This window comes from Ruditapes philippinarum, unplaced genomic scaffold (genome assembly GCF_026571515.1).
Source record: "Ruditapes philippinarum isolate M1 unplaced genomic scaffold, ASM2657151v2 ctg6492_1_1_1_1, whole genome shotgun sequence".
Classification (NCBI taxonomy): domain Eukaryota; kingdom Metazoa; phylum Mollusca; class Bivalvia; order Venerida; family Veneridae; genus Ruditapes; species Ruditapes philippinarum.
In genome coordinates, this window is record NW_026856060.1 from 11,638 (window position 1) to 72,814 (window position 61,177).

Below are 61,177 nucleotides of genomic sequence, written 5' to 3' on the forward strand. Positions count from 1 at the left end.
TGATAAAATTTTGTTCATCAAAATTTTTAACATTTCTGTATCTTATCATATTATGTGTGGGTCCTGAGTCATTTTGTGATGACAGTTTTCGTGTGAAGCAGACTGGACATGTTCTCAGGAAACAACCAATATTCCTTGTAAAATTACATCTGCTCTTGATGTCAAACAAAAAATCTCCGAAATATCTACAGCTAATGGCTTAAGACTTGAAATCAAAGTAAAATGCATGTTAAAATTTGAAATTGAGCACATTGTTTTTTTTCATTTGAGTTTATAGTGGCTCAAATTGAGGAAACCATAGGTATTTTGGGCACTGATATTTTTAAGAATATAATGTAAGCTTAAAAATTCCCAAACGTATTTTCAAAATAAGTTTAGGGAAAGTTGTATAAACATCACTCAATTTTTTGTGCAAAGGATCTATGCATTACAGAATGTAACAATACCTGCCTGTTCAGAAATGTTCATTCCTGCCTATATAAAAGGAAATAGTTCCAATAGGTTTAACATGTTAGAGCCTACTTACAAATATGTAGATCAGGGATTATTCATTGCATGTTCTATAATTGATATGAACAAAAGTAAGGTTACTCTGTCTGTAATGAATGTGAACAATTGTTCAACTGTGTTAAAAATTGACTCAGTGTTAGGTTCACTCTCTCAAATATCTGAAATTTATTCAAATAAAAATTATTGTTCTGTGAATTGTTTTTACAAACTGAAAAAACTAAGGAATTTCCACAACATTTAAAAACTGTATTAGAATCTTGTTCTTCAAATTTGAATAAGGAAGAAAAACTCAAAGTTAAAAATTTACTGATGACATTTTCTGATGTATTTGTTGGTCCTGATGGAAAATTAGGTCAAACAAATATGGCTTAACATTTCAACAATACTGGCAATGCCGAAAATTCAGTGTAAAGCTCGTAGAGTGCTAATTCATTTACAGGATATAGTAAATAAGGAAATTGACAAAATGCTAGAAAGCAATGTTATTGAACCGTGTCATTCACCATGGGGTTCAGGTATTTGCCTGGTGAAAAAGAAAGATAATACAATAAGATTTTGAGTGAACCTTAGAAATCTAAATTCAGTGACATTTTTTATTCATATCCACTTCCTAGAATTGATGAAACTTTAGATCATCTGGCAAAAAGTCATTACTTTCACTTATTAGACCTAGCCAGTGGTTATTGGCAATTACGACTAAATGAGTTTGATGCACACAAAACAAGCTTTAGAATTCCTGGAAAAGGTCAATATTGTTTCCGTGTAATGCCGTTTGGTTTGAAAAATGTTGATGATGTCTGCATAATAGGGAAAAATTTCAATGAATCACTTGAGAATCTTAGTTTAGTTTTGTCAAGACTGAGTCAAGCCAATCTCAAATTAAAACCTTCAAAGTGCAAATTGTTTCAAACTCATGTAGTTAACTTGGGTCACCAAATTTCAAAAGAAGGAATCACATGCGACCCTTCCAAAATTGAGTCAATTAAATCATGGCAGCGCCAACTAATATCCATGAATTACTGTCATGGTTAGGAATTTGCGGATATTACCGTAAAATGATTAAGGATTTTGCAGAGATATCCTTTCCCCTGACAAGACTCACCAGGAAAAAAACAAAATTTAAATGGGGCGATGAAGAAAATGGGGCTTTTGAAAATTTTAAGCATTGCTTAATAAATACCCCTGTATTAGGATTTCCAGATGAAAATGCTGGTATTTTCATACTAGATACAGATACTAGTGCTGACTCAATTTCTGGAATCATTTCTCAGGAACAAAATGGGATAGAAAGGGTGTTAGCCTATGGTAGTAAAGTACTAAACCCTGCTCAGCAAAATAATTTTACCACTTAAAGAGAATTATTTGCAGTAGTGCATTTTGTTCAACATTATAAGCACTATTTACTGGGGAGAAAATTCATTATACGTTCTGACCACAAAAGTTTGACTTATTTACACAAATTGAAGGAACCAGAGGGAATATTGGCTCGCTGGATTAGCATTCTGGGTGCTTATGAGTATGAAATTATTTACCGAGATAATGGCATTTGCAGTTCCGAATCACACTGCTTATACAGTTGCTGATATATTGGTAACACAAGTGTTTTTACAATTTGGTTTTCCAAGTCAAAGTCATACCGATCAAGGGAGAGAATTTGAGTCACATCTTTTCTCTCATATTTGTAGTATTTTGGGTATTGATAAGACTCGAACTTGTCCGTACAATCCAAAATCGGATGGATTAGTAGAACGCCCTAATAAAAGTGTGATTCTAATGTTGAAATCTTTTGTTTCAAAGGAACAATCTGACTGTGATGACCATTTACCATATGTGATGGCAGCTTACAGATCAACATAACAAAGCAGTACTGGTTGTAGCCCAAATCTTTTGATGCTAGGTCGTGAAGTTGATAGCCCTATAGGTCTTATGGTGGGTCCTCCTCCAGGTCAATCTGAAACAGAATGCCCAATTGAATATGTAAAATAGGTCAAACATACTCTTAGACAATCATATTCGTTTGCATATAGTAACTTAGGAATTTCTGCAAGCCGACAGAAACGTTACTATGACCGTGGTTTAAAACCCAATCAATTTTCTGAAGGCAATTGGGTCTGGAGATGGTATCCTCCTACTGCAAACCAGAAATTAGGTCAAGGCTGGACAGGTCCATATTTAGTATTGGCTAAGATAACAAACTTGACAGTAGATCAATCATAGTGCATGTAGATCATTTAAAACACTTTGAAGGGAAAGAAACTCCTGTTGATTGGACAAAACAAATCAATTCTCATGAAGAACAAAACAAAATTGATCTTGAAGAAGCTCACAATGCCAGTTCAGACTCTGAACTTCAAACACAATTAAATTCTTGTATACCTAAAAATGTTCCTTTTGCTCCACGATCTAGGAGAGAAAGAAAAATCAAACCACGAGATATATAATTATTCACCTTAATTCCAAAAATAAATAATCATGAGTCATAGTATTTGTTTATTACATTAATAAACCTATATAATGTTAATCATATTCTGTTAACCATGTTTGTATAAACATTAATTTTATGTAACTTATTTCAAATTTAAATATTTTGCATATTATTAGATAAAGTTATAAAAATGTTTCAATAGGAGATAAAATTGTAAACATATTTTATTATAAGTTCAAAAGAGTTGTCTTTCTTTGATTATGTAGTTATAATACTATGTTTTTGAAAGTTATTGAAACTGACCTTTAAAATCAATATTGCAACAAATAGTTTATACTATTATTTGTTAAAGTTGATAATATACATGAATATGCATTAGTACAATGCATACAATTTATGAATATGTTTTCAATATAAATGTATATATATGAATAAAAGCTTAAAATACATAAATAAAAAAATTAGTAGGAATCTTTGAAATAAATGTTGTTTCTTGTAATTTAAAAGGGGAATTGCCCATATTGTATATAAATATATTATAATCATAATTATGTATAATGATAAAGGAAACAAATAATTGAAATGTGAATTTATTTTTTTATAATTCAAAAGAATTTCACGGTATGAATTATTTTTGGTTGTTGCAGCATTATGGCGCAAGCTCAGCTTCGTTTACCTGATGCAGAAAGGCCTATTTGGCATGACAAAGGAGACACCTGTCCTGTACCTAGATGTGTTGGCTTTTACTACACGTACTCCGAGTTTAACAAGCATTGGGTGTCAACCCATGAGCCGTACAGGAACTATTTTAAGTGTATCTACACTGGACACATCACAAAACGGAGATACGATGCTCGAAGGCATACATTTCAAGCCGGGTGTCTTCATCAGCCAGAAGAAGTAAAGGTGGTTAATTCTTACTACAAACCAACTCTGGGCAAAGGAAAGCCACGGAGAAGAAGCCATGAGGAACGACTCAGATAGCAGGAACGGGAAAGAACAGCAAAGGATGAAGAAAGAAAGGAAAGAATACGGTAAAACAGAGAAGAAAGGAGGAGGAGAGCGTACAACGAAGTTGTAGAATTATACTTTGATAGAGCGGTCGACTTGGACTGGAACTTGAGCTCAAGTGTCAATTTGTCATGCCTTTTGTTATTTTGTTGTTGATAAATAAATAACAATTATGTTTCTACTACGTTATTAATGCAGTAAGGTTTTTTATGCATATTTTGACCACTTTTTAATAATTTATTGTGGTACCGTTGATCATGTGTAAGTTGCTTCCTTTTTGGTTTTTTTGTCAACTTTCATGAAAATTAGAACGAATCTTGAGGCATAATATTTAGATATTGCAAATTAACTACTAAGCTTAAATTTTTCAAGACATTTGTTTAAATTAACAAAGCCTCTAAAAATATATATATCTAAAAAAACATTTGATTAACATTTTGTTTTGTTTACTTCAAATTTCTTATCTTTTTAGGAGGAAGGAATGTAAAAGAACGAGTTTTCATTAACTTGAAAAAATATAAATTGTTTACTTTCCACAACACTTTATTTCATGGAGGCATCCATTTTGATTGTCTTGCCAAGTACATTATATAAGAAGTGATGTGATTGGCTCTTATCAATTATAATAAACGAATCGATTTTTAGATTATCTTCATTATTATTCTATCAATTGTTAGTTTATTGTCTCGAAACAAATAAATAGCCGAAACTTGTCATTGTTAGTTAGTTCGGTGCTGTACCGTCTAGGTCAGTACAACAATGCTCAAGCCTTGACATTAAATAAAGACTTGTGTCTTAAAGTAAACACTTGTTAAACACAAGAGTTAATTTAAATCGACTGTTTCTATCAATTTATTTATAAGTTCATAAAACTGTACTAATCATAAATAGGAATCTTTACTTAAAAATTATTCAATAAACTTTTCATTCATAGGCATATTATATTCATAATTGGGACTTGATTAAAAGATTATTGTTTATTTTAATTTACTTAGTTTGTATCCCAACAACAAATCCACAAGAATAGATGTATGTTCCTTTTTACGGCCAAATTGTGATCGCTATATGTCCGAACGAATCTTATTTAAAACTGCCACTATTACACTAAAAATGTTTTATATTTATGCACTTTCAATTTGGTTTTATAAAGCCTGATATCCTTTTATGAAACAGATAAATATAAATATGGGAAAACGTCATTCTATGCACGTGCGTGTATACCAATACTTGTGAACATGTAAACATGTAAATCTGCTATTAGGGTCAGTGGCTAAATTTTTTAACTTAAAACTTATTTTTTTACTTTTGTAGTTTGCCACCCTTATAAAAATTAGTTTTTTATGGGGTTTTAAATACAAGGGCAAAATTAATTACAATTTCCCCTTGATTCTCGTTTTTTTTTTCTACCTTATTTTTGGGTTTTTAAGCAGTATGCAAAATTCCCCAACAAAAATTAAACTTTAAATTCCCCCAGATTCAAACGCACACATCCTATGTCTACAATTCACTACAGAAATGACTTGTCACATTCTCATATGTTATATTGTCTCTGCTATTAGCATCCAATGTTCACTCTTAGGATTTCTCATGTGTTTGATATGCCTCTCCGGTGATGTGCATCCTAATTCTGGACCAGAGATTTTCCTCTTATTTTTCTTTTATGCACTACAATGCTCAGAGCATTAAACATAAACTAGGCACGCTCTTTGCCGAGGTTAAGGGCTTTGATATCCTCTCTTTCTCTGAAACATGGCTAAATAGTTCAACACCAAACAGTGAATTAGTCTTTGATGGCTTTCATGATCCAGAAAGAAAGGATCGATCAAGGAGTAGTCACGGGGGAATGCTTTTGCATGTAAAAAGCCGCTATCGTTACTTGCGTCGTCATGACTTAGAAGTTCAAGGAATTGAGTGCATTTGGGTTGAAATTATTTGTAAGACAAAACGCTTTCTCTATGGATCTTACTACCACCACCTAACACTTCTACCGTACAACACTCCTTAATCGAAGATTCCATTAATCTTGTTGTTGATTCCGGTATACCAAACATCATAATCACGGGAGACTTCAACATTTACACACTTTATTCTACTGCCTCTAGAAAATTAATCTCATTTAGTCAGCAACTTTCACTTACTCAACTTATTTCAGAGCCAATCCACTTTACTGAAACCTCCTACTCACTAATCGATATTATTCTCACATCGAATCCTGTATTCATACACAATGTTGGTGTTGGTGAACCTTGCCTGGACCAACCTGTTCACTATCACTGTCCAATTTTTGGCCTGATAAATTTTTATAAAGCAAATACTCACACTTATACAAAAAACATATGGCTGTTTGAAAGAGGCAACTACCAACAACTTCGAGAACTTGCAGCTTCAACAAATTGGCACCAATTTAAAGATCAAAACATACATATATACGCACTCAAAATCACAGAAGCCATAATAGACATTTCTAAAATATGTATTCCTAACAGAAACGTAACCAATAGACCAAATGACCCACCCTGGTTTCCTCCTAATTTGAAAACACTTATATTATAAAAAAAATAAAGCCAAACGAACCAATACAGAACATGATTGGCTGCGACTTAGGACACTTCGCAACAATATTATTTAAAAAAAAACAGTTCTAAAGCAAAATATTTAAAAAAATCTTGCAAATAATCTTAAGACATCACAGCAAACTCAAAATCCTGGTGTTTCTGTTTGAAATCATTTATAAAACCCTGTTCCTCCTCCTCTATTCCTCCTTTGCAAAATAGTGATATTTTAGCTACAGACAGAAAGACAAAGCAGACATATTGAACAACTATTTTATAGATCAAACACTTTAAAATGAACCAGAGCAAACTTCGGCAATTTTCCAGCACAATGAACCTTGTACATCGAATATGGAATCCTTTTCGATACACATGACGAAATTTCCCTAGTTCTAAAACATTTACCTTTAGGTAAAGCAGCAGGTCCAGACGGTATAAGCAACAGAATTCTTGCAGAGTGTTGTAATGAGCTTTCTACTCCTTTAGCTGAATTGTTTAATGAATCTCTACGTTCTTCGGTATTTCCCATATGTTGGAAAGAAGCGTTTGTCTCGCCTATATTCAAATCTGATAACCGGTCTTTTCCTGGAAACTATCGCCCTAATATCTCTTCTTTCTACAATTGGTAAAGTCTTGCAAAGAATTGTTTTCAAACACACCTTCAACTACCTCCACTCCAACAATTGTTTAATCCTTTGCAGTCAGGCTTCATACCTGGTGACTCAACAACAAACCTGCTAACATATCTCACAATTATTTTACTGAAGCAATTGACGCCGGTAAGGAAGTTCGTGCCGTATTCTGTGATGTTAGTAACGCATTTGACAGGGTGTGGCATAAAAGCCTATTGTTCAAACTTAAATGTATGGGCATCAATGGAAACTTGCTTTCATGGTTCTCATCCTATCTCTATGGTCGCAGGCAATGTGTTGTTATACCTGGAGCACATTCTAAATGGAATACTGTTAAAGCAGGAGTACCTCAAGGATCTATTTTGGGACCTCTTTTGTTCTTAGCATATGTTAACGACATTGTTATCGACATACGTGTAAGCTAATATTCGAGTCAAGATAAGAGATTCTGTTTTTTTCGGGTCGAACTTTACCATTCAGGTTTTGGCCCAGTCGGAGATAGTAGAGAGATCAGAGTTAAGACTGGTAGCAGCAGAGGTAGGATCAGTTAGATATAGACTCGTGTCATCAGCAAATAGGCGAATATTAGCTTGTATATCGATATGATAGGATAGGAGACAATATGTTGCGAGTCCTTCCCATAGACCTTTTCTACGTTGGGTCCGTTGCTATGACCGGACACAAAATATACCCTAAAACAGACTATGTTAATCTTTGACCTCCAAGTGTGACCTTGACCTTGGAGGTAGGTGATCGATTGTTGCGCATGACACATCGTCTCATTGTTGTGAACAATGGTGGCAAGTATTTACAAAATCCCTTCAAAGATAAAAAAAAGTTATTGACCGAACACAACATATAACCTCAATTACACAATGTTGACATTGAATTAGCAAGTGCAACCTTGACCCTGGAGGTAGGGCTCTGGTTGTTGCGCAAGACACATCTTCTTATCATAACAAACATTTGTGCCAAGTTATTTAAAATTCCTTTGATAAATGACAAAGTTATGGACCGGACACGAAAGTGTGACGGACGGACGGACGTGCCAACAATTGGGGTTTATGTGCTTTTTCTTTGATCTTTATGTGGCATTTTTCCCCATAAACCAGTAAAAAACCAGTAAAATTACCATATAAACCAGTCGGTTTATGGAATTTTCTTCTTATGGATGTAATAAAGCTCATCGACCATTGGATGTTCGTTCGGACAGACGGACAGAGCCTATTTCTATATCCCCCTTTTTTCCTCGAAAATGCGGGGGACAAAAAAGGGTTTCTGACCAATAACTTGACAACCCATGTATCGTTGGCCCGGAAACTTCAAAGGTACTTTAGACCTGGTAAGTAGATGAACTTATAGATTTTTGGGTCGCAAGGTCAAAGTTCAAGGTCATATTGACAAGAACAGAACGTTTTCTGTCCGTAAACTGGCAACAGATGTGTCTTCCAGGCTTGGCACGGAAACTTCTTTGGTGCTGTGGTCTTGGGCAGTAGTTGACACCTTTTGATGTTAAGGTAAAAAGTTTGAAGGGCAAGGTCACATTCACCTTTAATGCAAAAATGGTCTCTGACCAATAATTCGGCAAACCATGGGCCCTTACTAGGAGCATTTGTCTTTGGGCATAGATGACCCTATTGATTTTGATGTCAATATTGACCTTTTATCCCATAACAGTTTCCAACCATTAACTCGGCCCATGTGCCTTCCAACTTCATCAGAGACATTGGTGTTTTGCAATATATGAACCCTTTTGATTTTTTGGTCGAAGACTCAAAGGTAAATGTCACGTTTTGCCTTGAATACCAAAATGATTTCCAAACAACACTGCATGCAACAACTTTTGACATGTTGACGAGGGGTGCATGCATGTTTTACAAACATGTCTTGTTATAATTAATGTTAGCATTTTATGTATAGTTTGAACTTCTCCAAACATTGGATATCTTATAGCAGTACATGTTTGTAATCATGTGCCCTTTGAACCATGCTGGTCATGCCATCATTTAAGCTTATTTTTTATAAGTACCTATATTGACAAGTCCAATGACTATCAACAAACTTTCTCTGGGATAAAGAATATTTGGGTTTTTTTCAGCTATTCCGTGGGTATTTTTCTGGTCCTTCGGGATCATTGATGCCAGCACTATTAAGTATTGAGAATTGAGTACGGCTCAAGCCGGTGCTAGGGGGCGTTAGGGATGTTGCACATATTCATTATCCCTCATGTACAGACTCAATCAAACCGAGTCTGCAATTCTCTTGTAATATTGTTGTGATTAATGCTTCCGAGGGATCACTTTGTTTCCAGATTTTTTTACAAACAAACTTTTACAGTTACAGCTTCGAAAATAATTGCAACTGGTTAACTAATGTGATGGGTAGTGCACCTTGAATATAGTATACCAGTAAAAGTTTTCTTGTAACGGAATAATCTTGCAAAAAAACCCAAATTTGCCAAATTCCGGATAACGTCTATAACCACCAATCACATGGGTGAACGTTGGAAATTGTAAAAATCCTGAAAATCCTGAATGTAGAAGTTTTTCTCTAGTTAAATAGAAAAGTAAAAGGTCTTTACGGAATAACTTGAAAAAACCCAATTCAGGAAATTCCTGAAAATCTTTCCCAGCCCAATCACGATATCTTTATTTAAAGAATAAAACTAAACATATTTCACTTTATCAACATATTTTAATGATAAAAGTCTATACAAATATAACTTAGGCATTTTAACATTATACAAAGAGAATAAAAATCCAAAAATGAGTATGCAGCACTTGACAAACGATAAAAAGCCAACATACATTATGACGTATAAACACCTTCCACCAACTACCCCTTATATAACACCATTGTCAACTTGTTCTAAAGTTTAATTCGTTAACAGTGTATTATTTAACTCTAGATAAAAAGGTCTACCCAAAATGACAGTTGTCCTTGGTTAATTAAAGTTCACAATTTTATGCTTTTATCATAATTTTTTTTTTAATTTCCTTTTCTCACTCCGTATTTATACTAGTAATCCGTAGGCAAATGCTTGCTTTTTGTTTTCTTTTTCTTTTTGATGTTGTTTTGTTATTTTTCAATAGTTACAATTTTGAAAATCGATGTGATTTTTTTCTTTCTACGCATTAATAGAAAAATTCAACAAAATAAGTAGATAGTGGTAGGTCATAACATACAATACATTCATCTTGTTTGTATGTTTAACTCCGAAATGGGTAACATATTTAATATACAACACATTCACCTTATTTGTATGTTTACTTCAATCTAAGGAAACATACTCAATGACATTTAAATATACAACACATTCAATTTTTTTCTTGTATGTTTACCTCGATTTAAAAAAAAGATACATGCACAATAACGCTTAATATACAACACATTCAATTATTCAACTTTTGTATGTTTACCTCAGGGGTAAAATAATATTATACAATACACTCAAACATTCAACTTGTTTTGTATGATTACCTCAAGAGTACAATACATTCAAATATTCAAATTGTTTTGTATGAATACCTCAGGGTAAAATACACTCAAATATTCAACTTGTTTTGTACGATTACCTAAGGGTATAATACACTCAAATATTCAACTTGTTTTGTATGATTACTTCAGGGTATTATATTCCCCATACTGCTCTAGTACCCACAAAAGTATGTAATATACTCTACAAAAAATTCTATTTTTTTATGTTAAGCCTGGTATGCCGTGCCTTCAGGTGTAGGTAACTCAAATAAACAGCCCAGTTAAATTGGTAGCGTGTTCAAAACTGTTCAACCAATCATGTTAATACTAGACTACAATATTATTTTATAACCTGCACTGGTTTAAATGTACCTAAAGTGGGCTTATAAATCCACATAAAATGGACTTATAAATCCACATAGAGTGGGCTTATAAATCTATTTAAGATGGAAATCTGCACTCATTCATCAGTAGAAATATTAACCAATCAAAATGGACAAAATTCTGTCATGAAATGTAAATACTAACCAGTCTGATTGAACTATTGTTCAGTCTAAATAGTTAGGCCTGTTTACATACAAAATAAATGCTTCACACATTACTAAAAATGCATCATTTAACATATAATTCCATATATTTGAACACACAAAAAAATGTACACACTTTATATGAAAGAGTTCTTGTTTGACAATGTTTTTAAAACATGAAGCAAAGAAAAAAAGGAGAGAAAAGAAAAATATGAACACAAAAGACTAGATCTTATCTAAAATACAGTACCAACAGAAATTATAAATTGATCCAAAACTTAACTGGCATGAACAAAGAGTCATTTGTTTGGGGTTTTTTTGTTGCTTTCTTTTTTCCCCTTTTCAGTGTAAGTTATATTGCTTTCTATGAAGTTAGAAAGAAAATCAAACTGTCAAGAAATGTAAGGAGTTCTGCCATTGGTCTCTTTTTTCACTTTATGATCCAATACAACTAAACAGTGGACCAATCAGCTATATACTAAAGAATGGACCAATCAGACACCTACTTAGAAAAGGACCAATCAAAAATGTATTAAGAATAGACCAATTGGATAAATGCTTAGAATGGATCAGATTGAATTAAATTGATTTCGAGTAAATTTATTATCATATAAAAGCTTATACATTAGTACTGTAATAAATGATAGTCACTATAAATGGTCTGATCATTGCACTTTCTTTAATGAAACTATTTAAATCACATTTCCCTACTAAAACTCAAAGAGTACATAAAAATATCAAGTACATGTAAAGGGCTGACAAAATTGAAGCAGTGACATGTCTGGGGTTTTCCCTTTCAGTTTTCTTTCGCTTGAGATTGGGATATGATGTGTATCTTATTATTACTAAAAAAATAATATTAAATATCAGTTATCATTCTTCTTGCTTCCTCTCAGAGATATATTTAAGACTAAATGTAACAATTATTGAGTTTTTTCCCCCACTTTTCCTTAATTAAATGCAAGTTAAATCAATTTTTCATCAGTTAAAATTCTTTTTTTTTTTTTTAAACTTTTATATTACCTTACTTCACTTTGTATTCTTTCTTGTTCACCAGAAACTGATGTCATAAAGTAATGTAACAATGGACCAAAGGGAAATAACTTTTTAATTTAACGTTTCCTTTATTCATGTGATTACTTGTAACCTTAAATTATTACAAAAAAAAAAAAAAATTGATTATTTTTTTTAATAAATAGATAAAAAATTTTGCTGTATGTTGAAGGGAACTTAAAATTGCAAAAATAAAATACCACAATATTTGTCAATCCCTTAATGTCTATACATGTAACTTAATGGCGAAGGTGTGCTTTCACGCTCACACTGCTGGAACCACAAGTGCTTCAGCCTTTGCCACCAGTATGGAACCAGGCCTGTCTTTACATTTCCTGCAGTCCCACCACGGTCTAAACTGTCTGCAGGCAAACTTAAATTTTTTGTCTCATTATCCCCCCCCCCTCCAACAGATTAGTAAAATAATGGTCAGGTTCTAAAAATAGAATGTGGACAAGTCCATTCTTGAAATTCAGCAGATTCAGGGGGGAGTATTGAAATTTATGGATACTGTACTGTCTGGGTTTTATCATTAACAAAAGCAAAATAAATATATATCAACATACTACAACATTTAAACCCTGAATCCGCTGAATATGTGTAATGGATTTGCCCAGCTTTTTAATTTGGAACGATCCATTGAAAGTTTAAAGGGGGTTTTGGTAATCAAAAGTACTCTCAATAATTGAGCTCCCAACAGTATATAAAGACCCACCTCAAATCAGACAGACAGTGCAGTAGTGGGCGAGACAGGCCCGGTTCTATACTTGGTGCAACAAAAGCGGGTCAATTTCGGTTTCCAGCAGGTTCACGGGTTAAGCTAACCAATCATGCCTCAACAATTCTACTACACCAAATAAAAAAAAGTGTACACAAGAAAAACAGTAATGTTTTTTAATGACAGTTTATGAGAAGTACATCTTATCAATGAATATAATAAACAACATGTGCTAAATAATTACTTTTATAAAAATCAATACCATACTATCTGGTCTAAATAAAAGCAACACCATACCTCTTTCTCCCTCCCCTTCTCATTCACCCCTTGTTTTTCGTTATTTTATTGTTGTTGTTGTTGTTGGAAAAGTACTAAGTAAGAAGAAAATTTCTCTACTCATTAGGTTATTTAATTCATTTTCATAAAAATCAATCAGTGGAGTAACTTGAATCATTTTTGTAACAAAACATGCATAACGTAGTACATTATTTGAGAAATAACCTTCAATGTTGCATTTATAGTTGAAGATTTCCTTTTATTATCTTTATTTCAAAAAATAATTCCATATATATAACCTCAATAAATTAATAAATCAATCAATCAATTCTTTCCAGAATGCTTTTTTTGCAGTTTTTTTTTTAGTATTCATAGTAAAATTAATTTAAACATGGAACCAAAATGTAATGTTAGTTTTGCTCTTAATCCATTGGAAACATTTCATGAGATATTTGTTTAAATCAATGGATACTCTGCAATGCTGGCTTTTAAATGTACTAAAAAAAACCATACCCATACTATTAGGAAAAGTTGGACGATCTATTTTTAGCCTCAACAAGGCTCCAACTTTTGAGTTAATCTACGGAAGGTAAATGACCATGGAGACCAAAGAATTTGAGGAATAAGTCAATAAACGTACTGTGAAAAAAAACGATAAGAAAATTTGATGAAATAAAGAAAATAAATCTGCAACTAAAAATGCTCCATCGTGAAGTATCTTTGTTTGGGAGGCGTGTTTTGTTTGGGGGAGGAGTTATAAAACAAACAGGACACACCCACTTACAAGGTGTTATGTATAATATACCAATCATTTACATGTACACACACATCTACATAATCATCCTAATATAATAGTGACATTGTATCAAAAGATGAAAAATGTTAAATATTTAACACACTGAAACCTTGACTACAGATCATTCAAGACAACCCATCTTTTCTTTTTTTTTAAATTTCAACAAAATTGTGTTATTGTTTTTTTCATAGTTTTTTTGTTTTTTTTGTTGTTGTTTCGTTCTTTTTTCCAATTTTTCCCTCTGTTTTCGTAAGGCTTAAAAAAATCTTTTTGTTTTGATTTATCTGTATCATTTGTTTCGGTTTGCAACCGGAACGCATTAAATGTACGTTTTTCTAAGCTAATCCCACTAGTATAAACTACTGTTGTTCCGTTATAGTTTTACAGTGCGTTACAGGTCACAGTAGATTAGTCAACCTTTTGAACTTATTTTCAAAAAGGTATTACTGCATAAAACATTGTTTGTACCCCTGAATTAACTAGTGAAAAAGCCTTAAATATTGTAAATTGTAAATTTTGCAACAAGTCTACACGTATATGTTCTGTCATTATCGGACAGAATTATAAAAATTTATCAATTTAATCCGACCATCAATTTTATTGTTTGTAGAATTTATATAGTACAAACTTATCAATTTCAAACTTTGGAATTAAAGATATACTATAAGATTAAAATATCTTCTATCTATGCAGGGAATAAAATATAGCACTTTTTAAAATTGTACCATTTGAAATAGATCACCATAACATATTCCTAAGAAAACAAAAAGTATGATGCAATTTTCATTAACAAAAAATAAATCATAAAATAATCCTAACGTTGTATTACTTACCACAGAATTTCAAGCAATGAAACAAAGTAAAGTTCTCTTAAATAATATGTTCCTAAGGATACAGCAAGTACAATGTAATTTTTCATTAAAAAAAATTTCCTAATATCCGTATTACCAAATATTTTTTTGAAAGCAGTGACTGTTAAAAGTTCTCTTAAATGAAATATTCAGAAGTCAGTTATATGAAATATTCGGAACTATACAGTAAAATGACGCAATTTTCATTAAAAAAAAAATCCTAGCCTTGTATTACTACACACCAAATTTTTCACGCAATCACTGTTAAAATTTAACTTAAATGAAACTTTCCTTATTTTACACAGAAAATTTTGACACAATGACAATAAAAGTTCTCTTAAATGAAATGTAGTTCTAGTCTCGTTTCTAAATGTCAATATCAATTCATTTTAATTCACAACAAACAAAACAAAACAAAGGCAATATAAACACAACGCAGTAGTTAACATTAAATCATCTCATAAAAAACTTGGTTTCCAAGGTAACTAACTTGGCTTCTTTTTTTTTATGTTGCCAATATATTTATAAAACACGTCAGTCAAGATTTTGATAATCTTAACATTTTTTAAAAGCAGAGATATGATCCAGTATTAGTTTCGTACAGTAAGAAAGAAAGAAAAAAAACAAGAGCGCCACACGCATGCGGTGTTACCACTTGTCTCTCAAGTTAAGTGTAACTGATTTTGACAAAAATTTTATGTTAAAAAGGGGCACAACTCCAAAAAAATGCTTTCAGAGTTATGCCCTTGCCTAACAACAGCATCTTGCCATGATAAGAAAGTATTTCAAGTTTCATATTGATAACTAAAAAAATTTGAACAATGGGCTACATTAAAATTGTTTGTACAACGTGATAGCTCTACTTTTTTTTTCAAAACAGACGAGTAAAAATATGATATCAAGTTGAAAATTTCGGGTAGTATAATAACAGATATATAGATGTAACTGTAGGTAAGAAAAGAAAAACCATCCAATGGGGTTTTTTTTATCAATGTGAAATTTCAGTAAAAAATGGGTAAATTATTTCAATTGTATCCTAAAACTTTCCTTAAAGGGAGTCCATCGATGTTTTATAACTCGAAAATACTGGAAATATTTTTTTTATGGTCTTGTAACTCGAAAATACTGGAAATATTTTTCACTTTAACTGAGATTAATTTCATTCGTTCTGTACCAATGACTTAATGCGCAAAAATTTCAGATCATTCATTTACTACTTCCAACCAGAACAATTATTTTCATAGTCCAAAAAATGAATAAAGTGTTTAAACACATTTTTTTCTGTCAAATACGATTTTTAATTTAGTTCTGGGTACATCACTTGCCAATATCTTTCAATTTAACTTGTTTCAGCAAATCTTTGAAAGAATAACATTTTTTTTTTATTATTTACGATTTTGACCTCAATGGAGTCCCTTTAAAGGGCAGTATAGTTTATGTTTGATTTTTTATTTTAAATTTATAAGTCATGGTTAAAGCAGGTGTGCGGGTCAATCAGATAATCAAAATGTGACTGGTCGATGTCTCTTACACAAAGACCACCAATTCTTGTCTTAAATTTGTATTTCCAAAAAAAAAAAATATATATATATATATATAATTATTATATATGTACAACAAAACTATTTGACTATTAGATAGTGTATCATGTATATAAACATGTATAATTTAAATTATGCAGATTTTAACAGCTGTGTGTTTCAAATTGAAATGTAAAAAGAGGGAGAAAACAAAAACAACATTAATTATACCATACATGATGTAAAAAAAAATAAACCCAACGAGAAAGTAAATGATTGAAAATAAATAAAACATTTTGTCATCATTAAATAAATATAGACATGGATTTTTAACATACAAGAAAACTTAGATTATTACAGGTTTATTTCTGAACATAACCAACGAGAAGCTTCAGTGAAACTGTAAATCGAACATGAAAATGTTTATCTTTGTTGACTATAACCAACGAGAAGCTTCAGTGAAACTGTAAATCGAACATGAAAATGTTTATCTTTGTTGACTATAACCAACGAGAAGCTTCAGTGAAACTGTAAATCGAACATGAAAATGTTTATCTTTGTTGACTATAACCAACGAGAAGCTTCAGTGAAACTGTAAATCGAACATGAAAATGTTTATCTTTGTTGACTATAACCAACGAGAAGCTTCAGTGAAACTGTAAATCGAACATGAAAATGTTTATCTTTGTTGACTATAACCAACGAGAAGCTTCAGTGAAACTGTAAATCGAACATGAAAATGTTTATCTTTGTTGACTATAACCAACGAGAAGCTTCAGTGAAACTGTAAATCGAACATGAAAATGTTTATCTTTGTTGACTATAACCAACGAGAAGCTTCTGTGAAACTGTAAATCGAACATGAAAATGTTTATCTTTGTTGACTATAACCAACGAGAAGCTTCAGTGAAACTGTAAATCGAACATGAAAATGTTTACCTTTGTTGACTATAACCAACGAGAAGCTTCAGTGAAACTGTAAATCGAACATGAAAATGTTTACCTTTGTTGACTATAACCAACGAGAAGCTTCAGTGAAACTGTAAATCGAACATGAAAATGTTTACCTTTGTTGACTATAACCAACGAGAAGCTTCAGTGAAACTGTAAATCGAACATGAAAATGTTTATCTTTGTTGACTATAACCAACGAGAAGCTTCAGTGAAACTGTAAATCGAACATGAAAATGTTTATTTTTGTTGACTATAACCAACAATAAGCTTCAGTGAAACTGTAAATCGAACATGAAAATGTTTATCTTTGTTGACTATAACCAACGATAAGCTTCAGTGAAACTGTAAATCGAACATGAAAATGTTTATCTTTGTTAACTATCAATGAAATTACAAATCAAACAACCAGTTTGTGTTTAAACTTCTTGACCTGTAGTGTAAATTCTTCCAAGATGGCTGCCACTTCTGGCAAGGGAGGTAAATATGGTGAAAAAAATCCGAAACTACTTATCTATACTGAATTAAATTATTGAAAACTTGTATGAAAAAAAAAAGATTAATCTTTGATTATAACTTTTACACAAGTGAAATGTTTGTGCATTTATATATTATACTATAATTCAAACTGATAAAAAAAAAAAGAATATATATTATATTCAAATATAATATGGGTGAGTTGTGTTGAAGATTTTTGTGAAGATTAACACAGCAGTATCAATAGATCATGAAACCTTAAAGTGTGAAAACTCTAGAAGAATTTTGTTGTTGTTTTGTTTTGATTTTTTTTTTTTGGCCTGGAAAACAGTTCTGACCAATTAAAACACAATTATTATATCCTATTACATAACCAAGAATTAATCAAACTGACTTTCTGACAACAAAATTTGCACCCTGATATCAAATTTTTTCTATGTATCAATTTTTTTTCTATGCATCATTTCTCTCCAACAATTTTTAAGAAAAGTTTTTTCGCTTGAACAGTGATTTTGGGGTTTCTTCCTTCTTTTTTTTATATTTAAATATTTCAATTTTTACTGAAATAAATTGTTAAACTTTTTGTTGTATTGCTATGCATTAATACAAAATATATCAGGGAGTAAAAAAGAACAGCCCTTTTACGCTTTTGTAGCACAACGTTAAACCCGAGGGAGTGAAATGTAAGCTCTTGTTAAAATATTGAAATATTGACTTGGTAGTGTATGGAATTCAATTCTAATTTTGATTTTAACTATAACAGCCCTTCTGAAGTTTAAAACAAACCCTCAGTATGACTAGAAAAATGCTCTGGCTTACTTGGTAATATATATAAAAATGTCATCTTGTAATTGTTTACAGTACAAACAGAACAATGTTTTATGACAGAAACATTCTATGAAAAAATTTAGATACACCAGCAAAGTCCCATATAAGTACATCCATATTTCTGATGATGAGAAATTTAATGTAGATTTAAAAAGTGATCAGAAAAAAAAAAAAAAAAATTTTTTGTCTGAGTCTCGGTAAGAGATTTAACACAATTTTACACCATATAAAACACAGAGTCTATAAATAGCCACAGAATCTATAAATAGCAACAGATTCTATAAATAGCCTATGAGGTCATAAGTAGACCTCAGATACATATATAAAAGTACGTTTTTTAATTTACAGCAAAGTTTTAATAGCAGAGTCTAGAACACAGATAACAGTGGTCGGAGAACACTTGCTGTAACCAGTCCTTGCTCAATCTTCATCCCATGACGTAAGGAAACAACACAAGTATACCAACTGTCGTGAAATAATAAAAAGCTTTGCAGGTTTCTTATCTCATTTCCTTTTCTAGAATTCAGGCAAGAAATGGATCAATGTCTTTCATCTATTTGAACTTCCTCTGAACACATTTTCCAGAATGAATTACAACTCCATCTTGTTCCAATATTACTTTTTTTTTTTTTTTAACTATTCGTGTTTCAAAGCATTAAAAAAAAAAAAAATTTAAAAAAAATAAAAAAAAATTCTTTTCTTTTTCTCTAAAAAAACTTTAAAATACCTTGTTCTGACCACTCCCAAAAACATGCATCTGTTCATATGAAAACGAAAAAAAACAGGAAAAAAAAAAACAAAAAAAAAAAACTTGGATATTTATATATTTATCACAAGATTAATACAACACAAATTCTTCACTGCAATGATTAGTGACTTACTCCCCCGAAAATGATGGTTTAAAGTATAGCCTCGAGATAATAAATGCCTGTCAGATTGCAAATATTTCATTGCGTATATAAATTTTCTAAGAAGCAATACATGTAGAGCACTAAAAAAAGGGGGGACAACTTGTCAATAAACTTGTCATCAAAGGTAAGAGTTCTCTTTCTCAACTTTTTAAGTTGATATGCACGAAACTTGTCATATATAGGAATTCACACAATATTTTATCCCTTTTTATTTTTGGTAAAAAGTTCAAAAATCCACGCCTGTCTTTGCACGCCGTCTTAACTTAAGCCAACATGAGTGGGAGTACCGAGGGCGGAGTCGAGATATAAAAAGGGAGCGCCCGATAAAGAGAGAACGGGCCGTTCATGAGGCAAGAAACACCCCAACTTGGCACGTCGGGCGTGACAACCCACAAATACCATCCAATGAATGTTAATGAATTTAAAGCAAGGTCACTTTTTGCACGAAGGATTGGACATGTCCAGCCTTCATTTTACTGATTCACACTAGGTTATACTCTTTAAGATTAAGTTGCAATATCGTGTCCTTCACTGCAGCAAATACAAAGCGAATATTCTCAGTATCTGAAATAGAGAAACAAGACTTTAGTGTCACATCAATTCATTTTCTCAGTATAAAAGTTGCCTTCAGCTCTCCTGAAGGTAAAATGAGCCGCGTCACGACAAAACCAACATAATGGGTTTGCGACCAGCATGGACGCAGACCAGCCTGCGCCTCCACGCAGTCTGATCAGGATCCATGCTGTTCGCTTACCATCTCTTTTACAAGTAGAGAAACGATAGCGAACAGCATGAATCCTGATCAGACTGCGCGGATGCGCAGGCTGGTCTGGAACCATGCTAGGCGCAAACGCTCTATGTTGGTTTTGTCGTGACGCGGCTAATTTATAGATTCCTGTAAAGAAATGTTGAAGGATAAACTGAGCTCTTGGCAGTGTAGTTTCACAAATGAAGTCTCAAATAGATTTTCTTATACAAGTCTGTATTATAAACTAAATGACCCAAAGGCTTTGCCATTTTTGACATTTTATGATTTATATAACATTTGTAGAGGACCACAAAGTGATATCTAAGCATTCAGCATTGTAGTTTTTGGGATGTAATTTTTTGATATATTCAATGTGATGCTACATGCCAAATATCAAAGCTCTAGGCATTGTACTGTCTAAGATATTTTTGTTATACAAGTCTATATTGTTTTTTATCAAGTGACCGCTGGGGACGACGAACACCAGACCACTTTGGGGTGCTCAAGTGAGCTAAAAAAAATAAAATAAAATAAAAAAAATTGTACAAACCTGTAATAAAAAAAAAAAAAAAAAAAAAGGAAAGAAATAAAATTGTACAAACCTGTGGCACAAGTAAAGTGAGAGTAAATTATTTTGTCAGGATCGGGATTTAGATCCACAAACATACGTAATATAAACTCTCTGGCTGCCTGCGCATCTTTTTTTGGACCTAAAATAAAAACACAAAACAATTAATCTTTACCACCCTCAATTCTTAAATGGACTTGTCCATCTTTCAATCTGGACAAAACCATTCATTATTTAGAGATAATTTTAAGACATTGTTGGTTTAAGTCTATAGGAATTTGGTTTGATTCCGTGTCTGAAACTTTATATGCTTATCTAAACACAAAGGCTTCAAGGTTATAAATTTTTTTTACCGAGTTCTGTCTCAAATCTCAGGATTTTAATTGGTCAGTGGAAATTCTGCGGCAATTTCTGACCAATCAAATACTGGAGATATGAGTTTGAGCCTAGAGTAGGTCTTTATTACCTACGATTCGCTAATATATCCTCACGCAAAATATCTGGAATTTTCAAATTTGCTAACTTTTCGACACATGGAAATAGCAACTTATACAGTAATACGACATCCACAGGCTATTGTTTCATCCAGCGTAAACTGTTCTAGACCTCAAGACTGCTCGTCACTCAGTACGATACATTTACATACCACAATTAACGGTTCACAAAAATACATGTATGATGTCATTTTGTCACAATGCAAGCTTTTAGAAGCACAGATTATAATTATGAACAATAGTTATTGCAAAACTTTTTGAGGACGAAAGTCTTTTCAGTACGATTTTATATGTTTTAAGGGGGAATTTTTACGTGTTAGGGGGTGGGCAAAAAAACATACTACAGGCTGTCCAGCACCTTCCGACATAAAATTAGGGCAAATTTTAGGGCAATATTTTAGAAATTTTAGGGCTAAAATTAGGAATTTTAGGGTACGTAACAGAAATTTTAGGGCTAAAATTTGGAATTTTATAACTAAACTATGGCCCAAAAAGACCACGATGTGGGCTAACCTTTGCATATTTGATACAAAAGTAACTCACAAATAATGCTCTAGTTTAGTAAGAGCAAAGGTGTCTACCAGTGTGGACTCACTGGTCAACTGCCTCCCCTGCGGAAATGGTCATAGTCAAACCATGTTCAAACCATATTTGAAATATGGTTTTTCAATGGTTGAACATGTCAAAAGAACATGTTCTACCTATGTTTTGGGAATGTTATAACCACAAGTGTCTAAAAGGAATTCTTATACAGTGAAATTCATGCACAATGCAGCTTTTGAATATGGACAAATGAAATGTTTGTACAAGTAGGAAGTAAAAAGGCATTAGCCTTAGTACAGTCATTTGAATAAATGGGAAGCATCTATAATCAACACACAGAATTGCACATCAAAAAAGTTCATCACACAGACCATTCAATTGCAGTTTATCTAGATCATATAATTGCAAAATGTGTGTACATGGTTAGAATTAATTTTGCAAAGTCTATGTTAACACATTTAGTACTTTACAATGTTGTTTTGAAATTATGCAAATTTAAATAAAAAGAGTTGTGAGTAAACAAATTGTACATTAATTTTTGATAACTATTTATACATGTTTTTAATTAAGATTGTGTTACAACAGCTTCATAATGATCATTTTCAAATATGATATGATATAAATGGACCACTTCAGCCATTTGGAAAAAAAGAACAAACATAAAATTCAAGATATCTGAAGTTGGCAAAACGGTATCAAAATATTCCAGAATAAGTCGACCTCTTATGGATATGATTTAAGTTTTAGGACCATGATATGGTAGTGTTTTTGCTGTTAACTGACAACATGATTATAAACAACTGCTTTGATTATGAAATAGTACTGTTACGGATATAGTCAAAGTAACTTTTAGTTGGGAACGAAACCATTTCAATGTCACCAATTTTGAGTTTGCAAATCATGGCAAAATCATTTTTGACCACGTTCAAAACATGGTCCACTTTATGTTCAAGATCATTTTTCGCAGTGTTACAAGTTATAAGTATGTTTATAACAAAAGATAATTTTTTTTAGGAATTTCAGTGAAAATATAGGGCATTTTTAGGAATTCCTTTTGAATTTTTCACTTTTTTAGGAATTTTAGCCAAAGTGAAAAAAATTAGGATTTTTTAGGAATTTTAGGGACGCTGGACAGCCTGATACTATACTAATTTTGGTGGAGGACTGCGGCCAATATTCGGCCGCAGATTTAGTAGATCGAGGGCCCTAAAAACAAAACTAGTGAAATATGTACACTTACCATCAAACTCGGGAAAATAGTCTACCAGATGTGAATGCATAATCTTCTCTTCCAATAGATCCTTCTTGTTAAGGAATAATATGACTGATGAATTCTGAAACCATGGATACGTGATAATCGTGCGAAACAACGCTTTCGATTCTTCCATACGGTTCTGAAAAATATAAAAAACAAACGCGTTTCAATCCTGTGCATCGGACAAATAACATTTACTACATAATTATGGCAAACAATGTTAAATGGTTTTGAAAAAATATCAAAAACAAACATGTTGCAGTGCCGTGCATCTGATTACTAAATATGGTAACCTTGTTAAAATGACTTCCGGTCCTTATTTGCTGTAAAACAAAAGCCAATCATATTCTTTTACTCCCACTTTTGACATATTATCAACAAGAAATTAAATAAAGAAAGAATGATAAATAGTTTGGTATCAATTCGATAATAAGGTCAGAAAGTTTTTTTTTTACTTTATCAACAGGGAATAGGCAAAGGTCAAAAGACGTTATCTCAAAAGCTGTTATTGGTTTTCATAGTCTATATAACATAGATAATGTTATTATATATCATAATGTGCATTCAATCATTCTTGATTCCGTGACATTGATTAAATGATCAAGTAGGTCTAGAAAATTATCACCCACATCTTTGTCCTTAGTGATATCCTGTCTCATTATTTTATTTGAGCCGCGTCACGACAAAACCAACATAGTGCGTTTGCGACCAGCATGGATCCAGACCATGTCTGATCAGGATCCATGCTATTCGCTTACAAACTCTATAACAAGTAGAGAAACTATCAGCGAACAGCATGGATCCTGATAAGACTGCGCGGATGAGCAGGCTGGTCTGGATCCATGCTGGTCGCAAACCCATTATGTTGGTTTTGTCATGACATGGCTCATTTATTCTTTAATTCACTCACGTCTGTTAGAAATGTATTTTCCTATACACAACACAACACAATGGAATAAAAGGCCTATAATTTTTTTGTCTGTTAGAAATATATTTCCTATACACAACACAAACAATGGAATAAAAGGCCTATAATTTTTGTGTCTGTTAGAAATGTATTTCCTCTACACAACACAATGGAATAAAAGGCCTATAATATTTTTGTCTGTTTTTTTTTTTTGTCTGTTAGAAATATATTTCCTATACACAACACAAACAATGGAATAAAAAGGTCTATAATTTTAAAGTATAAAAATTTCTGCCTTTACAGCTAGTTAATTTCTACTAATGAATAAAAAGCTAGGTTTGAGATATATACAAATAAACATTGACCATGTTAGAACTGTCCACGGTTTATTTATACTGACAAAAAGAAAACTGGCCAACTAGCACAACATTGTTGGCTTGTCAAGCCCTGCACGAGGTGAAAAAATTGTAATTGATCAATATCATTCTTAACCAATTAACAGTAAAACAAAAACTGAAAAATTAACAAATAATAGTGAATAAATTCTAACAGTATGAAACAGAAAAAATTACTATCAAAAATTTATGTGTTTTTTTTATTTAAACATAAAATTTTGCAAGTGCCTCCTATTGGAGAGAGGGGGAGGGGGGTGGGGACATTCTATTACATTGCACCAACAAAGTATAAGTCATATGGTCACTTTACAGCTTTAATGGTGGAGGAAGAAAACCTCTGGTACAAATCTGTGCATTATTCCCGGAACAAACGGGCACCCAAGTAGAACAACAGACGGTAAGCTAGCTGGATAGTTTCATAATATTAAAGAAGCCAAAGCCCCCCTGGGGATGCGAAACCTAAGCGGTAGGGGGGAAAATTGCTTTTATGTCATCAACCTTAACCTCTCGGCCATGGACACCCGTAAATAATCTATCCATCTTAATTGAATCTTTAAACTATTTAATTGGCTCTCTTCAGCAATGGACTTCAACTCAAACACATTAAAATGAAAAGAATCAACAACTTGTGAATTTTCTTTAAACTGTTTAAACAGTTCAGCCTACCTTTAGATACGTACCCGGTGACAAATTCTATTACAAAGTGAGGAACATTTTGATGTTTATAAATAGTTATCTTAATAGTTGTGTGGTAGAATGCTCGTCTAAATTTAATGTTCTTGTGACACATAATGATAGCAGATAGTTATTAAAAAAAAATATTTTTTTTAATTCTAAATATTTAATCTTTATATGTACATGAATTCATGAATTTAATCAAATTAATTAAAAAAAAATCATAAGAAATACTGCACATCAGTTACTAAGAGAAACCACAAAAAATTTGCTATTTTACTTTTAACCTTATTTTATGAGCATTCAAATTAAATTCTATTAATAATAAATAAATATTTCTTATTCACACAAAAAATCTATTTTATTCAGATACAGAGTCCATATTTTTTACAACCAAAACTTGGAACAATAATAAGTTCTATATTTCTTTAAAAACGAACACAGAAATTTATTTTCAAAAATAAATATTGTCACATACAAAAAATACATGAAATTTCTTAAAACTCAACAATCAACTCAACTTACCAGGAGATCTGGGTACAATCTTAAATCCTATGTATAATACAACAAAATCTTTTAAAAAATATCATCTAATTTTTCTGAAAACTGGCGTGTTTTTTTGGCGTTATCATGGCCGCCAAAATAAGAGCAATGATGATGTTAATACGTGTGATGGTAAACTCATTTCTAACATATTTATTCTTATTACATACCCATGCTGCTTTTGCGACCCCGTAAAAATGGTAAAGCACGACCATGCTTATATTTTGATGTGACATCATTAGCGTTATACAAACACAGTATTGAGATGCGCTGAATGTAAGATTTCCACTATAAGAGCACCAATTAAAAATGATACTTTTCACTTTAAACGATCTTTATTTTTGGTATGTGATAAATAGAATATTAAATTGGTGTAAGTTTATTACCAAATTTATTGAACTTGTTGAATAAAATAATATGCTCGCCAAAGGCTTGCATGATAATATTTTATACAACTCCTTCAATAAATTCAGTAGTTAACTTACAATCATTCAATTTCCCCTATTTATTTGCCTGAATATTTTTTCTGTAATACTGTGAGCTCCTTAATTTTTGTATTGTATTAAAATTGTAAATTATGTTTTGATCATCAATAGATCATCCCAAAATTAGAAGCAAGTAAAGTATAACACTTTACTAGTTTATCAATAGTCAGTATGTGAATTAGCCACAAAACAAGTAGAATTTAGGTCATTTAGTAACTTTTTTTTTTTTTTTTTCATTTATTTTATATTTCAAAAACATAATTTTATAAACACAATCATTCACATTTACATAGAAACATTTAGTAACTTAGGTGGGTACTGATTCTTAATTGTAAGGAGGGATCCGTTTCTTAACTGGCCCCATTTTGTCGGTGGTTTTTTGTTGTTGTTTTTTTTGTGGCATGCGTAGGTAATTGTGGCATGCATAGGAGCAAAAAAGATTTACTTAAAGACCATACTGTGAAACAGTTCCTTAACATTCCTCTAATTGATGTTATAAACCATTTGTTTGTTTGTTTGATTGGGTTTTACGTCACAACGACACAGTATAGGTCATTTAACACGTTCCAGTTTTACTGGTGGATGAAGACCTCAGGTGCCCTTCTGTGAATTATTTCAGGCACGAACGGATACCTGAGTAGAACCACAGACGTTCCGTAATATAAACCATTTAACTTGTTATCAAGAACAACTGAATGCACTGCTTGAATTATTAACAAAGATACAAATCAATCAATTTGTAACATTCTAAACACATGAAACAAACAAATACATTTACTAGGTAGGTACTCAAAAATGAAGTGCAAAATGCGATTGTAAGTGCCGATTGCAATATGCACATTACTTTATTTGTTTACCTCACAATATTTTACTTTTAAATACATTTCCAAAATATTCTATGAAAATTAACATGAATCTGGAGGTGGCTGCTTTAAACTCCTTGCAAATATATGAATCCAAAGTCCCCAAACAGAAACCCACAGTGGTAAGTATCAAAGTGGGCAACCTTTACCACTCAGCCTCAAAGTAGGGCATTTTCACCATATCAAAAGGGACCAATAAAAGAACCCTAACCAAAATTGAAATGTTATGACTTTTTTCTTAAAAGTGGTGACATTTTAAAATTTATATAATCATACAATTTAACAAATTACAAAAAAAGATTTCCTGGAAACTGTATTAGTTTGATTTTTATCTTAAATTTTCCAAAATGACATTTTTTCCCCCTTTGTAGAAATGCTGCATGCCTCCAGATGAGCCAAACTATTTCAAGAAAAATTAAACTTGGGAGGAAAACATACTATAATTGTAAGAAAAGTAAAACAATTCAGCATTCAAGTTACAATTTTATCTTATGTGCGATTATTGACTGATTTTGCAGCATTAATCACCATATTTCTACTGCGTTACTATGGCAATAAGGGCTATTTTCGCATATTTTTGTCTTTTTTTTTTTTTGCTTATTTTGTCCTCTTTTTCACTTTTTAATACATTTTCAAAATTTTCATGAAAATAAATGCATCAGGAGGCATGCTGCTTTACGCCAGTGGCTTCTCCCAACCCCCCCCCCCCAACTTGCCCCCACCATCCAAACAAGAGGGCCATGGATGGCCCTGAGGTCGCTCACCTGTATATAGCCCCCCGCCCCACCCCCCGGCCCAATTTTTACCCAAGGGCTTTTATTTGTTTATTTGAACAGACTTGGTAGACAACCATAAGAAGATGTTTCATGCAAAACATCTAAGTTCTAGCTCATTAGGTTTTTTAAAAGGAGATTTTTTTAAGTTTTTACTATACACATATAGTTAAAAACAATGACACCCCTCGGGCAGGGCCAGTTTTGACCCCTGGGCTTTTATTTGAACAAACTTTGTAGATATTTACTTAAAGATGTTTCATGCTTAATATCTAAACTCTAGCTATTTGGGTTTTTTCAAAGAAGATTTTTAAGTTTTTGCTATACACATATAAGGAAAATCAATGACCCCGGGGCGGGGCCAGTTTTGTCCCCAGGGCTTTTATTTGTACATACTTGGTAGACACCCATTAGAACATGTCTCATGCTAAATATCTTAGCTCTAGCTCTTTGGGTTCTTTAAAAGAAGATTTTTTAAGTTTTTACTATATGCATATAGGGAAAATCAATGACCCCCTGGGGCGGGGCCAATTTTGACCCCAGGGCTTTTATTTGAACAAACTTGGTAGACATTCGCTAGAAGATTTTTCATGCCAAATATCTAAGCTCTAGCTCTTACGGTTCTTTAAAAGAAGATTTTTTAAGTTTTTACTATATGCATATAGGGCAAATCAATGACCCCCCGGGGCCGGGCCAATTTAGACCCCAGGGCTTTTATTTGAACAAACTTGGTAGACATTCACTAGAAGATGTTTCATGCCAAATATCTTAGCTCTAGCGCTTTTGGTTCTTTAAAAGAGGATTTTTTAAGTTTTTACTATATGCATATAGGGCAAATCAATGACCCCCCGGGGCCGGGCCAATTTAGACCCCAGGGCTTTTATTTGAACAAACTTGGTAGACATTCACTAGAAGATGTTTCATGCCAAATATCTTAGCTCTAGCGCTTTTGGTTCTTTAAAAGAGGATTTTTTAAGTTTTTACTATATGCATATAGGGAAAATAAATGACCCCCTGGGGCGGGGCCAATTTTGACCCCAGGGCTTTTATTTGAACAAACTTGGTAGACATTCACTAGAAGATGTTTTATGCCAAATATCTTAGCTGTAGCTCTTTGGGTTCTTTAAAAGAAGATTTTTTAAGTTTTTACTATATGCATATAGGGAAAATCAATGACCCCCTAGGGCGGGGCCAATTTTGACCCCTGGGCTTTTATTTGAACAAACTTGGTAGACATTCACTAGAAGATGTTTCATGCCAAATATCTAAGCTCTAGCTCTTACAGTTCATTAAAAGAAGATTTTTTAAGTTTTTACTATATGCATATAGGGCAAATCAATGACCCCCCGGGGCCGGGCCAATTTAGACCCCAGGGCTTTTATTTGAACAAACTTGGTAGACATTCACTAGAAGATGTTTCATGCCAAATATCTTAGCTCTAGCGCTTTTGGTTCTTTAAAAGAGGATTTTTTAAGTTTTTACTATATGCATATAGGGAAAATAAATGACCCCCTGGGGCGGGGCCAATTTTGACCCCAGGGCTTTTATTTGAACAAACTTGGTAGACATTCACTAGAAGATGTTTTATGCCAAATATCTTAGCTGTAGCTCTTTGGGTTCTTTAAAAGAAGATTTTTTAAGTTTTTACTATATGCATATAGGGAAAATCAATGACCCCCTAGGGCGGGGCCAATTTTGACCCCTGGGCTTTTATTTGAACAAACTTGGTAGACATTCACTAGAAGATGTTTCATGCCAAATATCTAAGCTCTAGCTCTTACAGTTCATTAAAAGAAGATTTTAAATTTTTACTATATGCATATAGGGAAAATCAATGACCCCCTGGGACGGGGCCAATTTTGACCACAGGGCTTTTATTTGAACAAACTTGGTAGACACTCACTAGAAGATGTTTCATGCCAAATATCTAAGCTCTAGCTCTTAGGGTTGTTTAAAAGAAGATATTTAAAGATTTTTCTTTCGGTTGCCATGGCAACCAGAGTTCTGCATGGAATTAAATTCTTTGAACAATTTTTAAAGGTGACCACCAAAGGAACATTCCTGTCAAGTTTGGATGAAATTGGCTCAGTGGTTTATGAGGAGATGTCATTTAAAGCAAAAGTTTACGGACGGACGACGGACGGACGCCGGACGAAAAGCGATAACAAAAGCTCACCCTGTCACTTTGTGACAGGTGAGCTAAAAACATAGCTGCAGAAAGTCTAGGTAGGGTACAGAATTAAGAGCAAGACTTACTTCATTATCTGATTCAACAAGAACCTGGTCGTATTCACTTAAGGCTACTAGGAACATAATGGACGTAACATTTTCAAAACAGTGGATCCATTTTCGCCTCTCCGACCTCTGGCCTCCAACGTCTACCATTCTATAAATAGAAAAAAAGAAAAACATACACAAGTTATCCACATATCATCATAGATCTAGTAACAAGTTGTTTTTTTTCTTCTCATTTTTCTCCCTTGGGTTACCTCCCTTGGGTTACAGATTTTCAAAACAAAAAAAATCTTACAGTAAAACTTTTGGTGCAGTTATGATCATATAAAAAACAAATTACACTCTAAATGAAATTGAAAAGTCAATTTTTTTTGTGAAATTCTTAGCCCAACTAGAAATAAAATCATAAATCATGTTAAGATAATCACAGGGAATAAGTGTGTGTAAAGTTTCGACTCAATCCCTTCAGTAGTTTCAGACATACCAACCTACATGAAAAAATCTTAAGCAAAGTGCAACAGCGACTACGAGGTGAGTACAATGGCTCTTCCCTGTGGTCTTTGAATAGGCAAGCTAAAAAATGATTCTTCTGGAAACCAATAAGTAATCATCCCATCATTTTTGTGTTTGAATGGCCAAAGTGACATGACCTTATACCTTTGATTAACTGACCCCAAATAGGTGTTATCTACAAGTCATGACTAACCCTATCACTTTATCTTACTAAGTTAGTATTTAGGGCCAACACGTTCTTTTTGTTATTGATCAGGTGACGTGGGGCTTACAGACTTACTGACATACAGACTCTTGACAGACACTGTGCAAGGCAACGTAACTCCCCCCCCCCCCCCCCACGTCTTTGAAGGAGAGCAATATTAAGCTATTTTCATCTTTTGGTCGTATTTTAAGAGATTTGCAACAAAGAATGGCTTTATTTATTACAAACAAATGTTGTACGTAAACAGAAATAAATTATTTCGGAACAAAATATTACACAAGCTATTTTGAGCAAGATATGCGATGGTTTCATGCATCCCCAACTCCCAAACAGAAAATTATACTGACAAATTTCTTTCATTATAGGTATAGAGGATATTCAAGTTTTTTCTATAAATACATGATTTATTTTCATCGAGTGGTATGAAAATAAATATTTCATGAGTGGCGGTAGCCACAAGTGAAATATGGTAATTTTCATGCCACAAGATGAAAATAAATCATGTATGTTTAGAAAAAACTTGAATTTTCTGTTTATTATATACATTTTTCTCTTTCTGGACATTAAATTTTAAAAGACTTTCACTTAAATTTTGAGTACTGGCAGAATTTAAAAGAAAGTAGTCCGGCAAGACACCAGTGAAAATACGGAAAATATGTTTCACTGCAGTGAAAAATAAATTTTTACAGTGAAAGTACGGAAAATGAAAATACGCATTTTATTTCATCAATATTTCTCAATATTTCATTTATAAGTATATAATAAATCCTGTTATCATTTTAATCACAATATAAAAATTTATTTTAAATCCTTAGACAGCAAATATATAGCATTTAAGGGTTTAATGGTCTGTTTGGACAAGCCTAAAGCCCATTTCCTACTGAACAATACTCCTGTTACTTGAAGAGTGTGGCAAAAGTAGGGCTTAAACTTTTCATTCCAGGGTGGAAAAGCAGACTACTTGCACACTGAACCTACAGTACAGAATGAACCCTCTAGCATATTTCAGTATGCAACATAATTAAATATGAATGGACAAATAACCTAAAATGGCTAAATGTCTGTTTAAAAATTACACTTTCAAGTCAAGTGGGTATACCATATTGCCTATGGAGTGATGAAAAAGGTTACCTAAATATTATACTATCCAAGTCAAATGAATATTCTATATTGCCTATGGAGTGATGAAAAAGGTTACCTAAATATTATACTATCCAAGTCAAATGGATATTCTATATTGCCTATGGAGTGATGAAAAAGGTTACCTAAATATTATACTATCCAAGTCAAATGGATATTCTATGATGCCCGTGGTTGGGGATCTCACTCGAAGGATATCCTGTAAAGATGGTAAATAATCGGGCTGCGTTATTCTGTCAACATCATCAAGGTAACTGGAAAATAAAAAGAAAACAAGAGATTAAATATTAGAGCTGTCATTCAATGCAAAGCATATGGACGATATATAGATATCGGATGACAAGTTAGTATAGGCAATACACCGATATATTGATAAATACTCATAATTTCTTGTATATGATACTTTTTAATTACTGTTTAAATGATTTTAGAAAAAGAAATGTTCTGGTCATGCAAATTTTTTGTGTCCCAGTTTATAAATGATCTGTGCATGATTTTTTTTTCTAACCATATTGTGTCATCACTGCTATGAAATGTGTCCATTATGTAACAACAGATTAGTGTTAGACATGGCCACCTGATTTTGTATATGTTCTTAAGTGAATTTTCATGATTTATAGAGATTTAAATAATCTATCAAAATTATCTATTTTTTCAAATGTGTATTGATTATTGATCAACAGAAAAAATATCAATGATATATCAATATTGTCTCTATCAATGACAGCTCTATTATTTATGTTATTTTTTGTAAAAACTTGTAACTTAAACTTTTAGAAGTGATTATCTGAAACAGTGACAGTCAATAACACCACTGTCCACCACTAAATCAACTTGTAAGCAATTGCTTTTGAATATATATATACCCTGTCAAATACTGGTTATTACTAATGGCAACAAGTGATTGAAGGATCACGGATCCAGGATGAGATTTTTGTTTGTTAAATATTTAGTTTTACAGCACTCCAACATAATGCAAGTCATATGGTGCCAAAACAATCAAGATAGTATTGCTAATCACAGGTGTTACAAACTTCTCCTGATTGATCTTATTGTAAATCAAATCTGTCTAAAAATAACAAAGTTTCATCAGTTTTAGCAAAAATAATTAATTTGACTTTCAATTTAAGGTCAATGTGAAGAAAGTAAATATGGTTCCAATGTTTCATTGGAATCCAGTAAGCAATTGCCAAGAAATAGCCCTGAACTGTCAAGAAAAAGCCCTGAGAAATAGCCCTGAACTGCCAAGAAATAGCCCTGAGAAATAGCCCTGAACTGCCAAGAAATAGCCCTGAACTTCTAAGAAATAATCTAGAGAAAGAGCCGCGAGACAAACATTACCCTACATACAGGAACTAAACAGCGGTCAAAACATCTGATATAATAAATTTATGGATTCTGACCAGTGTTCCCTCTGTAAAAAAACAATGTTAAAAGTGTTATGCCTCGCTTAGAAAAGGATAAAAAATTTAAAAACAACAATTTTCTTCATTATCCAACTGCATACTACAAGCTTTCATTTTCCCCCAACAGTATTTCAGTCATATAGGCGGGTAAATTCCTAACCATCGTACCTGGAGAGTTACACCAGTACTAGACTTCCTTCCTCTGCGCTAAACTACCAAAGCATCTCCCGTGGATCGAACCCATGCCAGAGAGGTAACTGGATTAGAAGTCATCGACTCTTAACCCCTCGACCACGAAGGCGGTCAATTGAGAATTTCATTTTGTAGACTTACTATTTAGCCGAATCGGTCAGCTGGTACTCTCTCCTCCTATCATAACACTCCTGTATTCCACTGTCAGCCCACAAAGCTTTGATAGCCTCTACAAACTGTTGTTCAAATGATGTAACCGTCTCATGATCAATCTGCCGTATCAAATTTGCATTCTCCTGAAAGTAGAGAAAAATCAAAGTCTAGAATATATGTCCATGGGAGAGAATGACAATTCATTGACATCCAAGGGGGAGAATTCATTGAAGACTAGAGTAAAATCATAGTCTAGAATATGTCAAAGGGAGAAAATGACAATTCATTGACATCCAAGGGAGAGAATTGGAGACCTCTCATTGATTCAGTGCAAAGTAAATTGACGATAAATTATATCAATATCAGACAACAAATATTGGTGGTACACTGATATATCGATAATTACATACTATATGTATTAACTTCTTGTCTGCAATTCTTTTTTCATACCTGTTTAAATACATGCATGTTCTTTTCTAATTAAGATCTTGTTTATAATTTATACCTGTTGCATGATTTTTGCTCACCATTTTTTGTCATCACTGCTATGAAATATGCTTCTGCAGCTCTGCCTATGTTTTGTTTATAGACATAGAATTATCATATCATATTATCGATTTTTTAAGATGTGTATCAATTATTGATCGGAAGAAAAATATCAACGATACATCAAGACAGCTCTATCGATGACTATTAATATCTATTTATCTTCTAGTGTTTCACTAAGCGAAAAAATCATCTGGCTTATAATGAAGATAAAATTTTCTGTTTTTTTGTGAATGGAAGAAAACCTCTCTTATTTCTCTGTTTTTTTGTAAACTTAATCCCCTTTTATATATACAGAGATGTAAGAGACTGCCAACCTTGACCAAATTCCCATTTACCAAATGGACATAGCTATTTTAAGACTCTTTTTTTTCAAATGACTTACTGTTACCACAATTTTTCTAGGGACGAATATTGTTTCATGACTACCACAATTTTTCTAGGGACGAATATTGTTTCATGACTTCAATTCAGCAACTGTTATTTTCTTGAGACATCAAATACCAGTCAGTACATTTACTACATGCACAGTGATCTTTCAGCTTATATAATGTCTCTTCCCCGTGCATATTTTCTTTAAAACCATACAAATTTTTTCCCAAAAAATCAGAACTTTCACTAGCTTTTTATAAACTGGGGAATTTTAGTGATAATTCTTACCAAAATCAAGAGACTAGGGCCTCTTTCTAGTTAAGAGTCAAAAACCACCGATACAAGAACATATGCTACCTTCAATGCAAAGTTTGTTTCTTCTTTTCATAGTCAATCAATTTTAACACTAGAAAGTTTATTGGTTAGGACAGTAAAAATCTTGAAAAAGAGTGACCCCTTGGGAGCAATGAATGAAAACAAAAAAATTACATAAAAGTTGCAAACTCGGTTTGATTGAGTCTGTTCATGAGGGATAATGGAGATTGTAACATCTCAAATGCCCTCTAGCCCAGACTTAAGCTGTATTTAATCTACAACACACGCCAACACTGTAATTGTAACATGGCATTATCATGAAAGACCTAAGACAGGGCTGGCAAAATCTGATTTTGATTTCAAAGTCCATTTTAATTTGAATCTTTTTATTTTCTTGTCCGTATAATATTTAAAGAGTAAATTCTTCAAAAATAACACTTGTTCGTACAGGCTGTGGCACAACATGGGCAAAATAGACAACTGATTTGCTAGCCCTGCCTAAGCTACCTCTCTCTGTGCTTATTAAAGTCAAAATTTGGCATCTGAGTAAATCTATTAATCTAAACCCATAAATCTCCTGTCAACAACATGGTTACCAACTTCTGCACATAAAAGAATCAAAGGTACATAATTGCTAGCTGCAATGGGGTTCAATCCCCATCCAGGGCAAGCTATTGTTTCACCGGACAAGAAACTTTTTACTTAATATTGTTTGCTAGCTACATGGGTTCAATCCCTATCAAGGGTGAGCTATTGTTTCACCGGACAAGAAACTTTTTACTTATTCCTTAGTACTGATTGCCGACATGCTTTCTAGGGAACGGATTTGAGTGTGTGTCCTTAACGGCTTCTTACACTATCTAACTAAAAATAACAATGTACTTTCTAGTAAAAGCCACTGAACTATTATGAGGCATCCATGGTTTATGGATTAAATATGTTAACAACAATGCCGTCACTCTTAATACCTGTTACTCTTAATACCGTAGGCACAAAAAAAAATTAAGTCACAAAATATTTGTACGATAATCATAATAATATAGTATTACCAACTTAATCAAAAACAAAGTCCCCAGTAAATATGTGTACATAATTAGTGTGGTGTATATATTACCGTGGTAACTGTTTCAACATTATAATGATTCTGTAGTAATGGTAACCTAATACCAGCGTAGAACTAAAAGCTAATCATGCTTTCATAATATTATTAAACAATATCAATATCTAGCCCAACCTTTACTGTGCAAGTAACAAAGGAGATATATATAATATACCATAAAGCTTATAAAGTCTAATTAAAATATGAAGTAAGTCACATGACTTACGTTACAATTAAGCGGAAAATTTCAGACATATAATGACAGGTAGTTAAAAGCCGTGGCAGCTAATATGATCATAGTAAAATCACAAGCACCTGCAAAATTTACTGCACGCTAATTTGCATGCTTATTTTAACAAATCGTCGCTAAATACTATGTCTTAAACCCTAATTCTGTTGCTGTTGACAACAGATTTTGCTATAACCCTAATTCTGTTGACAACAGATTTTACCCGTGCGGCCAGTGCAGACGAAGATCACGTGGCACATCGGTGGTGCAACTATTCCCTATTCAAGCAATACTTTTATGTCAAATTTTCCATAAAAATGATGTTGTTTTGTTTTCTCAAGATTAAAACATGGACTAAAGTCTGAAAGAAAGGTGATCTCTCGGAAGCATTAAAAACAAAACAAAAATTGCATGAAATTGCAGACTTGGTCTGATTGAGTCTGTACTGGAGGGATAATGAAAATGTGCAACATCCCTCAAGCCCCAAGACCAGCTTGAGCAGTACTCAATTTTCAACACTTAAAGGTGCTGGAATAAATGATCCCAAAAGGACCAGAAAAATATAGCACTGAAATGAAGTATGAAGTTCATTTAAGAAATTTAGCATGGTATGGGTCAAAATAAATGTAGTAACACTGAAGTAGTTCTAAATTTTCTTCCTCTTTCCCCTATGGAACAAAAGACTGCGCTTGAATTTCACAAAATGAAAAGGCTAAGGCCTCTCTGAAAAGCCCCACCTATGAAAACCTTTTTTTAGATGATAATACAAATAATATTAAGAGTTTGGTACAACTGCCAGAAATGTAGCACAATATGATCACTTTACACTACAACCCGTTATTGGGCTCATGCTGGGGTCCAAGGTCTCAACACCACGTTATAACAAAGGCCATAAGGGACCCAAAGCCCTAATAAAGCGTTAAACCCCAAAGGGAAAGGCATTAAAAACTGGGAGGGCAGGCATTTTTATGTTTTTTAAAACCCAAATCGAAATTCCCCTTTACTTACTTTAAAATTTTGGAAAGAGTTGTATGTTTAAATTCTTTTCTTAGAAAATTTAAAATCCACAAAAACTTTTTTTCTGGTTAATTTTCTTTTTTTTTTTCGTTTTAATTTTTCCCCTTAAAAAACTCAACCCTTGATTAGATCGTGCCTAAGTTCTAGTATTTTTTTTACACCCTTGGCGGGTTTCAAAAAAGGCTTCATTTTTTGGAAAAATTTTGTATAAATATAAAATTTTTTTTTTGGGGGTTAAATTCCTTTTTTCAGTTTTTTGGGGAATTGGTTTTCCCGGGGTTTTCCCCCCTTTTTTTTTGATTTTCCCCTTCAGAAAGTCACAGGTTGTTTTGAAAATTGAAAAAAAATCACTGCCCAGGTCATATGACTTAAATGGCTAGATTTATTTTATCATAATTACGGGTCCAAGTAACCTTCACCATTTTGATCTGAAATTGGGTCTGGCACAAAGAACTCCTAAAGTGCATCCATATTTAAAGGGACTCCATTGAGGTTTTTTGACATGACTTGACTGAAAATATTTTTCATAGTTTAATGTTCCATTTTATGTAGGCCTAGACCAATGACTTTTGTGCAAAATTCAGATCATTCACTCACTCCGTTTTTCAAGTATATTTTATTAATTTTACTGTGAAAATTGACCCAAAATTGAAAAGCGTTGTGTTTTTCACTCAAAGTGGGCTAACAATAGCCCAATAATACAATTTCTAATTCATTTCCGACTAGACGTCGTAAGTATCTGTTGCATATTATTCTGTTTTATGTGCCCAAGATCTATAAAAGAAATTCACATTTTAAATTTTTAGATAATTGTGACCTCAGTGGAGTTCTTTTAAAGTTTCAATTAGTGTTGAAGATAATGACCATAAACTAAAATTTATCCAATGCAGATACCAATAACCTTTTCTCACATGACTGAAAAAAAAAACATTGAAAAAAAATTGCACTGAAAATTGTCAAAAGGGGACAAAATCTGGCTATGATTTTGTAATATATATTTGAATAACTTTAGTGGCACAAATACATATACACATGTACATAAAAAGAAATTATCTCTGGTGAAAAAAAGACAAATTGTACAGGTAATAGTATAAATATATATTGTCAAATCATGTTTTGACACAGTTACAAATAACCTTTCATTTTCCCAATGAACTAAAACAAACAAAAGCAGTAAAAGTTAAGAAAACAGCATAATTATGTCAAATGTTATTTAAAGTGGAAAAAACTTTGCTATGCACACTGAGCTTACTTGTGACCCTTCATATATTATAGAGTTTCAAGTGAATATTGTTCTGGTTTCAGAGCAATTAAAGTAAATGTAAATTTCCATGAAATACTTATTTGTGGTAAGTATGCAGTGTCTAATGAAATATTTACATGTATTACTGGTAAGTATACAGTATCTTTATATATTAAAGTTGAAATAAATGGGGAAAAAAGTCCATATGTTATGGAAGGGTATTTCAGGGTTCGTACAGACATCCAGTATCAAAATTCAAGGACTTTTTAAGCAGTTTTTAAGCATGTTTTTCTATTTTTCAAGCACAATTTTTTGCGTGTCTATCCTACACAATGTTTAACCAATATTAATTTATAAGTCATTTCTTGTTGAAAATACATTTTCTGGCTACAGTTTCTATAGAATAACAACAAAGATAGCAACAAATACAAACTTAACTGCCACCCTGTTGTATGGCCCCCTGTTAAACCCCTTACTTCAATATATCATAAACAAGATCGGGTTTTTTTTGTTTTGGTTTTTTTATTTGTTGATTTTTACCGACACTAGTCTGTCATTCAATTATTTTCAAGCACATTTGTAGCGAATTTAAGCACTTTTCAAGAGAGTTATCAAATTCAAGGACTTTTAAGCACTTTTTATCATTTTTAAGCACTTTTTAAGAAAGGGACTGAAATTTAAGCACTTTTTAAGACTATACGAACCCTGTATTTGACCTTCAATTGTGACCTTGACCTTGAGCTTACTCATGGGCAAAATGGGTTCTGCATTTCCCCTTGTTGAGGTAAACATTTCAGCAAAGTTTGAAGAAAAACCTTCAATTGGTATAGGATTTATAGAGCGACACAATAATGGAGACGGACGGACGGACCAACCAACACAACAAACCGAATCCCCCCCAAAAACATTTTGTTGTGGGGGTATAATGACTCATTTACAATTGATAACTCTTAAAGATACTATTCTATTGTTTTTTTTTTTAACATTCCAAAAACTTGCAGTGTTATGTGTATATTCTATATGATTGCATGTTGTATATTTTACTTCAGGTAATCTCACTGAATCGGCTCCTATTTTGAAGCTTATGGGGGAAGGTGGATTCCCACCCCCATTCAATTTTGCTATCCCAATCTAAGACACTGAAATGATCAAATCATGCTGCTTTTTTACTAACTGCTCATCACAACTAGTGAACTACATGACTAAAATAAAAGCAAACAAAAAACATGCAGTACAGGGCTCGACATTAACGGTTGTCCGACTGCCCGGGACAACTAAAAGTTTGGTCCGGGCAAGTTATTTTGAAAAGCACTTGTCCGACAGGGCAAGTGAAAATAAAAAGCATCATTGACAAAATTCATGTACAAAATGAATAGAAATAACATCTTTTCATTTATAAACATCTTTAAAACAAAAATACACCATGAATCATTATCAATAATGTGAATATACTACGGTCATGTACATTTGTTGATATAGGAAACGGAAGCAAAAATATGAGCATGCGCCGCGGTAAGGTAATTCCCCGTTTTAATAATAGACTATATCTAATTTTGTACAAGGTAATTCCCGGGTTAGCTGTTGTTTAAATTTTGATGTTTGCATGTAAAGATATCATTGAAAATATGTAAATAATCATATTGATCTTTAAATATAATTGTTAAATAAAGTTTTTGCATTTAAAATGATTTATTGTTTAATCTAATATAACAACATTATGGACTCGTTTACGGCTGTTGACTTGATGATTGAACGGGGAATTACCTTACCGCGGCGCATGCTCATATTTTTCCTTCCGTTTTCTATATCAACAAATGTACATGACCGTAGTATATTCACATTGAATAAACAGATGAACCGATGTTTTAGAAAAACTACTAAATACAAAAAAATATTTGTGTCTAACTAACAATCAATTTCATAAACAATATGTCCAGTTTATTGCCTTTTGTTAACATTACCTTATACAAGAAGTATTAATGTATGAGCTTGTTTGTTTTTCTGATTTATACATTTTTACCATTTTTAGGTCAGGACAAGTAAGTCTTAGGTCAGGGCAAGTAGTTTTAAAAACTACTTGCCCGACAGGACAACCTGATTCAAAAGTTAATGTCTAGGCCTGCAGTATCTAACTCATATTAATCATACTGAAGTAACTTGATCTTAGTTGTGATTAGAACACCAGGAAGTAGCCGTTTCAAGGTCAGTAGAGAAAAGTCATTCCCTTAAAGCAGCATGCCTCCAGATTCATGCTGATTTTCATGAAAAATTTGAAAATTAATTTTAAAGTATAAAATTGTGAAGTAACCAAAAGGAAGCAATTTTTTACATTATCAATTGCACTTACATTCCATTTAATTTACCATCAAAATATGCATAAATAACCCTTGCTGCATTAGTAAAGCAGTTGAAATATAGAAATAATTACTGAAAAATTCAGCCATTAATTGCAAATTCCATGTCAATTATTACTTGAAGCTTGAATCTTTTACTTGAATCTTCATACATTTTTTCATGCTTGATTATATTGAAATATTTTGGCTCATCTGAAGGCATGCAGCTTTAAATTTGAACAAGAGGGCCATGATGGCCCTGAAATTCCTCACCTGTATCAAGGCCCCTTGGCCAAGGCAAATTTTAAACCAGGGGCTTTTATTTGAGCAAACTTTGAAGACACCCACTAGAAAATTGATAAATATCTAAGCTCTAGCTCTTTGGGGTTTTTATAAGAAGATTTTTAAAGTCTTTACTATATATATAATTATAGGGAAAAGCAATGAACCCCCACCCCCTCGGAGGGGCCAATTTTGATCCCATGGCTTTTATTTGAACAATCTTGGTAGACACTCACTAGAAAATATTTCATGCTTAGTATCTTAACTCTAGCTCTTTGGGTTTTTTATAAGAAGATTTTTTTTAAAAGTTTTTACTATATACATATAAGGAAAATCAATGACCCCCGGGAAACACAAGGAGAAGAACAATTTTTTTTTACAATTCTAAAGTTGACAGGCTAACAATTATTTATTAACTGTAGATGAAATGTAAAATATAACCATGCAAAAATTGTGTTAAACGCTAAATGGAATGTTTATTCATACGTAAAACATGTGCAATAACTTTAAAAATGAAACATGTCAAAATAATGCAGGTGTATAAACACAAAATGATCTGACCGTTCCTATATACTGATTACAACTAATGCAACACTGCAACAACTCAAAAAAACAGTTTTACGCTATGTGTTATAATAACACACGAGTCAATTTCAACCACACTCAAACACGTCATCGCCAAGGGAAATTTTGGTAACTTTTTTTTTATTTTCAAACCAATGGTTATTTTCAAACCAATGGTTAAACGCCGGCCCTGTGGGGGAAAATCAAAAGGTAAATTCCCAGCAAAAAGCCCAAGTAACACGAGTTGGGACATAAAACATGTTCATTTTAATGTGTCAAAACCAAACAACAGCCTTGAAGGAGAGAGTGTGGTTAGAAATGACTGGTGCGTAACAAAAAGCTAGCATGTGTTATTTCCCAATTCTAGCATAAAACTTAAACTCTGTTCATAATTACTTAACATATTTAATTTGATAAAATTCATGTACAATTAATAAAACAAGTATATATTTCAAATTTAAAGAATATAAGATCATTCCTAAGAATAATGCTTACAATACAGTATGACCAAATAAATCTCGTCTCCCCTTTACAGAAATTTCATTTTTAATACAGTTAACTCCGTACCGCAAGACAACTCTGTATCTCGAATTTGCCTGGACTTTTCAAAAAGGTTGAGATAACAAAATTTCATAACAATTTTTTTTTCATCACTGTAACTATATACATTTAGTGTAGCAAGTGTTGGAGAGTTAAGGTTTTATAGTTCATACGATACATATTTGTGTTTACTATGAAATAAATGGATTCTGAATGATTTGAATAAAATTATGGATTCACTAGCACTTAAAGAGTAGATTTTTTTCCATATCAAAAAGCCTGGAGGGGGGAGGGGGCTTTATAAGGGGAGGTGCGTTTATTACAAATTTTACAGTATTTGGATACTGCTTGGGGTATGCCCATTAAGAAACTTTTGAATAATGAAACTAGGTAACTTTGGAAAATAAGACTAGTCTTAATTAAAGTAAGATAATATAGAGGATATTTAGGGAAAAAGAAGGAATTTCTTTTGATACCTTAGGAATAGTCTTGCGTTAAGAATGCACAGAACCATCAAAAGAAAGAGGGAGGTGAAAGTGATGGCAATAACAAATCAAGTTCCAGCAACCACCATTATACTTTAATAGTAACAGTTCAATTTACAATAACCATATCTTGAGCCGCGTCATGACAAAACCAACATAGTGGGTTTGCGACCAGCATGGATCCAGACCAGCCTTCGCATAAGCGCAGTCTGATCAGGATCCATGCTGTTCGCTATCAGTTTCTCTACTTCAATAGAGTTGGTAAGCGAACAGCATGGATCATGGTCAGACTGCGCGGATGTTCAGGCTGGTCTGGATCCATGCTGGTCACAAGCGCACCATGTTGGTTTTGTCATGACGCGGCTCATATAGTGTTCATGATAAGTATTTCCCCAAAAATTTGATGAATCAATAAAGACAAGACAAGCCTCTACACAAGCTTCTATTCTGTTTGCTGACTAACTTTACTTTTCATCATAATATTCCTTTAAATTGGACAAAGGCTGTTCCAGAAAACATGGAAGATGGTCATTCATTCAGTATCCATTTTAATAAAGTTCAGAAGGTTAATAATCTATATTGTAAAAGTCAAGACAGAAACATGTGACCCGTTTCAGAAAAAAGTTTTATGCTAGAATATTTGATAGGGATATTTATTTTAGGACGAGCTTTCTGTCCTGGTCGGACAAGGGAATGTACCCACCTGTCCTTCCAGTATCGTGAGGCTTCGTCCTACCAATTCTAACATCTCCCCTTTTCTCTCCTGAATTTATTAGAAAACACGTTTATTGCATACCATATACTGTACTATAAAAGTTCTACAATACACCACAGGGAGTTTGTAGCTTATTGCATACCATATATACTGTACTATAATTGTTCTACAATACACCCACAGCAGTGTTCAAAATTAGCAGTAAATCCTAATAGCCCCCCCCCCCCCCCCCCCCCCCCCCCCCCCCCCCCCGACTACTAAATTTCTCCTCGGGCTACCAAACTTTTCAACAGTAACAAGCCCGACCAGGCTACTGTATTTTCAGAGGCAATATAAACAACTGTTTAGAACAAATGAATCGTGCTAGTGAAATGTCTTTTGGGCTAGTGAATATTCCAATCTGGTAGTCCAACCAGTCTAGTGGATTCAAATCCTAATTTCTTACACTGCCACAGGGAGTTTGTAGCAGTAAGCATGCAATAATATATCATTTCTCGGTGGATTTTTTAACTTTTTCCCCCAAATACTTAATGTATATACATAATCATTTATTTTAATATCTTCCTAACACACTGCCTAGGTTTTATATATTATTTGATAAGACTGATTCACGACATTCTATATAATTCAGTCATCTACATTAAAGGTATATAGGTATGCAACATGCGTGTATTCCGTTACGGAAACGATTTGTCCCACATGAATACATTTCTACCCTTCCCGTCTATATACCAGCTCTGAAACTAACATAATTATATCAAGAAACCTAGCCTACTATCGGATATTAAAACAAATAAAAAATTTTTCTCCCTTTTACAATTAAAAACCCCCCCACACAAATTTTAATTTTTTTCCCTAAACCCGGGAAATACAGTTTAAGTATAAACGAAAAATGACATTTAAAAACAAAAAAAACAATCCTTTTTAAACATGACATTTAATTTTATATACCCGAGCAATGTTTTTAAGGGTTTTTTGTGGGGCGGCTAATTTTAGTAATTTAAATTTGGCCGCAACCCCCTGGGTTAAAGGGGGAAGGTGACAAACAAAAAAAAACCAAAAAAAGATGAAAAAAACTTTTTTGGGTTTTTTAAATAATTCATGTTTTAACCTATTTTATAAAATTTTACAAGGGGGGCCATATTTCCCCCCCCACTAATAACAATATATATTTAAAAAAAAAAAATCTAAAAAATGTTTATTTTATCGCTTTAATAAAATAAAATGTTTTTTATCGGATGTGAGGAATAATATCACGAGGGCGTAGCCTGCAGTGATATAGATGATGCGCATGCCAAACGAACAACAAAGTGATAAAAATGGACCGATTTGGATATAGTTATTTCAATTCTTACACGACATCGGACAAACAAATGCTTGCCGTACCTGAATATTAAGCTAAATTACGCCCGATTTGTTTCCGTATTTATTTTTAGCACCTCACATTTTTAGTGGTAATGTCACGTATATAATGATTACGTCACATGTCTAAATATAGAATGTCAAACAGTGATTTTATTGCATAATAACACACACTTTCGGTTCTTCTATATTCAATAGGGAAAAATGCTTATAATGTTAGAATTGTATTTCACATACTTCGCCGATCAAAAATTTGTGTAGAGGCTTTAATGCACAATTATGATAAACAATGATGACAAAGCACAGAACTGTTATGTTGTAAACAGAGTGGGGATACAGAATTGGAAAAGCTGGGGGTTGGGGGGTGGGGAATGAAGACAGGAGTTGGTCCCCCAAGAAAGTTGACTTTTTTGCCATGAAGAAGTAACTATATATAATAATAATGAAACATCAAGGCCTGGAGACATTAACTGATGTTATCCTGCCCTCCCCACTGGAAACTAGTAAAAAAAAAGCAAACCCCTTGTGGAAAATGCATAAACCAGTCCCTGATCGCGCTTTTGTGACCCCTTCTTGTATAAAATCTAGGATCAACACCTGTATACTGAACAAACCATTTCTTAAGAACCCAAGGCTTAATAAGAACATAAGGCCTAAAAAATGTGTTAAATAATACTCACCTGGGTCAAAATGCACATTTTATCTCAATTATTAATCATAATGCACATTTTATCTCAATTATTATGAAATTGCACATTTAATCTCATTTTTTATTCAAAATGCACACTTCACCTCAATTTTTATGAAAAATGCACATTTAATCTCAATTATTATTCAAAATGCACACTTTAACTCATGAAAAATGCACATTTTATCAAAATGCACACTTTATCTCAATTTTTATTCAAAATTTAAAATTCAAATGATCAAAGTCGTATTCTCGCCAATTAAATTAAATTATAATGTTTTAATATGTATAAAGATGATTTAAATTAGCAAACGTTCCTGTAAAAAAAGAAACTAACTTTAAGTTCATTATTCAATAATACTCATTATAAATTTCTTCTTGTATTAACTATCAAAGCAATATCAAATATCAATATCCAATTAATGTTCCTTTCTTTTTGTTGTTGTTTTTTTTAATGTGTAGCTGCATTGGTTTAATATCACCAATAATTAAATGACTTTAAATGATGAAATTTATTCCAGAAAATTAATGTCTTTTTCTTTCTTGATCAATTTAGGTACACTAGTGATAAAATTTGGTAAAATGAGTTCCTGGGACTCTGAAAATGTATATTTGATGTTACTTTGTGAAATGACCCATTCTTAAGCGTAAATACTTTCGCAAACAAGGGCAACATCGTCGCAAAATACGCCCGTCACAAGCTCTTTTGACAGAGATGTGGGCATTATTATGCCATAATAGATATGCATAATGGGAGATATGCTCTGGACAATATCCATAAAATATCTAGACATTTGATCATCTCTAGTGACCTTGAACCTTGCAAATATTTAAACCTGACATTACATGTGTCACACTTGTTAGTCATTGAATAGGTATCATTTGTGTTTAACAACCTCTATAAATTGAATGAACTAAAATGGTCCCCCGTACAAACACAAACTTTGACTTCTTTTCTCTTGTGACCTTGTCTTTGGTAGCAGGGACCTTGATTATGTGCGCAATACGGCAATAAGCCTCACAATGGTGAACATTTGTCCCAAGTTACATTAAAATTCCCCCAATAAATGTGCAAGTTTGGTTCCGAACAAGCAATTTTCATAACCTTTAAGTATGACCTCTATAACTTTTAACTTCATGCATGTGACACTGCTTCTTTTAGTGGTGAACATTTCTATGAAGTTTCATAAAAATTCCACTATGTTTGGAGAAGATCTGCTCTGGACAAAATTTCTATATTTTGTCATATTAAGAATAGTGACCTTGACCTTGCATATTATATTAACCTAAATTACATGTTTCACACCAGTAGTTATGATAATGACCATTCGTGTTTCGATGCCTTAGCTAATGCCTGGGCAAGTACAATAGCTGTCCCTATTCTTTGAATAATCAAACTAAATGTACATTTTTGTTGTTAAACTTGGATCCTTTTTTCTTAATTTGATAAAAAAAATTAGCTTGTTTTTCCTAAAATGAGCGGCTAGTCACTTCCTAATTTCCAGGGAAAAAAGCCCTGACCTAATTCAGAAATGACTGTCAAATGTTAATTTATTTTAAAGATCATAATAAAACTTCATCTATAGATCTTTCACAACTGCTGAAAATACTTAAAAGCTTAAGCTGTAAGAATACTTGAACATTGGAAAATCATTATCTCAATTTAGAATACAGCAAAATAAATCAGGAGGTGAAATTTTGACCCAATATCAGCCGTATCAAAACACTGCCTTATCTAATCTAACTAATGTAAAAGCAAAATAAACTTTTTTTACAGTAAGCTTTATAAACTTTATGAGTTTGTCTATCTTACACACTTATACTTTGACCACTTCAACGATCATAGTTTGACTAACTAATGTGATGTAACCATAGATGCTTCAATTTTTTACCATTTAGTTATTCTAGTATGAACAAAAACAACAAATGCCACAACAAACAAAGGACATGAAAGTTAAAGATTTGACACTACGTTCTGACTGAACCACAGCAGAATTTTGCTTGGTAGCAGTAATGCATAGCTAAATCAGTGACATAAGCATTTGAAAAAGTTTCACATCCATGCAAGTTTTTTTCCCATGATTTTAGGAACATGACCCATACCCATGGAATTGCGAATTTCATCAATGTTTTGTTAAAAATTCGGGGAAATCGCACAATTTCGATTTTGCAGTGATTAAAAGAATGCAAAGAATCACTGTCTAGGATGGCATCTACTAACATTTAAGCACTATAACAGTGAAGAAGCCCTTATTTTCAAAGACTATAGAATTTGTTATTCAATATTTTTTATTTTGTAACTTTCAATTGGGATTTTTTTCCTGTGCATTGGGAAAATAATATACTATTTTCAATTGGTAATATGACCGAGTATCGGCTATAAAATAAACCAAAGAAAAATTCCTGTCATGTATTAACAAGAGGGCCATGATGGCCCTGAAATCACTCACCTGTATATAGGCCCTTAGGCCAAGGCCAATTTTATGCCAGGGGCTTCATTGGAACAAACTAGGTAGAAGATATTTCAAGTTTTTACTATATACATAAATGGAAAAACTATGACCTCTAAGGCAGGCCAATTTTAACCAAAGAACCCTTATTTGAACAAGCTTGGAAGACACCCATTAGAAGATGTTTCATGCTTAATATCTAAGCTCTAGCTTTTTGGGGTTTTTATAAGAAGATTTTTTTAAAGTTTTTACTATATACATAAAGGAAAAAACAGTGACCCCCTAGGGTGAGGCCAATTTTTACCCCAGGGCTTTTATTTGAACAAACTTGGTAGACACCCACTAGAAGATGTTTCATGCTTAATATCTAAGCTCTAGCCATTTGGGGTTTTTACCAGATGATTTCGTAGCGGTTTATGAGGAGATGTCGTTTGAAGTAAAAGTTTACGGACCGACAGACACCGGACGAAAAGTGATCACAAAAGCTCACCATGTCACTTTGTCAGAGGTGAGCTAAAAATAGAGACTGATCATAGGGAGTCTAAGTATTCTCAATTTTCAAAACAGTTGAAAAACTCCTTCGAATTGTTCTAAACTAGCTAAATTTTTTAAACTTAAAAACAATAAGTTGATATTTCTAAATGAAAAATCTGAATTCAAATGTATCTTTTTCATTTTCCTTCAACCTTCTATTAGTAACAACACTGAAGTTTTGTATTATGAAAAACATAGCTGTTGCAAAAAATATAAAATTGCCAACTTAAAAAAAGTTGTAACTTAACTGTATCAGTAAGGAAACGGGGCATTTCCTTATACATGGTAATTCCATCAAAATTTTTAAATTACAATGCAAATTTGACAGAACTTCTCCTTTTTACACCAGTGCAAGACATACGAATCATATACTGGCTTCGGGGGTATCTACCGACCGGCTTTCGGTACTGACTGAAATTAGGGTAACTGTTTATGACAGAAACAAGGCTCTGCGGAGTTTCTGCTAAACATTTACCTTAGAGCTAGATACTCCTGTCTATAACAAGAGCCGGTGTTTGATTCTGTTTCTTGTATATTAAATATTAATTATATTTTGGAAAGAAATTACGAAAACTAATATTTTCAGGTACCACTTTTTTCTTACAACTTCTTTCTTCAAAGGAAAATTAGGACATACTATGAACGAAATTCATCCATAAAAGGCACGGGAATGATTTACTTAAAGCATGTGACCTGTCTTACATAGAGGGTTAAAGACTTGTTTTTCAAGCAACAGTGTAAACAGTAGATAATCCCATCTGATATGCAAGAAAAACTCATCTTACACACCTGTGTAAGTGAAATTGTGTGCTTTAAATGTCAATTCCAGCATATCTTTCTTTGCAACAACACATGCCATTTATATAGGAAAACTTGAGAGCAAATACTAATAAAAAAGTTTTTAAAAATTAAATTTTGTTCAAAGATAAAATTGGTTTAGCAGACGAGATATATGGAATATAAAGAATACAAGAATAAGAAGTTTAACGGGTAAGAAAATGTTCAAGATTAATCAACAATATACCTCATTGTTAGGGTCTTTGTAGCTGATTTTCAATGTGTCCATAGCTCGTATCATTGCATTCATTGCCATAAAGATATTCTGGTACACTATCTTGATGAAGCTTCTTTTGTCATCCTCGGAATAGCCTGTACCATGGATAATCCTCATCTGTTTGATAAATGTACTCTTCCCACTCTCTCCCGTCCCTGCATAAGAAAATACATGTATCGAAGACCTGACATTATTTTCATAAACAATTTATTTGCTTGTTTGTTTTGGGTTTTACGTCACACCGACACAGCACAGGTCATATGGCGACGTTCCAGCTTTACTGGTGGATGAAGACCTCAGACCTTCCGTGCATTATTTCAGGCACAAGCGGGCACCTTAGTAGAACCACCGACATTCTGTAAGCTAGCTGGATAGCTTCCTCACATGAAAAAATCCGTAGTCCCTTTCGAAATTTAAACGCACAGTGGTGAGGGGCAAGTGGTTTGAGGTTGTTGACCATAACCCAGGGCCCTAAATCCAATTTGGGGGAAGCGGGTCGCTACCCTCAGCAGGGGGAATTTTGGTTGTATGGGGGGAATTTTTCTCTTTTTCTTTTATGGTCAAATATCAAATAAACTTATTTAAATATCAGCTGTTTTTTTATTTACATGCATATTGTTTTTTTTAAAAAATCCCAAATAGGTAACACTAAACTGTTCAGAAGTGATGTTTATGCAGCTTAGCTTTCTTTATAATTCACCCCCCCCCCCAAAAAAAAAAAAAGCATTTAGAAACACATTCAGACAAATGTCTCCATTTCCAGTAATATGAACAATACATGGACCTAAAGTAAATTCTATTCATAAACTACATTTCTAGTGTTCTAACACCCCTTTTACAAGACAAAGCTTCCTTTTCTTGACTTTGTAAAACATTCGTAAAAATCGGCATCGCGAAAATATGTGACAAATGCAAGTTTGTTTGTTTTCTGTTTACACATCCACGATTCTAGTTGTTTCTGATGTAAATTATATAAAATTAAATTGATTGTTTATTATAAGATCATTTTTCATCAGTTATTTAATAAAGTATCATGAAAACAAAACTTACAAGTTTGTAATTTACGGCAAAATTTACCGTGGTTGATGTAACATTTGAAGACAAAAAAAAAATGATTTCATGAATCAAATTGTTGATGGGAATTGTGATTTTTTCTGCATATTTCTGTTGGAATTTTAGCATTTTTACAGGATGAAAGGCCAATATGTGACGGTAGATTTTGGGGGAAAAAACAAACAGAAACGTTCAGACATGTACTGTACGATATTCAATTTACAAAATAGACGTCAAATAGATGGATTTTAATTTTCAAAAACAACATTAGTTTTCATTTTTTCTCTTTAACACTTTATATGTTTTGAGGGGGAATTTTTACCTCTGTTAGGGGGAAAAAAACATACTATTTTGGTTGGGGACTGCGGCCGAATATCGGCCGCAGATTTGGTTGATCGAGGGCCCTGTAACCACTTGGCAACGGACGCCCCCATTAAAAATAAATCATTAAATACACTGAGGGTCATAAAGATTTTTCTAAGGTTTGTTTAGAAATTTGAGGTGGTCATTCTTGTTTTCATCACATATTATAACAGAAACTTGTGTTTTCTGCATTTCAACCCTGAAATATATCATAAAGCAATTAGCATACTAGTAATCATTCTTATTCAATAAAGACAAAAGCCATTTTTTAAACATAACCGTCCGTTTTCATTTTTTTAAAGACTAAAATTTCAAATGTACTAGAATCCTACAGAAAATTGTCGGTAGGCATTTGTCTGTGTGGTCTGATTCTGTAATTAGTTGTAGGCAGGGATTTTTTCCAGGATTTTGGGAACACGACCCATACACATGGAATTGGGAATTTCAGCAGTGTTATGTTAAAAATTGGAAAAAAATGCATGATTGAAATTTTGCAGTAATTAAATGGATGCAAACAATCACTGTCTAGGATGGCATCTTCAAACATTTTTAGAAGCACTATTACAGTGAAGAAGCCCTTATTCGCAAATATTTTATAATTTTTATTCAATATTTTTATTATTTAACTTTCAATTGGGAATTTTTTCCTGTGGATTTGGAAAATAATATAGATCTACTATTTTCAATTGAGAATATGACCCAATACAGTGTTGCATCTAGAATTTCAAAATTATTGGGGGTTGTCCCCCCACTCAACTGAAAAATGTGGGGGATTTGAAAAAATGTGGGGGACATACATTTACCTTACATAACAATATGAAAATAATTCATTTATTTTACGTTCAGACATTTTTGACAGCAATCGTCCGCTCGACAACGGAAATGGAAAAAATAATATATGGGTCGATAAAATATTGAGGAATACTACCAAATACAAGCGAGATGACCCTGTCAGCTGCTACACGCGATTTAGTCGGTAATTTAGTCATAACCGCGAGTGAAAACAAACATGACTGAAGGCCTGAAGCGTTCAAGAAACAATGAAGATAAACTGAATAAGGTTGAAAAGATCGTCAGATGCGCGACTTGGCGTGCAATGACTTCATTAAAATGGGTGATCTGCATAAAATATGAGCAAATCACGCAATCGCGAGGCCTAGATGCAACACTGCCAATAACGGCTATAAAATATGCTATGCTATTCCTAGGTTTAACAGGAAGATTAAATGACTGAGTCTATAACTTAATGGTGGTTTTTACATGATGTCCATAATAATGTTGGACTTTGCCTCACTCAGTAAAGTTTTATACTTAGTCATAAGGTCAGTTTCTGGTTGACAGTATTGCGATTGAAATGACATTAACATTTATACTAAATTTTTAGAGAAACATCATTTGGATCTCGCCCTGTCAGGTGAGATTGATAAATTTTTTACTTGACCGACCTGAACATTTTACTAGCAAATACGAGGGGTCGAGTGGATTTATTACGGCCTGAGTCAGAGTTATTGTGAATAATGTGTAACGGGCATTTAAATTGATTTCAGGATATCACATAGCCTTTTTAGGCGGAAATTCCTTTTTGGCCTAGGGGAAACAGCCTTTATCAGGCTGTGAAATATTGGAAATAAAATCTATGAACCCCATAAAGATACATTTCAATGTGTACCCCACCTTGCAATAAAAATTATGAGCTACTTCAGATCATTTTACTTGTCTTGGGAGCCTTTTCAGCACATGCATTTTAACCAATAACAGGAAGTAGATCTGTTTATATACTGTGTATTGGCCCAGACAGTTTTTTTAAACTTGCCTAAAAATGTCAAACTATTGCTTTTATATATTGGAAAGTTAGGCCTAAAAAAAAAAATTGTTTTGTTCGGGTCACCCGAACCTACCTAATAATATGCGCCGACCCTACCGTTTTTTTCGTGTCCAAAAAAAAAAAAAAAAAAAAATCCATGAAAATACCGTATTATTGAGGTACTCAATGAGCAGTGTGAAGGGCAATTCAGGCGAAAATTTCGCTCTGTATATTTCCATTTCGCTCTCCCAATTGATCAAAGAGAAGTCAACATCGCTGATAAAATCTTAATTCCCAAAGAGTAATTACTTGCCGATGTAAAGAGCAGAGATTGTATCCGCCCATATGACGACTGCTAATTATCATTATCCAATCAGAGCATCGCTATATACTACCCTTCTACCTGTATGCAAAGCGATAGACCGCCTACTCTAAACAGTAAATAATGAGAGCATCGGCCCGAAACGGGTATATTTTGCGAGTTTAATACGGGATTTGGCGATAATTATAGATTAATTTTTTTCCGATCAACTAAACACGTGCAAATCTTCCCTAATTGATATACACGCGGTGTTTAACCGAAGTAAAGGCGATGTGCAATGGGTTTTTCACGGCTATCACAAAACTGTTAGTCAATTCGCAAAAATCTTATGATTGGTATGTTGTAGACAGTGAGGGTGTTTTGCATTGTTATCTTTGTAGAAATGCCAAATTTGACACAGCTTGTACGCACGTGGGCACGACATCCTAAAACTACGAATCATGATCGGCATATGCGACATATCGGTCGTATATCATGTGCTCATGTATATAACAACAAAATTTGTCAGGAAAGAAGTGTTCTTATTGTTTCAATATATATATATTTGTTTTAATGTCATAAATATGACGCTCAGATTAAGATTTATTAATATTGTAAATTTCAAAAAGCATTATTTATAAAGATATTACCCAGTTTAACATTTAATGAAAATAAAGGGAGGTAATTAGAAATTTATTTTCTATAATTTCTCAGTCGAATTTTTCAATAAGAAATGAATGTATATAATTTTAGTGATCAAATATAATGTGCACAAATGTTTGCAGTACATATTTTACATATTCTTCGATATTTGAAAATTGTTTTATAAGCATAATTATATGCACATAAATATGACAATACAACATAGAAGATCATAAAAGAAATTTCTGTAAACAGAACAGGATAGACAGATTTTATTAATCATTATCCAATGTAACTTTATCTGGAAAGTAAAAATATAAAGTTAATTTATTCATCATAGTTTTCTTACACATTATTATCAAAAATATATGAGAAAGCTTATAAATAGCTGATAAATAGATTGTGTTTCTATTCTAGTTAAAGGATGTATAGCCATGCATGTTAATGCATACACATTGGGATGTTTCCCTTCTGCCGATTTTTCACGAGGAAGTCACTTCTCCCTAAAATTTCCCCCCAGGATGAGCCCTGGGTACGGTACAGGTTTTATCGCCGCTCTTAGTTACAAAATGGCGGATCACATCGTCAATATTTGTAAAACGGCGTGTGATCTTCACCAGAAGAACGCTGAGAGTTTAAGATTGTTACACCTGAAATGTCTTTTGAAAACATAGAAGGGATGTATTTGTGCCACCCGGGAGGGATGTCAGAAATTTCCATATCTAAATTTCAATATACTGGTGAAAAAAAAAAAAAAAAAAAAAAATCCGACCTACCCTACCTATTCCTTGAGAGCATGTTACCCTAACAAAACAATTTTTTTTTTAGGCCTTACATGTCAAGAACAACGATTCAGTGATTTTTCTCGCTTAATTGGGAAGAAGCCTTAGCCTCTTGATTTTGGGAAAAATTATCGCTAAAATTGCTAATTTGGGAAGAAAAAAGCATGCTTCAGTTCAGATTTTTGGGAAAACTGCATGATTTTAAAGAAAATTTCAATTGGGAAGAGGCCCTTTTTCGGAGTCTGTTATATATGTAGGAAAATCACTGCGATTATTGATTAAAACAGTTGTTACTTTACTCCCAACATCTAGAACTTATTTGAAATTCTTTTTTCTGTCAGTAATTTCATTTTCGGGGAAATCAAATCAAATGTTTTGATGCATACACATGTCAGGCTAGTGTCCATGAAAACTATGAACCAAAAGCTGTTCCAGCTGACAAAGATATATTCAAAACATAGAAGACTGAAATTTAGTCTAATTATGCAATTCTGATATAAGTGTTCTTTCAATGTGCTAATGGCATCAGCATTGAATTTGCACATTTTACCAGCAACAGAAGATAATCATTATGCAAAAATAGAATTGACAAATGAATCAGTATTTTTTATCAAAACAGGATGGTGTAACAGGTCATTATTAACTTTATGACGTTAACATTCCAGATGATGTTCTACATAATACATCAACGAGTTATAAACACAACTGTCAACACGAATTTTATGTGAAAAACACAAGATTTTAATAATTATTAATATTCAAGATGGCCGACTCTGCATCAGATTTGGATGCAACTGAACTGTCTTCAGCTAAATAATCCGTTTTTTCAACCATCATGGGATAAATTATACCCACCAAGTAATAAAAGTTTAAGTTCTCTTCTAGCATCCCTTTTGTCTTTGCGCAATTGTCTTTCGATCTCCTGATTGATGCGTTTTTGTTCCTGTTGTTCAGCGCTCAGACAGCACGCCATCTTGGATAGACCTGACGCTCACGGTCAGTGAGTCAGGTCGATTTTACGGAGTTCCTGCCCCAGTCTTAATATAATACCGGCGTCACGGGCCCCGGAAAGAACCCCTCCTTCAAATTAAAAACAAACCGAAAGCCCTATCTTGGCTCCTTGTGCAGATAACATCCAAAATAACAGACGCTAATATTGGTTCAGCTTCTGCATAGCCTCTGCTACAAACAGGGTGTGGTAAAATTTAGGGTAGTTTAGCAAATGGAACAGCAATCGATAAATCTTAAAACATAAAACATTTCTTTGATTAAACGAATACAAATCAAATATAGCATCCTTTAAATGGACAGAAATATTATTTTTTAGTTATATGTTGGTCAAACAAAGTTAACTATTAAGAATGAAAGCCGTTTCATCATCGAATTTTATTCATGGAATAGCATAATTAATGGCGTACAATAAATTGAAAGCGGACACCAGGACACCAGCCACTAAGGCGCACTTACATACACACCGCATATTTTTATCGGTACCAGCAAATGTTCGGTTCAGAGCCTCGCTTTGGTCCAAGGTCTGTGCATACAGAATGAGCCGGCGAAATTTTATTGAATGAAAAAGCGTATATTGAATGAAACGACGAATAACATCTTTAGTAGGAACGATTATGGCTATATTGTTTCTAGACAATTATGGATAATGAAAAAATGTTTTTAAGTTATGATGTTATGGAAAATATAGAAGCCTGTAGAATTGAATTTTCATTTATAAGTCATGTTATAAAACAATATATAATGACAGCAAATTAAAGCATTAAAGGGAGAGAATTACGGGAAAATGAAATAAGATCTATATATATTGATGATAAGTGATGAATCACTGCAAAAAGAAAGCGCGTTAATTTTTTTTATTTAACCGTGAAATACAAGAATATGTCAGAAATCTGAGCGCTGTGCAAAAGACCTCTAATGATAAAAAATACCGAGCACGTGGAGTTTAATAGTAAGCACTGGACAATGGTTGCTAATTCCATAATAATTAATTAATTAGGGTAATTTTCTCAAGAATGTGAAAGCATGTTAATGTAAGTCTAAGTTGTCAGTGCTGCAATTATTTACCTGTATATTTAGTGCAGACATTATTATATATAATATCAACCAGGGAGAGGGGGTGCATATCCCCCATCACCAACGTCGATTATGATAGACCACAGAAATAGTTTACTTAATTATTTTCGACATTATGACCTTCACAACTACAAATGGGCCCAGCATTACAAGTTAAATTCACATAATCAAAATATTATTGATTTGAATTAAATATATTTTATTGCCAAAAATGAAATATATACATGTATACATGTAAAGACAGTTACAGTACAATGGTATAATATATATGTCCCACAGGTTCTCTCAACATTAGCAACGGGTCTTCCCTGATGCAATATGTAAAAGAACATATTTTACAAGAATGACTACCAGTTAGATAGTTCTAAGTAACTAAACACACACATATAATATATATTATTATAGTACTTGGCTTTCCCAAAAAAAAAAAAAAAAAAAAAAAAAAGATAAAAATGATAATACCGGTAGGTAAGAAAGAACAATGAAAACAATTGAATAGTATTGAACACTGTTGACTGATTTTTGTATAATTTACGTTTCAATGACTTAGAAAACATGTACAATAGCCAAATATAACAAAAACAAACAGAATGCAAATAGATATTGAGAAAAGGAAATAAAGAAGGAACAAAAAGAAGAAAAAAAAGAATATTGTCTGTTGTTTTTCAAATATGAAAGAAAAGTACATTCATATGTATTGAGATTATGCTGGTTTGATTTTAAAATCAAAAGAGTTTGGTTACTTTTATGACATGCTGAACAGTCAAAAATATTTTATTATGATTTTCTAAAGAGAACTCTTTGTTACCAATTAAAAAATAATTGGACATTTAAAGGGTGAAATTGCCTTAATTCGGTAAAAAAGATTAATTCTTTCCTTTCGATATTTCGGACAAGTAAACAAACAACAGGGCCAAGATGGTCCTAGATCGCTCACCTGGCCCATCGAACTCATCTGAGCAATTACCTAGACAAGCATTCTGATCAAGTTTCATGACATGTGACCACTAGACTGTTAACAAGGATTTTCCATATTTGAGCAGTGTGACCTAGTTTTTGACCCAAGGTGACCCATATTCAAATTTAATCTAGAAATCATCAAAACAAACTTTCAGACCAATTTCCAGGATAATTGGATCAAAACAGTAGCCATTAGAGTGTAAACAAGATTTTTCTATTTTTAGCTCCTGTGACCTAGTTTTTCACCCGAGTTGACCCATGTTCGAACTCATCCAAGTAATTACCTAGACATGCATCCTGACCAAGATTGATGACAATGGAGTAAAAATGTTAACAATGTTTTTTCCATATTTGGGCGGTGTGACCTAGTTTTTGAACCATATTCGAACTTGACCTAGAAATCATCAGAACAAACTTTCAGACCATTTTCCAGGATAATTGGATCAAAACAGTAGCCACTAGAGTGTTAACAAGATTTTTCTATTTTTAGCTTCTGTGACTTAGTTTTTCATCCGAGGTGACCCATGTTCGAACTCATGCGAGTTATTACCTAGACAAGCATCCTGACCAAGTTTGATGACAATTGAGACCTCTAGAGTGTTAACAAGGTTTTTCCATATATGGGTGGTGCGGCCTAGTTTTTGACCCCAGGTGATCCATATTCGAACTTGACCTAGAAATCATCAAAACAAACTTTCAGATCAATATCCAGGATATTTCGGTCAAAACAGTAGCCATTAGAGTGTTAACAAGATTTTTCTATTTTTAGCTCCTGTGACCTAATTTTTCATCCGAGGTGACCCATGTTCGAACTCATCTAAGCAATTACCTAACAAGATTTTTCTATTTTTAGCTTCTGTGACTTAGTTTTTCATCCGAGGTGACCCATGTTCGAACTCATGCGAGTTATTACCTAGACAAGCATCCTGACCAAGTTTGATGACAATTGAGACCTCTAGAGTGTTAACAAGGTTTTTCCATATATGGGTGGTGCGACCTAGTTTTTGACCCCAGGTGATCCATATTCGAACTTGACCTAGAAATCATCAAAACAAACTTTCAGATCAATATCCAGGATATTTCGGTCAAAACAGTAGCCATTAGAGTGTTAACAAGATTTTTGTATTTTTAGCTCCTGTGACCTAATTTTTCATCCGAGGTGACCCATGTTCGAACTCATCTAAGCAATTACCTAGACAAGCATCCTGACTAAGTTTGATGACAATTGAGTCAAAAATGTGACCACCAGAGTGTTAAAAGTTTTTTTTCATATTTGGGCGGTGTCCCCTAGTTTTTGACCCCAGGTGACCCATATTCAAATATGACCTAGAAATCATCAAAACAAACTTTCAGACCAATTTCTAGGAGATTTCGATCAAAACAGTAGCCACTAGAGTGTAAACAAGATTTTTCTATTTTTAGCTCCTGTGACCTTGTTTTTTATCCGAGATGACCCATGTTCGAACTTATCCTAGCAATTACCTAGACAAACATCCTGAATAAGTTTGATGACAATTGAGTAAAAAATTTGACCACTAGCGTGTTAACAAGGTTTATCTATTTTTAGATCCTGTGACCTAGATTTTCACCCGAGATGACCCATGTTCTAATTCATTCGAGCTATTACCTTGACAAGCATCCTGACAAAGGTTGCTGATGATTGAGTCAAAAATGTGACCGCTAGTGTTAACGAAGAAGTGTGTCCGTCCGTCCGTCCGTCCGTCCGCTTTTCTTGTCCGGGACATAACTTTGAAACAACAAGAGGTATCAACATTTTGTACAAACTTTGTAGGTAAATATATCTCATAGAGTAGGTGTGCAGTGCACAAGAACCGTAACTCTGCCTTGTCTAATTTTTGAATTATTGCCCTTTGTTTATTTCTACTCTTTGAACTTTGTCCGGGACATAACTCTAAAACTATAAGAAATAACATCACAAAACTTTATAGATAGATAGATCTCATTCAATAGAAGTGCAATGCAAAAAACATAACTCTGCCTTGCCTAATTTTTGAATTATTGCCCTTTGTTTATTTTTACACTTTGAACTTTGTCCGGGACATAACTCTTAAACTATAAGAGATATCAACATGAAACTTTGTAGGTAGATATATCTCATTGAGTAGGTTTGCAGTGCACAAGAACCGTTACTCTGCCATGCCTAATTTTTGAATTATTGCCCTTTGTCTATTTTTACATTTTGAACTTTGCCCCGGGACATAACTCCAAAAGTATAAGAGATATCAACATGAAACTTTGTAGGTAGATAGATCTCAGTAGAAGTGCACTGGTAAAGAACCATAACTCTGTCTTGCCTAATTTTGGAGTTATCGCCTTTTGTTCATTTTGACACTTTGAACTTTGTCCGGGACATTTCTCTAAAATTATAAGAGATATCAACATGAAAATTTGTAGGTAGATAGGTCTGATTGGGTAGAAGTGCAGTGCTAAAGAATTATAACTCTGACTTTTGAAGGTATTGCCCTTTATTTATTTTTACTTTTTGACTTTTGTCCGGGACATCACTCTAAAACTATTAGAGATATCAACATGAAACTTTGTTGGTAGATAGATCTCATTGGATATAGCTGCAATGCTTAAGAACCTAAACACAGCCTTGTCTACTTTTGGAGTTATTGCCCTTTTGTTCATTTTTTCACTTTGAATTTTACCCGGGACATAACTCTGAAACTATAAGAGATATCATCACAAAACTTTATAGATAGATAGATCTCATTGAATAGAAGTGCGGAGCAAAAATCATAACACTGCCTTGCCTAATTTTGGAGTTTTTGCCCTTTGTTCATTTTTTTTAAAGCTTTCCTGTGTCCAAAACCTTCTCGGGGAGCATCACCCGGTTCAACCAGTTCTTGTTTTCAGGGGTTTCATATTGTGACAACAGGAAACGTGTTTTTATGTTTGACTATGATACAAAAAGGAAAGAACACCAAAACACTCGTCAATCTGATTAATACTCGGGGGCTATGCGTTATTACAATGCGAGGCATATTTTTTTTCTCAAGATTTTTCTATAAGAATAGTCGTTATTATAGAAAGAGAACGGAATTCATGTTTCTTCGCATTAGTAACCAATTCTGAAAACTGCTTTAAACTGTAGTCCAAAATTTTGGCTTGGATCTGGTGCCATAATTGTCAATTGAAGAAAAAGTTCAGATTTATGCCATAAATAATTGCAATATAAACATATTAAAGTAGGATTTTGCCTTCCGTACTCCCGGTTGATGTAATCACGACTTTTAAATCATGGCGTAGGTCAGGTAATACAAGAAAACGAAATAGCTTGAAACTGAAGTCCGCTCGTATACAAGCAACTTTCAAGGTTATGCAATGTGTTTGATAAAACGGCTTATATACTGAAGGGAAAACACTATTCTATGGCAAGCTTATATTTTTCTCCGAAGAATGGTGCATATCCCAAAGAAATCGGGGCAGAAATAAAATACTTACGGCTATTTTCCTTTTCGAATCGAGCAATATTTGTCTTGGAAATGATGCCGAAAATGACGCCCAGGTCACGTGGTATTGCTACACTGTGTAGGAACATCAACTATATTTTTCTTAATTGATATTTGATTTTATTATTAATAAAATATTAATTCAAATATAATATGGCAGCATGAAATTGTGCAATATTGACATTGTTCTTTTTTGCTGCAGGCTATTTCAATAATACGGTAAATGTATTTCTATCATGTTTGACAATAAAATGTCAGAACACTGCCATTTATTC

At 33.1% G+C, this 61,177-nt stretch overlaps 1 protein-coding gene across 2 annotated transcripts; it reads right to left on the minus strand.

Annotated features, from left to right (window-relative positions):
* Positions 1-9,804: 9,804 nt before the first annotated feature.
* LOC132745287 (guanine nucleotide-binding protein G(q) subunit alpha) lies at positions 9,805-55,559 on the minus strand. 2 transcript variants are annotated; one of them, XM_060734165.1, is made up of 9 exons: positions 55,237-55,559; positions 49,407-49,591; positions 43,337-43,396; positions 33,597-33,751; positions 31,983-32,111; positions 30,021-30,150; positions 23,109-23,262; positions 20,866-20,973; positions 9,805-20,079 (listed from the first exon to the last, which is right to left on the minus strand). In XM_060734165.1, exons 1-9 carry the CDS (start codon positions 55,352-55,354, stop codon positions 19,997-19,999), a joined length of 1,122 nt encoding a protein of 373 aa, XP_060590148.1. In that variant the 5' UTR covers positions 55,355-55,559; the 3' UTR covers positions 9,805-19,996. The 2 variants fall into 2 exon arrangements, with proteins under 2 accessions (XP_060590148.1, XP_060590150.1); XM_060734167.1 differs by lacking the exon at positions 43,337-43,396 and having other exon boundaries at positions 55,237-55,556.
* Between the last annotated feature and the right edge of the window lie 5,618 nt (positions 55,560-61,177).

What these genes read in the sequence shown, in the direction of transcription:
- LOC132745287 (XM_060734165.1), bottom strand. Translation starts at nt 55,354, where the DNA reads ATGGCGTGCTGTCTGAGCGCTGAACAACAGGAACAAAAACGCATCAAT. An exon ending in CTGACCGATTCGGCTAAATA is followed by an intron (nt 32,112 to 33,596) that starts GTAAGTCTACAA and finishes TTTATTTTCCAG; the next exon opens with TTACCTTGATGATGTTGACA. An exon ending in TCACTTTACTTGTGCCACAG is followed by an intron (nt 20,080 to 20,865) that starts GTTTGTACAATT and finishes TCTCTATTTCAG; the next exon opens with ATACTGAGAATATTCGCTTT.